The 72,089-nt window shown below is 36.9% G+C and overlaps 4 protein-coding genes, 1 long non-coding RNA gene and 1 pseudogene across 7 annotated transcripts; 3 read left to right on the forward strand and 3 right to left on the reverse strand.

Annotated features, from left to right (window-relative positions):
• Window positions 1–19,069: 19,069 nt before the first annotated feature.
• LOC133785721 (uncharacterized) lies at window positions 19,070–20,110 on the reverse strand. Its single transcript, XM_062224937.1, has 2 exons — window positions 19,747–20,110; window positions 19,070–19,692 (listed from the first exon to the last, which is right to left on the reverse strand). Exons 1-2 carry the CDS (start codon window positions 20,108–20,110, stop codon window positions 19,070–19,072), a joined length of 987 nt encoding a protein of 328 aa, XP_062080921.1.
• Window positions 20,111–22,766: 2,656 nt separating this feature from the next.
• LOC133784344 (uncharacterized) lies at window positions 22,767–24,562 on the forward strand (annotated as a pseudogene).
• Window positions 24,563–25,228: 666 nt separating this feature from the next.
• On the reverse strand, window positions 25,229–29,535 carry LOC133782793 (putative chloride channel-like protein CLC-g). 3 transcript variants are annotated; one of them, XM_062222176.1, is made up of 7 exons: window positions 29,167–29,535; window positions 28,858–29,058; window positions 28,580–28,757; window positions 27,576–27,838; window positions 27,112–27,381; window positions 25,890–27,018; window positions 25,229–25,804 (listed from the first exon to the last, which is right to left on the reverse strand). In XM_062222176.1, exons 1-7 carry the CDS (start codon window positions 29,343–29,345, stop codon window positions 25,670–25,672), a joined length of 2,355 nt encoding a protein of 784 aa, XP_062078160.1. In that variant the 5' UTR covers window positions 29,346–29,535; the 3' UTR covers window positions 25,229–25,669. The 3 variants fall into 3 exon arrangements, with proteins under 3 accessions (XP_062078160.1, XP_062078163.1, XP_062078161.1); XM_062222179.1 differs by lacking the exons at window positions 28,580–28,757; window positions 28,858–29,058; window positions 29,167–29,535 and adding an exon at window positions 28,119–28,260; XM_062222177.1 differs by lacking the exons at window positions 28,580–28,757; window positions 28,858–29,058; window positions 29,167–29,535 and adding an exon at window positions 28,110–28,249.
• Window positions 29,536–40,983: 11,448 nt separating this feature from the next.
• Window positions 40,984–41,982, reverse strand: LOC133785722 (uncharacterized). The gene is made up of 2 exons (XM_062224938.1): window positions 41,802–41,982; window positions 40,984–41,486 (listed from the first exon to the last, which is right to left on the reverse strand). The coding sequence occupies exons 1-2, from the start codon at window positions 41,980–41,982 to the stop codon at window positions 40,984–40,986; spliced, it is 684 nt and encodes a 227-aa protein (XP_062080922.1).
• Window positions 41,983–63,667: 21,685 nt separating this feature from the next.
• Window positions 63,668–64,192, forward strand: LOC133784345 (uncharacterized). The gene is made up of 3 exons (XR_009871293.1): window positions 63,668–63,753; window positions 63,847–63,891; window positions 64,151–64,192. It is a non-coding gene; the product is annotated as an uncharacterized LOC133784345 (long non-coding RNA).
• A 2,685-nt stretch (window positions 64,193–66,877) lies between these two features.
• Window positions 66,878–68,687, forward strand: LOC133785723 (endo-1,3;1,4-beta-D-glucanase-like). The gene is made up of 5 exons (XM_062224939.1): window positions 66,878–66,948; window positions 67,209–67,335; window positions 67,601–67,691; window positions 67,868–67,957; window positions 68,596–68,687. The coding sequence occupies exons 1-5, from the start codon at window positions 66,878–66,880 to the stop codon at window positions 68,685–68,687; spliced, it is 471 nt and encodes a 156-aa protein (XP_062080923.1).
• Window positions 68,688–72,089: the final 3,402 nt, after the last annotated feature.

Genomic DNA, 72,089 nt, shown 5'->3' on the forward strand with positions numbered 1-72,089 from the left:
AATGAATTCCTCTATTTCTTTAGATGAAAATATTGATAAATTTAATGAGATTATTGTTGGTTTGGCTAATATTGAACATAAGGTAGATGAAGAAAGTCAAGCAATTATCTTGCTCAGATCATTACCAATTGCATATCAAGAAGTCAAACCAGCAATAAAGTATGGCAGAGATGTGATTGCTTTAGAGGATGTTCTTGGAGCTTTAAAGTCGAAGGAGTTCGAGTTACAACTTGAGAAAGAAACCAAGAAAGATGAGGCTTACTTTGTTCGAGGAAGAAATCTAAAGAGAGGCTCATCCAGAGGAAATCAATCACACCATTCAAGGTCGAAGTCAAGAGGGAAAGACTCAAGACAGTGTTATCACTATGGGAAAACTGGACATATTATGAGATTTTGCAATCTGTTAAGAAATCAACAAGGGTCCAGATCAAACCAGGACCAGAGAAGACCAATCTACAATCAATTTCATAATGAAAACAAACACCAGTAAGGAATGAAGTCTCATAATGATTCTGCAGCTGTGGTAGAAACCAAAGATGATTGCTCATCAGGAGGAGAACTTTTCTCAATATCTGAGAAATCAGATATCAAAAAGTGGATCCTTGATTCAGGATGCACTTACCATATGTGTCCTAACTTAGATTCATTTTTTTTATTATAAAGAAACTGATGGTGGTAGAGTACTAATGGGGAATGATGTTTCTTGCAGGGTAATTGGTCTAGGAAAGGTGGAAATTTGACAATTCAATGGAGAGGTGAAAGTGCTCAACAATGTGAGACACATACCTGAACTGAGAAGGAATTTGATATCCTTGGGAGCTCTTGAAGAAGAAGGATATGGCTACAAGTCTTTGAATGGGAACCTAAAGATTACAAAAGGATCTTTACTGATCATGAAAGGAAAGAGAGTCAATGGACTGTATGTACTAGAAGGAGAAATTGTAGCCATTGCTGAAACATCTGTTGTTAAGACTCAAGAAAGTGAGATGCATCTGTGGCACCAACGGATGGGACATATCAGTGAGCAGGGGCTGAGAGAGCTTCACAAACAAGGAAGCATAGACAAGTTGAAGACCTGTGCATTACCTTTTTGTGAAGCATGTGTATTTGGAAAGCAACACAAGATTAAATTCACAACTGCTACACACAATACAAAGAAGGTTTTGGAGTATGTTCATGCAGATTTGTGGGGGCTAAGTAGAGTTCTGACTCATTCTGGTAAGTTTTATTTCTTATCCATTATATATGATTTTGGTAGATGTGTTTGGACATATTTTCTTAAGACTAAAGATGAGTGTCTAGAGAAGTTTAAAATTTGGAAAAACTAGGTAGAAAATCAAACAAATCTTAAACTTAAGACACTTAGAACTGACAATGGATTAGAATTTATAAATAATGAGTTTGATGATCTATGTAATGAGTATGGAATCACAAGGCACATAACTGTAGTTAGAACCCCACAACAGAATGGAGTGGCTGAACGCATGAATAGGACCTTATTGAATAAAGTGAGATGTTTGCTTATTAGTTCTGGTCTAGGGAAGTCATACTAGGGAGAGGCTTTAGCAACTGCTAGTTATCTTATAAATAGAAGCCCAAATCGTGTTATAGAACTTAAAACCCCATATGAAATGTGGTATGGCAAGCCTCCTAGTCTTAAACACTTGAGAGTTTTTGGTTGTGCAGCATATGCACACCAAACAGAGGACAAACTAGATGTTAGATCCATTAAGGGAATTTTTCTTGGATACCCTTTAGGCACAAAAGGATATAGGATTTGTTTGAATCAAAATGGTAGACCTAAGGTCATAATTTCAAGAAATGTAGTGTTTAATGAATATGATTTTCCTCAAGTCGAGAAAGGTTGTGATGTTTATGGTGCAGGTGCATTGAAAAAGAATGATGACTTGACTGAGTTTGAGATAAAACTGAAAGGATATCAACCAAAAAATGAGAAAAGCAACACACCAGGTGAAGATTATACTGAAGATCAATCAGACCAGTCCATAGATTTAACAGGATATCAGCTAGCAAGGGATCGTGTGAGAAGAGAAATTCACCCACCTGCAAGATATGCTGAGGCAGACTTGATAGCCTATGCTTTGGCTATAGTTCAAACAGGTGACATACTAGAACCATTAAGCATAGAAGAAGCTACTTCAGGAAAATATAAGAAGGAGTGGAATCAAGCTATAAAAGAAAAGATGGAGTCTCTGACTAGAAATGACACATGGGAATTGGTGGAAAAACCAGATAACAAGAAGGTGATAGCTTGCAAGTGGATTTTTAAAGTAAAGGAAGGAGTAACACAGGAAGAACCAGTGAGATTTAAGGCCAGGTTAGTGGCTAAAGGCTTTACTCAGGTGGAAGGAATTGATTACACTGATGTGTTCTCACCTGTAGTAAAGTATAAAACCATAAGACTGATGTTATCTATGGCTACTCAACAAGATCTGGAGGTAGAGCAGCTAGATGTAAAAACAACATTTCTAAATGGTTATTTGGAAGAAGAGGTCTACATGCATCAACCACCTGGATTTCAGGTGGAACAAGAGGGAAATGAGCTTGTATGCAAACTGAAAAGGTCCTTGTATGGCCTTAAACAATCTCCACGACAATGGAACAAGAGATTCAACAATTATGTCCAGGAAATTGATTTCACGAGATCAAAATTTGATCACTGCTTGTACTATAAGCTGTTGGAAAAACTTTATACAAGATATTTATTTATTTTCATGTATATCTAATATTAAACAAATTAATACAAGATAGCCTAAAACATGTTTCTAAATTTGAATTCAAAGAGAAACAAATAATATAATACTTACAGTATACGCAGCGGAATTAAGAGTCCTTCCTTCAGTTTCTCTAACTCTTGTATCCTTTCTGTCGCAGAGTATTATCAAGAAACTGAACCGATCTTCTATTTTATTCACGATCTTCCAATGTATCCTTAGAACCACCTAGACTAGTGTGGGCAATTCTCAACACATGAGATAGATATAGAGAGAAGAAGAGAAAATAACAAAGTGGCTTAGAAAAGGACTTGTGTTTAGAGAGAATATAAAACTATCAGAAAATCTGACTTGTGACTTATCTGTCGTCTCTAAAATCTTCTCTCTAAGCACTCCTTTTATAGACTCAATTAGGCCATTTAATTTAATTAAAAAATCAATAAAATAACAGCCATTTTGAAGCCCTAGGTCGAAATTATCATGGGCTATAGGCCCGTGAAATTTCCCATTTGATTATAAGCCCATTGGACTTAAAATCAAGGCCTGTATTATTTTCTATTGATTTAATTAATTAAATAATTATTTAAATCCTTTATCAAATTAATTATTTATAATTTGAACCTTGATTTAAATTTATTTATTAATTTAGATACCAATTTATCTTAATTAATAAATCTGCCATAATTTCTCTTTTCTTCTCAAAATTACACAACTCTGTGAAACTATCCAAAATTGACCTGATCAACTTTGATAATTCTAATTGATAATTAAATCAATTAATTGAGACTATCTAGATGATTTCATCCAAGGTACAATGGGGACCATGGGCCTATGAAATCAAGCTCCAATAAGTTATCATAAATCTAACAAATAAATTTACTAACTTATTAATTCCTCATGACTCCACTATAGACTTGGAATTGCACTCTTGAATTCATAGAACGCTCTATAACAAATATAGATACGCTATTAATTATCCATTGTTACAACCATAATTGTCACTCAATCCTCTATAGACGGTCTACAATGAGATAGGACTAAAATACCGTTTCACCCCTCATTGTATTTTATCCTTAAAACACTTAGTTCTTTGTAAATGATATTTCAGTAAACTAATTTAATTACTGAAATGAGATCTCTATCATTTAACACCTTGAACCAAACTAAAAGGAAACCATCGTTTCACTTCTTCATCAGAAGCTATAGATGTTCATATCTATGATTAACACTCCCACTCAATTATACTACCGAGTTCCCAAGATGTAAGTATGGGCTAGTCCGTAGGGTAAGCTGGTAACGAACAAGTCAAAGAACTCAAATAATACAATCAGTTAGAATACTAACCACTCAGAATTGAGATTGAATTGACCTATGGTCAACTATATGATATGACTAGAATAGATAATAACGGTATGTTTACTTATCTTATCAACTGTCAATATCGGTCTTGTCCGATGTAACAAATACATCCGATCTTATCTACTTTGCTAATGTTCTGGAAAGAACATAACACTGTAATGTGTAAGTAGATCATATCGTAGATTGGCAAGTCAGTGTAAATCCGGTGCACTGACTAATCTTAGGACTAACTTATTTTGAACATATAATCATATTTATATTCCACTGTGATTACGTCACTATAAATAAGATTAGCTATATGCTCGGGATTTAATAGAAGTTTATATTAAACAAATAATCATGAAAATAAAACATGTGAGCAAAGTGATTAACCAAGTCAAAAAATGATTTCTATTCTTTTATTGATAATAAAATGAGATTACAAAGAATTTGGGTTTTAATTAGGGCATAAAACCCCAACATAAGCATCTTGAGTAATCAACAAGAGTATATTTACTGCTGTATGTAGATGATATGCTCATCATGGGCAAAGACAAAACAGTGATAAAGGGAATCAAAGACAAGCTTAAAGAGGAATTTGAAATGAAGGAGCTCGGTCAAGTTCAAAAGATACTTGGGATAGAAGTGACCCGGAACAGAAAAAATGAGATTCTGAATCTTAAATAAGCAAGTTATATTCAGAGGGTACTTCAGAGATTCAACATGCATGATTCAAAGAGTGTTTCAGTACCTCTAGGAGGACAATTTGCAATTTAAAAAGATCAAAGTCCAAAGACAATCGAGGAGACAAAGGAAACGGCAAAAGTCCCTTATGCTATCGCTCTAGAGTGTCTAATGTACATCATGGTCAGCACTAAACCAGACATAGCACAAGCTCTAAGCATTCTTAGCAGGTTTATAAGTCCAACCCCATATTAGAGCATTGGAATGTTTGTAACGCCCTGGTTTCCCCAGAACAGTTATGGTGAACCAGAAATTTGACCCGCTACCCGAGTCCTTTGGTTAAAAACGTGCTCTAAGTGTTATTAACAGGCTAAGGTGGAAAAACCAATAAAAAGGAAAGGATATATTTCATTAAGTATATAAACTGCTCATGAGCTAATCGAAACTTTTACAAGTTTTTTATAGTACAAAAATGCCACTACTGTTTCAAATTTACAACCCCGTCGACCTAAGCGGCAAAAATAGGGTAAACCCTCTAGTTCCTCTGAGAACTCCTTGGCCGTGGTGGTCAAGCGGCCGTATATGTACACATCACCACCTAAGCTCTCCACTCAAGGCTGGGTGAGCTTTTCTTTCCCTTTACCTGCACCACATAGCACCCATGAGCCAAGGCCCAGCAAGAAAATACAATAAAGCATGATATAATATCAATAATGATCATAATAATCATTCAGGACTATCAGTCCAAGCAAATAGGTGATAGTCGCCAAAGTCACTAAGTTGGGTATAGCTCCCTTTAGCCTTGTGACAATAGGGTCACCAGGGCTTAGTAAATAGGTGAACCTTTTACCAGTTCAAACAGGATAGGTGCATGGTGACTGGTCACCAACATAACCTTCCTCATGACCATAGATTCATAACCTTGGAACATCGTTCCCTAGCCATGTGACAAACGGTCAACTGGGCCTTTGGCTCTGGCTCTCAGTAACTAGTCTTAGACTAGCCAAGCGCTTATAAGTTCATCTACCTTAGGGTCGATCCAGCGTTAATGCCTTAGAGTCATTCAACACTGATATCAATTAGATCTAATCTTCATTCGGCCCTGCGTTCAGGACGCTTATGTCGTTTCTGACTCTTAGCTCAGTGTCCCTGACTAGTCAGTACCATATACAAGTAAACAATATTTCCTAGCATTTAATATGCAATCCATATCCACATTTATCAGCCAACATGCCTCAATAGAAATCATGCATGTCACATACATAGGGTGCAGTTTTTCTTACCTCAGATTCGAGCTAGATTGATTAAAAGAACGACCCTTAAGAACGATCAACCTTTAGCCTTTAGCGGTCACCTAGTCATAACCAAATATAGGATACCATCAATAAAAATGATCAACATAGGTTTCCAAACCAATTTCTAGCCTTCGGGACATCAATCCTAACTAATCCAAGTAGTAGGAATGATCCCGAGGCCTAAAACCATGTTCCCAGGGTCAAAACACACAAACGGGCTCAACCCTGCTCAAGAGTCGCGACCCTGGCACCTTGGGCCGCAGCCCCCAGCCACCACTGAAACAAGGGCCGCGGTGCCCTATACATAGGGCCGCGGCGCCCAGCAGGCACAAACCCAGCCACTTGCTTCTTCGAGCTAGGGCCGCGGCACCCAAGAACAGGACCGCGGCTCCCAACCCAGAGCCTGCCCAAAACTCGGTTTTTAACATCCCAAAGCCTCCAAAATCATGCCTAAACATTACCAAATCATCAAATCAAAGTTCCCAAGCTTCTCAATGGCCCAAAATCATCAAAACTCAAGGCTCAATCAAACCAAAAACTCAACAATTCACAAAATCCAATTCAGAGCTTAGAAACTCTAAAAACTCAAAACTTTAAACTTAGATTACCTTCGATTAGGTTGTTTCTCGTCAAATCCTCTGGTCAAGAAGCTTTTAATCTTTCCTAGGATCGCTATGCCTCGATCCTCACTTGATTCCGACTCCTAAAACTCAATATTTCTCCGAAAATGCTTCGAACGGTAAAAAATGAAATACGGGAAGAGAACGAGAGGTTTTTCTAACGTTCGTTCTATCTGACAAGCTACTTCAAGCTTAAGTAACCTTAAATAAAACCTAGTGCTTGGGGTCCCAAAAACACTCTCGAGGACATTATAGTCAAAACTTTTAGAATTTCATCCTAATCTAAAATACTCCCAATTTATCATCAAATAAACATTCCTATTACCCAATAATTGACCCTGTTATGACAAAACCGCTAATCCATTATATAGGACTGTCTCATGCCGAATAACTCGAATATATCTCCATAATAATGGGATCTCATTCACAAATCACATTATGCACCCAAATACACAAATTTACCCTTAATGGGCCAAATTATCAAAACATCATAATATTCAAATGTGGACCCACATGCATGCATATAACATCATATTATAATATAACTCACATAAACATGCATATTATCATTTAATGACATAATTAAGCAAGTATGACCCTCCCGACCTACTAATCCCGCCATTAAACCACATCGGCGAATTCGGGACATTACAACTATTCCCTCCTTATAGAAATTTCTCCCTCGAAATTTACCTGAACAACTCGGGATACTGACTCTGTATATCTGACTCCAGCTCCCAGGTCGCTTCCTCGACCTTGTTGTTCCTCCACAATACCTTAACCAAATGTATCGTCTTATTCCCGAGGACCTTATCTTTTCTGTCAAGTATCTGAACTGGCTGCTCCTCAAAGGAGAGATCTGGCTCAAGCTCCAAATCTTCATAACTCAAAATATGGCTCACATCAGATACATACCTTCGAAGAGTTGAAACATGAAACACATTATGCACAACCGACAACGCCGGAGGCAAAGCCAATCTATAAGCCACTTGACCAACCCTCTCCAGGATTTCAAATGGACCTACAAATCTAGGGCTTAGCTTGCCCTTCTTGCCAAACCTTCTCACCCCTTTCCATGGCCAGACTCTAAGGAAGACATAGTCTCCCACTTGGAACTATACATTCCTACGCTTGGGATCTTCATAGCTCTTTTGCCTACTCTGAGAAGCGAGCATCTGGGCTCTAATCTTTTCAATGGCCTCACTGGTCCTTTGAACTTCCTCAGGACCTAAGTATCTCCTTTCACTTGTCTTATCCCAATGAATGGGAGATCTGCATTTCCTACCATACATCATCTCATAAGGTGCAACTCCAATGGTAGACTGATAATTGTTATTGTAGGAGAACTCTATCAAAGGTAGATACTTGCTCCAAGATCCACCAAAGTCCAGTACACATGCTCTCAACATGTCTTCTAATATCTGGATCGTCCTCTCAGATTGCCCATCTGTCTGAGGATGATAAGCAGTATTGAACTTCAATTGTGTCCCCATGGCCTTTTGCAAACTTCCCCAAAACTTGGAAGTAAAAGTAGGGTCCCGATCTAACACGATCGACCTAGGCGCTCCATGGAGGCGCACGATCTTTCTCACATAGAGATCTGCATACTGATCTACTGTATAAGTAGTCCTCACTGGCAGAAAGTGAGCTGACTTGGTGTAGCGATCCACTATCACCCAAATAGAATCATGCTGACCAACAGTCCTGGGTAAGCCCACCACGAAATCCATCGTGATGTCCTCCCACTTCCACTCTGGGATATCCAGAGGCTGCAACAACCCTGCCGGCCTCTGATGCTCAGCCTTGACCTGCTGACATGTCAAGCACTTAGCCACTCCACTACATCTCTCTTCATCCCCGGCCACCAATACAACGATCCCACATCCTGATACATCTTCGTGGGGCCTGGATGCAAAGAGTAAGGTGTAGTATGAGATTCATCCAGAATCTCTCGCCTCAAAGTAGTGTCTAACAGAACACATATCTGCCCCTTGTATCTCAACAAGTCTAACTCAGACACTGTATAATCTCTGGATGCTCCAGCCAGAACATCCTCTCTGATCTTGATCATTTGTGGATCACTCAACTGACCTTCTTTAATTCTCTCTAACATCGTAGATTGTAGCGTAATGTTAGCCAACTGGCCCACCAGCAACTCTATACCAACTCTGGTCATATCATCTGCTAACTCCCTGGCTATTAGCCTCATACCATAAATCTGTCCCGAACCCTTCCGGCTTAAAGCATCAGCTACCAAGTTGGCTTTTCCTGGATGATACAGAATCTCACAGTCATAATCCTTTACTAACTCCAGCCAACGCCTTTGTCTCATATTCAAGTCTTTCTGAGTGAAGAAGTATTTCAAGCTCTTGTGGTCTATATAAATCTCACACTTCTCTCCATAGAGATAGTGTCTCCATATCTTCAAAGAAAAGACCACAGCTGCTGACTCTAAATCATGAGTAGGATATCTCTTTTCATACTCCTTCAACTGACGAGAAGAATAAGCAATTACCTTCTCTGACTGCATCAAAACATAGCCCAGACCCTGATGATAAGCATCACAGTAAATCACAAACTTCTCCTGATCTGTCGGAAGACTCAGAATCGGAGCTGTAATCAACCTCTGCTTCAGTTCCTGGAAGTTGTTCTCACACTTATCTGACCACACAAATTTCTGGCTCTTGCGTGTCAGTTCAGTCAATGCAGTAGAAATCTTTGAAAACCCTTCCACGAAATGCCTGTAATAACCTGCCAATCCAAGGAAACTTCTAACCTCAGAAGCATTCTTTGGCCTTGGCCAATCTCTGACCGCTTCGATCTTTGCTGGATTTACCTTAATCCCCTCCTTACTGACAATGTGCCCAAGAAAGGATACTTGAGATAACCAGAACTCACACTTCTTGAATTTAGCAAATATTCTGTGTTCTCTCAGTTTCTGTAGAACCAACCTCAGATGTTGCTAATGCTCTGACTCAGGCTGAGAATACACCGGAATATCATCGATAAAGACGATCACAAACTGGTCCAGATAATCCTTGAACACTCTGATCATCAGATCCATAAAAGCAGCAGGGGCATTAGTCAATCCAAAAGACATAACTAGGAACTCATAATGCCCATACCTGGTACGAAAAGCAGTCTTCGGTATATCTCCTTCCTTGACCCTCAACTGATGATAACCAGAACGAATGTCTATCTTTGAGAATACCTTTTTACCTTGCAACTAATCAAACAGATCATCTATCCTTGGCAAAGGATACTTGTTCTTAATTGTCAACTTATTCAGTTCTCTGTAATCAATACACATCCTCAGAGAACCATCATTCTTCTTTACAAACAGAACTGGCGCACCCCAAGGTGAGAAACTAGGTCTGATAAAACCTAAATCCAACAGTTCTTGCAGCTGTACCTTTAATTCTTTCAACTCAGCTGGGGCCATTCTGTAAGGCGCTCTAGACACTGGCTCCGTTCCTTGTGCCAGTTCTATAACAAACTCAATTTCTCTGTGCGGTGGCAACCCTGGAAAATCCTCTGGGAACACATCCAGAAATTCACAAACAAGTCTAGTATCTTCTGGTCTCACTGGCATGACCTGAGTGGTATCAACCACACTGGTTAAGAATCTAATGCAACCTCCTTGCAATAAATCCCTAGCTCTCAACACAGAAATCATAGGAATGTGAGGTCCATGCACAACACCAACAAACACAAAAGGATCCTCACCTTTAGGCTCAAAGGTGACCATCTTCCTTCTGCAATCAATGGTTGCCCCATACTTTGCCAACCAATCCATACCCAGTATCATATCAAAGTCAGTCATAACCAACTCTATCAAATCCACTAACAATTCTCTGCCTTCCACTGTCACTGGAAAAAATCTGACCCATCTCCTGGATACCACTAACTCTCTAGTGGGTAATAAAGTACCAAACCCCACAGCATAAAAATCACTAGGTCTACACAATCTATCAATAACACTACTAGCAAAAAAAGAATGTGTAGCACTAGAATCAATCAATACATTATAAGGGGTTCCAGTACTAAGAAGCTGACCTGTAACAACCGAGGGAGAAGCCTCAGCTTCTGCTTGAGTCAATGCGAACACTCGAGCTGGGGCCAAGCTGTCCGCTTTTTTGGGTTCTTCTTTTCTTGCCTTGGGGAAATCCTTTTTAAGATGACCCACTACTCCACAAGAGAAGCAGGCCTTTGCCCTACACTCTCTCAAGTGATGCCTCTTGCATCTAGGGCACTCAGGATAAGACTTCTAGGCTTCACCACCACCTGGACGACCCATAGAAATACCACGGGGCCGCCTATCAAGACCTGGAACTGGGAAGGTGTCAGGAACCTTCCTCTTCTGATCACTGGGGCCTCCACCCCTACCTGAACCCACAAATGGAGGACCTGGCCTCCTGAATTCCTTTCTGGCTACACTCTCACACCAGATCCTGTTCTCTACACTCTCAGCAGTGAGTGCCTTCTCAACCACCTGTGCATAGGTAGTAACCCCAGCTACAGTGGTGATACGTACATCTCGGGCTAATCTGGGCTGTAGCCCCTAAAAGAATCTCTCCCTCCTGGTCCCATCAGTGGGCACTAGCTCCATGGCAAACTTTGCCAAACAATCAAACTTTAAGGCATACTCAGTGACTGATAAATTTCCCTGAAGTAGCCTAATGAACTCTTCGGCCTTCGCCGCTCTGATAGCATCATTATAATATTTTTCATTGAATAGAGTCTGAAACTCTTCCCAAGTCAAGGCATTCACATTCTTGGTCTGGGTAATCACTTTCCACAAAATTCGGGCATCCTCCCGAAACATATAAGTGGCACAAGCCACCCTCTCATTACCAGTTACCCTCATAAAGTCAAGGATAGTGGTAATCATACTCATCCATTGTTCAGCCTTGGCAGGATCTGCACTGCCCTCAAATACTGGAGGTTGCTGCTTCTTGAACCTTTCATAGAGAGGCTCCCATTTATTTCCAACCTCAGGCAACTGCCCAGCTACTGGCACCGACACAGGAGGTGCCTCTGATACACTAGCCACTGCAGGCACTTGCTGTTGTTTCAGGAGACGTAGCTCTTCTCCCTGTCTTAATATTGTAGCCTGCAGATCACTGACTATCTACTGCCAGTTTACAGGAGCTGGCTGTGGAATCTGTGATTGGTCATTTTCTTGACCCTGACAGTTATTATTATTCTGGCCCCGATCACTCTGGCCAACTGAAGTGTCTGTCTGCCCTGGATTCATAATTCTATCACTGATACCTTGCTGAAATAATGATCAATACGGCCAGTCAGGTAGTAATAACTAAACCTCTTGCAGCCTTACGGTCCAAGAACAAGCAGACAATTATCACATTCCACAGTCATACAATTATACAGGCAGATAAATGTCTATAGCATTTAGCACTCAGCATGTATCACATAATAGTTCATAAACAACAGTACTAATAAGTATGTTCCAGCAATCCCAGAACTAATAAGCACACAGTTGCTGAGGATATAATATTTCAGGGCACAGGTTTAACATGGTGTCTCATGCATTCAATTAAAGCATATATACTATATTTAAGCAGTTATACATATAACTACATAAATAGTTACCAAACCATGAGTCGAGCTTGACTTCAGTGATGTGTGTACATGCCCAGCCAGTCTGCAGGAACCCTAACCTTGGCACGCTCTGATACCAAGTTGTAACGCCCTGGTTACCCCAAAACAGTTACGGTGAACAGTGAACTGGAAATTTAACCCGCTACTCGAGTCCTTTGGTTAAAAACATGCTCTAAGTGTTATTAACAGGCTAAGGTGGAAAAACCAATAAAAAGGAAAGGATATATTTCATTAAGTATATAAACTGCTCATGAGCTAATCAAAACTTTTACAAGTTGTTTATAGTACAAAAAGGTCACTACTGTTTCAAATTTACAACTCCGCAGGCCTAAGCGGGAAAAATAGGGTAAACCCCCTAGTTCCACTAAGAACTCCTTGGCTGTGGTGGTCAAGCGGCTGCATATGTACACATCACCACGTAAGCTCTCCACTCAAGGCTGGGTGAGCTTTTCTTTCCCTTTACCTACACCACATAACACCCATGAGCCAAGGCCCAGCAAGAAAATACAATAAAGCATGATATAATATCAACAATGATCATAATAATCATTCAGGACTATCAGTCCAAGCAAATAGGTGACAGTTGCCAAATTCACTAAGTTGGGTCTAGCTCCCTTTAGCCTTGTGATGATAGGGTCACCAGGGCTTAGTAAATAGGTGAACCTTTTACCAGTTCAAACAGGATAGGTGCATGGTGACTGGTCACCAACATAACCTTCCTCATGACCATAGATTCATAACCTTGGAACATCGTTCCCTAGCCATGTGACAAACGGTCACCTGGGCCTTTGGCCCTGGCTCTCAGTAACTAGTCTTAGACTAGCCAAGCGCTTATAAGTTCATCGACCTTAGGGTTGGTCCAGCGTTAATGCCTTAGATTCATTCAGCACTGATATCGATTAGATCTAATCTTCACTCGGCCCTACGTTCAGGATGCTTATGCCATTTCTGACTCTTAGGTCAGTGTCCCTGACTAGTCAGTACCATATACAAGTAAACAATATTTCCTAGCATTTAATATGCAATCCATATCCACATTTATCAACCAACATGCCTCAATAGAAATCATGCATGTCACATACACAGAGTGCAGTTTTTCTTACCTCAAATTCGAGCTAGAATGATTAAAAGAACGACCCTTGAGAACGATCAACCTTTAGTCCTTTAGCGGCCACCTAGTCATAACCAAATATAGGATACCATCAATAAAAATGATCAACATAGGTTTCCAAACCAATTTCTAGCCTTCGGGACATCAATCCTAACTAATCCAAGTAGTAGGAATGATCCCGAGGCCTAAAACCATGTTCCCGGGGTCAAAACACACAAACGGGCTCAACCCAGCTCAAGAGTCGCGGCCCTGGCACCTTGGGCCGCAGCCCCCAGCCACCACTGTAACAAGGGTCGCGGTGCCCTATACATAGGGCCGCGACACCCAAGAACAAGGCCGCGGCCCCCAACCCAGAGCCTGCCCAAAACTCGGTTTTTAACATCCCAAAGCCTCCAAAATCATGCCTAAACATTACCAAATCATCAAATCAAAGTTCCTAAGCTTCCCAATGGCCCAAAACCATCAAAACACAGGGCTCAATCAAACCAAAAACTCAACAATTCACAAAATCCAATTCAAAGCTTAGAAACTCTAAAAACTCAAAACTTTAAACTTAGATTACCTTCGATTAGATTGTTTCTCGTCAAATCCTCCGGTCAAGAAGCTTCTAATCTTTCCTAGGATCGCTATGCCTCGATCCTCTGTAGAGTGCAAGAACTTTACTTAGCTAATTGTTTAGTAGTATTATAGTATGTTTAGTGTTATCATTGTTACTTTGGATTTTTGGTTCAGACCAGGAGTTATTTGGATACTCATAGTAGTACTTATAGATTTTCTAAGTTTAACCTATAGTTTAAGAATATTAAGTATAACCTAAGGTTTGATTAATGTGACTGATATTAAGGATTATATTATTATATTATAAGGTTTAGACATCAACCAATAGGATTTTAAGCACATGTTATGAATGGTAATTAAGGATTAAGTATTTTTGAGGATTAAATTAAATAAGGGTAAAATTTGAATGTTATAGGGTCAGTCAGCAGCCTTGAGTACGTTGAGGGCTTAGTCAAGGCTGTTTAATCCATTCAAACTTAGCTAAAAATGTGTAAATTCGTGTTTAAATATTTAGCGTATGCCGATATATCGCAACTATAAGGGGCGATATGTCGCAGCACGTAGATACGGAAAACACGAATCGATGCACGGTCGCCTCGGGAACAAAGGTCCAGGCGATATATCGCCTATAGGGGGCGATATATCGCCTCCACCAGCATGAATTCAAATACTTTTGAATTCTTTTCCCTTCAGCCATTCAAACTCCTTCAACAGTCCAGCATCTTTTGAACGAGTCTTCAGCCTCTGCTGAGCGATTATTCAAATGATTTTCACTTAAAAAGCCAATATTTTTATTCAAGTAAAATCAAGATATTTTCATTCCCAAACTCTATAAATAGGACCTAGTACCCAGCCATTATTCACCATTTTCTCTAAGTTCAGAGGCTGCTAGTGTTAAGTGAGTGTGAGAGTGTAAACACTTGGTTTGGGGAAAAACTATAAGCTTAAACATCATAAGCTTATCAAACACTTTGGGAAGTGAGTGCTATAGTATTTCGGTGGATGTTAGATTGGTCTTGCAATCTTTGAGGTAAACCCAAGACTCTAGTTCTTTTCTGTATTTTTATGTTATTTCCTTTCTCAAAACCTTCTACTCAGTCCCCTAACCTTATTCTTATTTTGGTTAGGGAATCCAAGCTTTTAAGCATATAAGTCGGTAAGTATGTTTTCTATGGTTTAGTCTTTCCATCTCTTTCATTTCATCTCCTTTCTTTAGGCTTACTCTTTCTTATGGTTTTAGGAGTGTTCCAACAATCCCAACTCAGTCCATAATCTCGGTAACTTTGGTAAGGAAAATAGGCTAGAATCTATATGTTTATGTTTATGTTTATGTTATCTTATGTGTTATGATATGATATGAGTATGTTATGAATATGTTATGCATGTGTTTGTTGTAGGCTTGGGCTTATGCCCTATTTGACTAACAAGACCCCAAAAAGATTGTGGGCATATGCCTATTTAGCTGGTAGGACCCCACTAATCTCATGGGCATAAGCTTGTTTAGTCTATGGGACCCCAAGTAATAATGGCCATTATAATAAGCGTATGTTATATGTGTTATGTTAAGTCTTTATGTTTTCTTATGAATTTATGTATATGATTTTGTGTTAGATTTTCCTTGCTGGGCATTAGGCTCACTCCTTTCTGTTTATGTGCAGGAAAATAAGTTTAGAGGCGGAAAGATTCGTGACGCTTGGAGAATGTGTATCGATGATGAATGGAGTCAAGGGGCCGAGCGTTATTCGATTCGAGGATATAGTCTCCTTTTATGTTTTTATGGTTTTTATGTGTATTTTCCGCATTATTATGTAATGTCTTTTATTTTAAATCTTGTTTTGTTTTAAAGACAATGGGATCCCAAAATCCTTCTTAGTATTCTGTTTATTTGTAAATAACTCTTATTTTCAAGTTACTCAATAAATTATGGTATTTTCGTAAAAATGTAAGTTTTATGTATAGTTTCGATAATGGTCCAATTAGTCTAGATTAGTGGGTCATTACATCCTCGCTTGATTCCGACTCCTAGAACTCGAGATTTCTCCGAAAATGCTTCGAACAGTAAAAAATGAACTACGGGAAGAGAACGAGAGGTTTTTCTAATGTACGTTCTATCTGACAAGCTACTTCAAGCTTAAGTAACCTTAAATAAAACCTAGTGCTCGGGGTCCCAAAAACACTCTCGGGGACATTATAGTCAAAACTTCCAGAATACCATCCTGATCTCAAATACTCCCAATTTATCATCAAATAAACATTCCTATTACCCAATAATTGACCCTGTTATGAAAAAACCGCTAATCCATTATATAGGACCATCTCATGCCGAATAACTCTAATATATCTCCATAATAATGGGATCTCATTCACAAATCACATTATGCACCCAAATACACAAATTTACCCTCAATGGGCCAAATTATCAAAAAATCATAATATTCAAATGTGGACCCACATGCATGCATATAACATCATATTATAATATAATTCACATAAACATGCATATTATCATTTAATGACATAATTAAGCAAGTATGGCTCTCCCGACCTACTAATCCCGCCATTAAACCACATCGGAGAATTCAAGGCATTACATTGCTCTTAAGTGGCTACTTAGATATCTAAAGGGAACTACTGAGATAGGACTGAGATACAGACAGATGGATCAGAAAGTTACACTTGAAGGTTTTGTAGATGTAGACTATGCAGCAAGTAAGGATACAAGGAGGTCAACTACTTCATATGTATTCACAACAAATGGAGATTGCATAAGTTGGAAGTCCCAACTACAGTTAGTGGTGTCACTATCAACAACTGAAGTTGAGTTCATGGCCACTACCGAAGCATTCAAAGAGGCAATATGGTTACAAGGAATCTTAAAGGAGCTGAAACTTCTCAAAGGCAAAGCTACTGTGTACTCAGATAGTCAATCATCGATTCATCTATGCAAGAACCTGGTTTACCATGAGAAAACTAAGCACATCGATATTAGACTATTCAGGATTAGAGAGAAGATTGAAGAGGAAGTAGTTGAGTTGGAAAAGGTGAAGACAGAAGAAAATCCTGCTGACATTGGTACTAAGGTGTTATCTGTAGGCAAATTCAGGCATTGCTTGGATTTGCTTAACCTTAGTAACTAAGTAAGGATTTTATGGTCCACTATTGGAGTCAAAGACAACTTTGCTGAAGCTAGGATTTGAAGAAAAGAGGTGGAATTTGCGGAGATCTTTCCTACAAATCCTAACTAACCTAACTGTATTAGCTGTCAACTAATCTTGGCAGCCTATATATATGTTGTTGTCTTTCATTTGAGAAGAGTGAAAAAAGAGTGTGAAAAAGATAGAGGAGATAAGTTGTATTGAGAGAAAGAGGGAATACAAAGAAAGAGAATTTGAGCGTGTGTGTTGTGAGGACTGAGAGAAAAACACAACGATTAGAAATTGTTTGAGATGAGAACCTTAGAGAGAGAAAGGTTCTTGGAAGTCCTGAAATGCTTGTTCTCAACTGTAATTGTATTAAGAGATTGCATCGATTGATGATGATGATAGTGGATCAAACAGGATGTAGGCCAGTTTGATCTGGTTCGAACCTGTATAAAATTTCTGGGTGTTCTTCCTTTGGGGTTGTTTGGTAACACTTAAAAAAATAGTTTTTTATTTAATTAATTAGAAATTTGAAAATTAACATAAAAATGTGTTTGATAACTCTATTTTTATTTATTATTTTTTAAAATTTTAATTAAAATTTATTAAATTTTGAAAATAAAAAATTTTCACTTTCAAATTTTTTTTAAACAGTTTTCATTTTTTCCTTTCATTTTTTTCTTCTCTTCTTCAAATCAACACCTCATTGTTAAACAAAAAATAAAAATAAAAGTTATCAAACACGTTTATTATTTTTTGTTTTTAAAAACAAAAATAGTTTCCAAACATATTTTTTATTTTTTAAAAATAAAAAAACAAAAATAAAATAATACTTCCATTTTTGTATTTAAAAAATTCAAAAACAAAAATTTTACCAAACGGGCCTTTTATTTTTCTGCATTTAACTTTTGATTACTAGCTTTTTCATTATAACTAATCTGATATATTAATTATTACAATTGTTTTATATCATTGCTGATTAAATTATAAAAATCTTGATCACAGAAAAATTAAGAATTTTTCTATAATCTACATCTAAATCGTACGAAAGTATGAAGTGACTCCACTGAAGCAAGTGAAAGCATAAATCTCAACTGGAAGTCTGATAAGGAAAAGTAAAGTAACAGCCACAATCCAAATGGCCTAATTACAAATAATAACCAAATCATGTAAAGGTGAATTCTGATAGATATATGAAAAGATCCACATCTCATCCGAGCTATAACTAAAGAATACACAAAATGGGGCAAGTGTAAAAGGAGAGGATATAAAAAACAAGTTTATCCGAATGTATTCTACTAACTACAACTCCATATTTGCCGTTGCACCATCACCAAATATGATAAAATTTAAGTATTTTATTTTTTCCATTCCAACCACAACACCAAAAGTTACATCAAAAAATATATTCTTCATTATTATATTATTATTCTTTTACATAATTGAATACTTTTTATTATTATATTATTTTAGTAAAACCATCACAATTATTATATCAAACTAATTATTTTAATAAGATGAAATTATTAATAATTTGACAAAAATATTTAAATTATTTAAACTCCACTAATTTAAAAAAAATCATATTAAATTTACTGAAATACATATTACATTACTAGAGGTAAGAAAAAAACCGTTACATTTAATTAACTCTTAAATAACACGTAGATAGATTGATTAAATTTAACTAATTCTCGGAGTTACCATGCTTGTCCCATAAGTGTTCAATTAATGCATTTCGAAGTTTAGTATGAGCTTCTTTATCCCTAATTTTTTTATGTCGAGCAATGAATTCTTGAAACCGAGTATCATCATCACCTAGCATCTCCACTTCTGGACTTTGCACGTCGACTCGTTCTTCAATTGTTGCATTAACATTACGTTCATCTTTTATTATCATATTATGCATAATAATACAAGAAGTCATTATATCATGTAACACTCTCTTGTTCCATAAGCGCGCTGGTCATGCCACGATTGCAAATCTTGACTGCAATACTCCAAATGCGTGTTCTACATCTTTTCTACATGCTTCTTGTTTCATTGCAAAAAACTTATTTTTCTTACCACATGGATCGTGAATGCTTTGAACAAGAGTAAACCATTTTAGATATATACCATCAGCTAAATAATAACCCATATTATATTCTTTACCTTTGATGACATAATTAGCGGGTGGAGCAATACCTTCAGCAAGATTAGCAAAAAGATGGGATGCCTCCAGCACATTAATATCATTATTAGATCCCGGTAGACCAAAATATGCATGCCATATCCAAAGGTCATAGTCAGCTACAGCTTCAAGAATAATGGTTGGGGATCCACTACGACTGGCATATTGTCCTCCCCAAGCCGTTGGATAATTTTTCCATTTCCAATGCATACAATCTAAACTACCCAGCATTCCTGGAAAACCCCGGCGTTCACCAATGTGGAGTAGCCTTGCAACATCATCAACGTTAGGTGATTGTAGATAGCGAGCTCCAAACACCTCGACAACAGCACGACAAAATCGCTTCAAACTTTCTAAAACTGTAGATTCTCCAATTTTTATGTACTCATCGGTAGCATCTGCCGGTACACCATATGCTAACATTCAAAATACAGCTGTTACCTTTTTTAAGCCGGACAACCCAAGTTTACCGAGTCCGTCCCTTCGTTGGACGAAGTAATTGTCATGCCTTTGTATAGCATCAGATATACGAAAGAATAAAGGACGACCCATTAGAAATCTTCGTCGAAACATCGAATCATTAAACCGAGGATTTTCTGCAAAATAGTCATTGAAGAGATTGCGATCAGCATTTTCTCGGTCACGGTTGATAACTATATGACCAGGAATTGAGCCCCGGCGTGACCCATCGTTATTGAGGTGTTGAGTGATGCAAAAATTGTTGTTTACAATAATTTGACATGCCACTTGATTTTCTAGATCATCATAATAATCATCATCTGAAGATGAAGAAGATGATGATAAATAAGATGAACTGCCATAATAAGAATTCATCTTTTATCAAAGCTAATTTGTGTGTGTATTATGGTCTACATGATATCCATATTTTATAGTGTACATAATCTTATCTTTTATTTTTCAAAATTTAAAGATAAGAATCTTAACGAATTAATTTAGACCGTGGATTATTTTGACTATGATCTCAACCGTTGCATTTGAAGATAGGATATCTTATCTTATCTTATCTCTTGGCAATGTGTTGTCAAATCATATTTTAAAATTTAAAGATAAGAATCTTGACGAATTAATTTGGACCGTGGATTACTTTGACTGTAATGCCCCGGATTCCCTATTATGGTTAATGGCTGGATTAGTAGGCCGGGAGGGCCATAACTGTTTAATTATGCCATTAAATGTGTTTATGCATGTTTACGAGAATTATATTATCATATGATGTTAAATGCATGCTTGTGAGTCCACATTTTTTTACAGGGGTATTATGGTAATTTGGCCCATTGAGGGTATAATTGAATATTTGTTGTATGTAATGATATATTGTGAGACCACATTATAGTGTGGATTGGTTCGAGTATTCCGACATGAGACGATCGTTAAACGTGATTATCAGTTTGGTCATAACAGGTTTGAGCTCGGGGCTCGGGGTGAGTCTCGGGGTGATATTAAAGGTTATCGCGTTACCGGGGATTTTAGGGTAACAGGTTATGAAATATTGGTGTTTGAGGATATTGAGGTTAGCGGGAATTGGGAAGCGTTAATTATAATTAACGGGTTTAGCGGAATGTACCAATTTTGCCCTTGGGGTGGCTTTGGAGACTTAAGATGACATAAGGGGTATTTTGGTCTTTTTGGAAGGATATATATGAACTTAAGTGGCTGAAGACTGTAGAATAAAACAGGGTAAAACAGGGGTTAGTTTCTTCTCTTCCCGTACCTTCTCATAGCCTCATCTTCTCCATTGCCTTCTTTGAGAGTTTTGAGTTCTTGGTGGAGGTTCAAGCTAGAGGAACTTAGGGCTGGGTTGGAGACTTGGTTCTGCTTGTGTGGGAAGTTCAAAAAGGTTCTAAGGTAAGCTTTGACCATTGAATTCAAGTTAAGCTCTGTTTTTGTTCTAGCTTTTGAATCATGAGTTTTGGTGTGGAAAGTGTGAATCAAAGAGGATTTTAATGTTAGTTTGATTGGGGTTTGGTGTGAGTGAGATAAGGATGTTGTTTGGGGGTTCAATTACATGTTTGGAGAAGGTTCTATGATGGTTTGAGAGACTAGTTTGAGAGAAAAACGAACAGGGAGAAAACCTGGTTCGTGTGTGGCCGTTCTAGCTCTTCTGGGCTGGGTGCCGCGGCACGGCTTTTGCGTGCCGCGGCCCATGCGCGTCTGGAAGGTGGGGGGGCCTCTTTGTTTGGGGCATGCCGCGGCACAGCTTTTGGGGGCCGCGGCCCATAAGGCCAAAATTTGCTAAAAATGGTTTTTAGCTTAGGGATTCAAACCATAGGCCTCGGGGTTGGACCTAGTACCCGGTTGGGTAGTATTTGAGGTCTCGGGGGCTGGGATTTGGTCTGGGAACCCTCAGTTATCATTTTTATTGATGAATCCTATATTTTGGTTATGACCAGGTGACCGTCGAGGAATTTAAAGGTTGATCGTTCTCAGGGGTCGTTCATATTATAATACTCACTCGAACCAGAGGTAAGAAAACAGTGTGTGAATACAGTTGCACCCTGTATAGGTATATGACATGCATGGTTTGATACTTGAGGCATGTTGGTTGATATATGTGGACATGGATTGCATATTAAATGTTGTTGAACATTGTTTACCTGTTTGAGACACTGACTAGTCAGGGACCGACTCTAAAGTCGAGAATTATGCATTGAATGACTCTATAGCATTAATGCCAGACGGTCTCTAAGGTCGAGAAACTTATAAGCGCTTGCCTGGCTTACAACCAGATGAATATAGCCAAGGTATATGACCCCGGTGACTGTTTGTCACATGGCTAAGGGACATTGTCCATAGCTTCGACTCCAGAGTCGTGAGGAAGGTTATGTTGGTGACTAATCACCATGCACCTGTCCTAAACGAACTTATAAATGAATCACTATTCAGTTAAGCCCTGGTGACCCTATCGTCACATGGCTAGAGGGAGCGATGCTCATTATTGTGACTTTTGGCTATTGTCACCTATTTGTTGGATAGATAGTCCTGAATGGTTATTATGATCGTTGTTGATATTATATCATGCCTTATTATGTTTTCTTGCTGGGCCTCGGCTCATGGGTGCTACGTGGTGCAGGTAAAGGGAAGGAAAAACTTGGCCAGCCTTGAGTGGAGAGCTTGGGCGATGTGATGTACATACAGGGCCGCTTGACCGCCACGGTCAAGGAGTTCTCAGAGGGACTAGGGGTTTTCCCTATTTTTGCCGCTTAGGCCGGCGGAGATTGTATATTTGGAACTGTAGCAACTGTTTTGTAACTTGAACTACTTGTAAACATTTTAAAAGGCTCATGAGCAGTTTATTTACTTAATGAAAAGTACCCTTTCCTTTTTACTAGTTTTCCACCTTAACCTGTTAATAACACTTAGATCACGTGTTTAACCAAATGACTTGGGTAGCGGGTCAAATTTTCGGTTCACCGTTCTCCGTAACTATTCTGGGGTAGCCAGGGCGTTACATTGACTATGATCTCAACCGTTGCATTTGAAGATATGATATCTTATCTTATCTCTTGGCAGTGTGTTGTCAAATCAGATTTTAAAATTTAAAGATAAGAATCTTGACGAATTGATTTGGACCGTGGATTACTTTGACTATGATCTCAACCGTTGCATTTGAAGATATGATATCTTATCTTATCTTATCTCTTGGCAGTGTGTTGTCAAATTATATTTTAAAATTTAAAGATAAGAATCTTGACGAATTGATTTGGACCGTGGATTACTTTGACTATGATCTCAACCGTTGCATTTGAAGATATGATATCTTATCTCTTGGCAGTGTGTTGTCAAATCATATTTTAAAATTTAAAGATAAGAATCTTGACGAATTGATTTGGACCGTGGATTACTTTGACTATGATCTCAACCGTTGCATTTGAAGATATGATCTCTTATCTTATCTCTTGGCAGTGTGTTGTCAAATCAGATCTTTATCCAATTTTTACATCCCTATATAAGTGCATATTACTCTTTGAAGAAGACCACACACCTTCAACATATTTCTGAAACACTTATATTTTGCTCCAAAATGACTTCAATTCGTACTGCGTCATACTCGATTGATGAAGATATGAATTTATGCCATGTGTATCTTGACGTGTCTCAAGATCCTTGTCATAGGCAGATACCAATCAAAAGAGAAGTTTTGGTCAAGAGTTGAAGCGGAGTATCACTCGTCTGAAAAGTTTCTTCTTCGACCTAGACCTGTAAGATCTTTGCAAACTCGAATGACGACCATTCTTACCGCGGTTGGAAAATTAAGGGGATGCGTTAACCAAATTCAAAATAAAAATCCCAGTGGTGCTTCACAAGAAGATATTGTGAGTATATATTAGTATACTTTAAGTCACTAACTTTTTTTCAATTTTTATTCACTTCATTCTCTTATTTATATTTGAACAGTTAAATCAAGCGAAGATGTTATTAGCACAAGATCCAAAATACAACAGAGGATTCAAATTTGATCATGTGTGGCCGATCCTTAAAGATATTGAGAAATTTACAAATGACAACACTAGTGCACCAATTAGAATCCAAGAAGAAGATCGTAATTTTACTTCGCCCCAATCATATTCTCATGGTGTCTAGTCATCGGCATCAGCATCCACTGGTAGGAATTCATTTGATCTTAATGTGAATGACGATGAAATTACTACTAATTTAAGTAAACGACCTATCGGTGTGAAAAAGGCAAAAGAAAAACAAAAAAGTGATGACCAATTTAAAAAATTAATGGAGCAAAATCAAAAGCTTGTCGAAGTTATAGAAAATGATAACTCAGAAAGGAATGAAATTCGACAACAGAAGGTTGAATTGGCTAAAATGAAAGAAGAGAATAAAATACTATTTACGAATTTGAATTCTATATCCGATCCAGAATTTCGCCAGTTTATTGAAAATGAAAAGAGACAAATTTACAAAAGAAGAGCACAAACATCTAAATATGGTGAACAAACAGAAGGTTCTCAATATCAATGATCCCAATATCGAGCATCTCAGAATGAAGGATCTCGATTTAATGAAGCTCACGGAGAAGGAGCTATAGATGAAGGCCAAGGATCTGAGACGAACCTTCCAGGAAATTTTAGTCAATACTTTGATTATCTTGACGGAACGAAAAATGATTTCCCAAATTATTATCGTAGTTTCTTTTTTGTAAGATCTATGTCATTGCTTCCGATTTATGTTTGGTGTATTTCATTTTACCTTTATAATGTATGTTTTTTTTAATGAATGTATGTTTAAATTTGTAATGTTTTAATTGTATTTTGTTAAGTATTTCTTTAATTATATGTCAATGTTAATTATTATTTTTTATGAGTGTATTATAAAAATTAACTAAAATTGTGTAAAAATTATATATAATTATGATATATCTAAATTGTAATTAAAAACTTCCAACAAAAAAAATTAAAAAAAAGTAATCTAAGCATTTACAATTTAACTTAATCAAAATAAATTAATTTTAAACTTAAATAATATATATAAGATTATTAAAAAAAAAAAATACATATGCCGTAGCTACAGTACCCCATCATATGCTGGGGTACTGTAGCAATTCACCAAATATGATGCTGCCATTACTGTGGGTTGGAGGAGTAAAAAACAGCAAATATGATTGATGTTGTGGTATATGCCGTTGGTTGGAGATGGCCTAAATATGGTCTCAACAGTAATATTGACAAACATCCGGTGACTTATAACAATATTCGTAAAAAGATATTCAACTCCAACTCAATCACCTTTTCCCCTTTTGGCTAACAATATTAACTCCATCTAAGGCATCAAGGAGTGCATTTTCAGATGAGAACTTGAGATATTTATTGGGTTCCAAAATCAAAATATTCATAATTTGCGAATGAAAATAGGCGAAATAACCATGTAGATTTGCAGATTACTGGTATTCAAGATACATTATATTTAATCTATCCATCTATGTAGAAAGAATTATGTGTGAAATAATCATTATTACAGTGTCAATGACACGGACAAATAGTTATTGTTACAAAACTTTTGGAAATAAACAAATAAATAATAATCATAAGAACCGGACAAGTGGTCTGAACTTTTATTATTGAAGATAAAATTTGTCCATTAACCCGAACATTCGTAACGGCATAATCACTTCTATGTGAGATCAAAGAGTTCACACCGAAAGTTCTCAGGTGATTGAGTGGAACATACTCAAGAACTATCTTGCTGGGCACCTAAAGAGTAACTTAACTCTTCAATTGCCAAAACCACGTATCAAAATCGACCAAATTTTTTCAAAAATAACTAGGCAATAGTGCAATGCAAGAATGGCTTGGTTTTCTTTTGTTTTGTTGTGATCCTACTCAACTTCAATATGATATCTATATATACAAGCTTCAGAAGAGCCTAAAAGATTTTCGTAAGACGAGGTAAACGGATTCTTAATCTCTTCCACCTGCTCCTTACCAGTGAAGGATACAAGCTCAATATATGTTCAGGCATGAAATCATGTCTTGTTAGTATTCCCACCACTGGAGATCTCTGCAAATAATAACAAGCACTATCATGTTAAGCAAATACACAGAGCTGTAAAGTTATAGAGTTTGGAATTGAAATGGTCACTTACACTACAGATCTTTGGTATCACCAGCAAGTGCCTCAAGCCTACTTCTCGGAATAGTATGAGAGCCTTCGCTAGGGACATCGTCTCCACCACGGTGAAAGGCGAAGCATTGGTAAATGGATGCAAATCTAAGAACATCTCCAACTCTTCCTCGGTGAATTCTATATCGTCCAACTTTTCGCCATTGCCTGAGCCTCTCTTTGCAAAATCCCCTGATGAATACAGCTTGAATGCATCACTTCCTGTCAGCACTGGGGTGGCCAAGAAAGATTTTTTCTTCAACAATGTTATAAGATGAGCGCGAAGGATTATGCCAAACAAGACAGGGGCTTGGGACACCGGAGGCTCGTCAATTACAGGAAATCCATTGTGCTTTGTGCTTCTGAGAATATGTACTATATTACCAACCTTCTCAATCCCACGAAAAACCTGAAGTGGACCAGTTACTACATCGCCTACTGTTAGCTGCCTCATATATGGTTCAACATGAGTCTCCAGATAAGGCAATCCCTTTAATTTCATGATAAGATCGTAAATGTTTCCATTGAAAGCATCGGCTACAGTCTTTGAAACAAGAAGAACCAGCATTATCAATGGTAGCAGTAGTAAATTATTGGTCAATTCCAGAATAATCACACACAGGGAAACAGTCATCCTCATTGATCCACCGATAAAAGAAGCGGCACCTAACACAGCATAAAGGCCATGGTTAAGATTAGAGTGTGGACCAAGTAGCATACCGACGAAACGTCCGAAAGATGCCCCAGTCACGATTTCAGGTACAAAAAGACCAGCAGGGGCACAAATCCCATAGCTAAAGATGCTTAGGAAAAAGCAGGTGATAAAAAATATGAGAACTGATGAATATTGAAACTCAAAATCAGTGCCTTTGCTGAAAAGATTCCTGATAGCATCATCATTTGTATTAAATATGAGACTAGCCAGATCATTATAGTGACCAGGAGGACATTGAAACTTCTTGTAGTTACCCGACCGGCCTATTGTAGGACAGGCTTCAGTTGCATCAGGTGGGCAAGGTTGGCAGGATGCAAGGAATGGTAATCCAAAAAGAAGAAAAGACGTGAATACGGAGATTGCACAAGCAAGAAGAATTCTGTAAACAACGCCTTTCCTGGAAAGGGGAAACATGAAAGATTGAGCTTGGAATTTAACACACAAACTTATGAAAGCATAACATCTCCCAGCTTAGAAAACAAAAACTTACTCGTTGATAAAGTTGTACAATCTAAGAACTTTGTCCAATAGAAAGTTATAAAAGCTTCCTATTATCCCACCTACAATACCAAGGGCAAGCACAGGAGGCACATCGACAAGGTGATATGAAATGTTTGCTGAATAAACATCAAACATTATCAGTCCCCCAGTACCAAATAGCCCACACTTCCCACTTAAGCAAACATCAATTAGAGCCCGGAGCACAATTGCAACTACAGCTGTTGCGAAGAAAGCTCTCCACAGAAGAGCACTTCTCCACCTACATAAAATAATAATAATAATAATCATATAAATATATATTAATAATTGTGTTTAAAACACAATGCTGTTATCAATATTATAGTAATGGCTGCAATTACAGAAAATTAATAATGGTCATATAAAGTTTCCAAAATAGAGGTACGGTAAGAGTTAAAGACAAACAACGAAGCTCAGATATTGAGGGTGTTATACCAAGATGCCATCTCTTCAAAAGCAAACAGCACACCACCAACAGGGGCTCGGAAAGAGGCAGCAATACCAGCAGCCGCACCACAGGTTACAAGATCCCGCCTGTCCCGATCATTCTTGAAAAATCGGAGCCATTTCCATGTCAAATTATATTTCTGGGAACCACCCTGACCTAGTAATGAAGCAATACAAGCACCGGTATGAACCATTGGCCCCGCCTTCCCAACAAGAAGAGAAGATGATACTGCTGTTATGCTGCCAACAATCTGGACATCAACAAAACAGAACCCAATGAGTTACAAAGCAGTAGACTCAGGACTACACAATAATATATGTATCTCTGCAAACACCTGCTATGCATAATATTGAAAATAATATATATATATATATTTAAAAAAGTACTTTGTTAAAATAACAACATGAAAGTTTGAAGTTAGCAAATTAAACTATCAATTTTATGCTGAACGACCCTCATAAATGTACAGTAGCTTTATCGATCATCGAGATGCAAATAAAAAAAATTAAAAATTTATTTACAAATATAACCATCTGAAGAGACATTGCTTGTATTTTGCACCAATGGCTTCTGCCTAATAGTACTAGCTTCCCGACAAAATCATTCAAGCCGCGTTTCTGGCTCAGGAACATGTAAGAAAAGCAGGGTTTCACGAGAACGGAAGGTTACAACTATTACAAGGTGGGTACCCACCAGCCATTTGAGAGGGAGAGAGAAGTAAGTGACACTAAACCGCTAGTCAAAAGCAGTCATAGAATATCAGGTTGGAAATTCAACATTTCAACAAATGGGTTCAACCCCCAGTGACTTCTCTCTCCCTAAAAGTTTATGCACAAAACATGGTAAATCTCAGCACAAAGTCTACTCATTTCAATACATTTAATCACAACATGGGGTGGGACAACAAAGGAAGCTCATCTGTTTTAACTTTTGTCTATGAGCAAGTAAAGTTTATCCAAAAGTATTGAAAAGCAATCTCCGTTACACCAACCTTTACTGCCAAAGTCCGTATTGAAAAGATTCCGGGGGTGTCGACACCATTCAGATAAGCCTTCACCTCCGGTATACCGGAGCCTGCGGCCGCCGGTGCTATCAAGGCCGTGAGTGTAGACGCAAACAGAGTAAGCACCAAATTCGAAGCGAAAAACACAAAAAACCCCATCCCATACCTACAAAAACTCCAGCAAACGAATTTCAAAAATTGAGATTCTTTCTCTTTTTCTCCCCTAATTTTGCAGGGAAACAAAGCAAGACTAGCTTTACTTTTACCTATGCTGTAACATCATGTTGGAGGTAACGACAAACTTAACGCCGGCAAGGTTCTCAACGGCGAGGTTATTGCAAAATCCGATCAGGCTAACAATTAATCCGATGAGGAAGCAAGTGAGCCATTTCATGAATATGTACTGGAAAATTTGACTTTTTCCACGACTCCTCCAGTCTTGCTTGAAGAACTCGTTCTCAAAAATCCTGATTCACAAAACCAAAACCACGTGAATAACCAATCTCTCTCATCTCAATCAAGCAAAATTTTCAGAATAAAAAACGAAGAAGAATAAGGACTGGAGGAGGTTATACTCGTAATCGAGGCTCTCGATAGGGCAAACATGAGAGCCGACAATGGCGGCCTGAGAACTCGAATTTGGGATCGATCTCTGGCTAAGGGCGGAGGAGAGTAAGGGAATGGAAAGAGATTCACGATCACGCTCGTACTCCTCTTGATTATCCGTCGGGGCATGCTCCAGTGCATTGGCCATGGCGACTTTTCCGGTCGGGGTTGGAGGTCGGAACTGAATTCAGCTGAGCATCAGTGAGTTATTCATATATATATATATATAAATGGAAGAGAAATGGTTGGAAATCTCGGGATTCGAGAATCTTAGCAAGAGAACAGCGGCTAGCTCTTCACTGATTGGTTAGTTTATGTTTTTTCTTCCTGTCTTTATTAATTATTATACGACATAATTATTGGAATTTAATAACTCCCTGAAAAATATTACCACATTCTTTTTTCAAATACATATTTCCTACTGTATTTTCAATAATGTATATTCGATAACCTCTAATTACGAATCATACACATACATATGTCTATACTCTCTCTAAATTTGGTCAACTTATTTTTTAAATAGGACCAAAGTACTCTCTTTCTAATAAATTTATTTTATTTTATTTTGTTATTTTAAAATAATTTAAATTATTTTCAAAACTAAGGTAATTTTTACGTTAGGATCTTCAAAAAGAGCCATTATATAGGATTTTTTTGTGTTCTCAACCCGTAAATTGTTTTTGGTACGATTTTTTTTTTGTGACTGTATATATTGTAGTTATAGAGCATCCTGTAAATTTTCAGAAAATTCCAAATAATTTACAGTATTGAAAACTAATTTAAAAATAGATTGTTGCACGCATGACTAATTTTTTATGCGCATGGAAAACAATATGTTTGAACCTAGTTTTCGACATTGTAAATTATTCAGAATTTTCTACAAATTTATAAGATATTCTAAATAACTACAATATACACGTTCATTAAAAAATCACGCTAAAAACGGTTCACGAGTCAGAAATACAAAAGAGTCCCACCGGTGAGACTCTTTTTGAAGCTCCAACCATAGAATCCTCCTATAACTAAAACCAATTCAAAAATATTATGTTAACTAATATATAACAAAACCAATTAATAAAAACTAAAATAAAATATAATCTCTTTTTCCTTTCTCCAATTAATTTACTGTGTTGAAAATTAATTTAAAAACAGATTATTGCACGCATTACTAATTTTGTATGCTCGTGGAAAACAACACAACATGTTTGAACCTAATTTTCGGCACTATAAATTATTCATAATTTTCTAAAAATTTGCAGAATATTCTAAATAACTACAATATACACGGTCATAAAAAAATCACGTCGAAAACTATTCACGGGTCAGAAATACAAAAGAGCACCACCAGTAGGGCTCTTTTTGAAGCTCACACCAGGGAATCCTCCTATAACTAAAACCAATTAAAAAATATTATATTAACTAATATATAACAAAACTAATTAAAAAATTAATAAAAACTAAAATAAATTCTAATCTCTTTTTCCTTTCTCCATCTTTTCCCCACACATGTTTGAACCTAGTTTTCAGAACTGTAAATTATTCAAAATTTTCTAAAAATTTGCAGGATACTCTAAATAACTACAATATACACTGCCATATAAAAAAACCCCACCGGTAGGGCTCTTTATAAAGCTCCTACCATAGAATCCTCCTATAACTAAAACCAATTAAAAGTATTATATTAACTAATATGTAACAAAACCAATTAAAAAATTAATAAAAACTAAAATAAAATCTAATATCTTTTTCCTTTCCCCAACACAAAAAAAAAAACTAATTTAAAAACAGGTTGCTGCACACATGACTAATTTTTTATGCGCGTGGAAAACATGTTTGAACCTAGTTTTCGGCACTGTAAATTATTCGGAATTTTCTAAAAATTTGCAGGATACTCTAAATAACTACAATATACACAATCATAAAAAAGATCACGTCGAAAATTGTTCACGAGTCGGAAATACGGGCTCTTTTTGAAGCTCCTACCATAGAATCCTCCTATAACTACAACCAATTAAAAAATATTATATTAACTAATATATAACAAAACCAATTAAAAAATTAATAATAACTAAAATAAAATCTAATCTCTTTTTTCTTTCTCCATCTCTCCCCAACATGTTTGAACTTAGTTTTCGGCACTGTAGATTATTCAAAATTTTCTAAAAATTTGTAAGATATTCTAAATAACTAAAATATACACAGTTATAAAAATAAATCACGCCGAAAATTATTCACGGGGTGGAAATATAAAAGAGCCCCACCACTGAGACTCTTTTTGAAACTCCTGCCATATAATCCTCTTATAACAAAAACTAATTAAAAATATTATATTAACTAATAAATAACAAAACCAATTAAAAAATTAATAAAAACTAAAATAAAATCTAATCACTTTTTCCTTTCCCCAACCCCAAGCCCAGTGCCTTTTAAATCCTCTTTTGAGTTTGAGCTAAACCTAGAATTCCTACACCCATGAACCCTTCTCGGAGTCGCCAACATGGGGAGGCGCTAGGGATGGCAAAAAAACCCGGTAGATCGGGGAGGGTCGGAGCCCCGACCTGATGGGGCGACTTATGATCCGAAAATAAGCGGGGCAAAATCGAGGTGGGTCGAGATCCGATCTGATCCGCTAGCAATTGAAGTGGATCGGATCACGATCCGACACGGTTGTTGTTGTTTTTATTTCGTAATAAATCATTTTTAAAAAGAATTAATTACTACAACTATTTAGGGTAATCCACAATCCAAATATATATATATATATATATATATAAAACAAAGTATATTTAAGAAAGATAGAGAAGAAAATTGGTGTTTCGCTTTTGAAATATATGAAATTTTATTTTATTTTAGTATGCAAGACTATTTATAAAAAAAATTAGACAACTCATTTATGTCTAGTATGATATATTTTCTTGCCATTTATTTTTATATTGTAACATTTTAAAAAAAAATTAGTCTTTTTTTTATTAAAGAAAAAGAAAAAAGAAAAAAGAAAAAAAATCTTACCGAGTCGAGTCTGACCTGCTCCATCACATTTGGGGCGGGTCTGATCCAACCCGGATCAAAAGCCTTAACGGGACAGGTCGGGTCAGAGCAGAAACTTAGCAGGTCGGGGTGAATGGCGGGGCCGACCCGCCTCGTTTACATCCCTACACAATATCAATTATCCCCGACTAAAATCCATTTCTCAGACCTCCATGATGACGACACCATGCCAGATTTGCAACATGTGTTTTGTGCCCTTTCCCCTCTCATCGTTGGCGCCAGATCTGTACCTTGTGTGCCCTTTCCCTTGGCTTGTGCAGATTCATTAATTTGTTGATTAAATGTTCTTTGATTTTTTTTTTTTAAGTTTTTGTGTGTAATTTGGGTTGCATTTCATGGTGGTATAGAAATGTAATGAGAACTTAGGTTTGTCAAATTTATGATGATGAAGAGGATGATAAGAAGACAGAAGAGTATGTGACTAATGGATTTTGGAGTTTGATTATGGTCTGTGATTCAGAGAATGACCGAGAGATGAGGAAGGATGACGGAGAGAAAGAGGCAAAAAAAATTAATTTTGTTTTTTTAGTTTTATTAAATTTATGTTTTAAGATATGCTTTTATTAATTTTAATTGGTTTGGTTTGCTTATATATTAATTAATATAATATTTCTAAATTGGTTATAGTTATAAATCTATTTATTTGTTTTAAATATTTGTTTTATTAATTCTAAAATTTATTTAAATCATTTAAAAATAACAAAATAAAAGAAAATGAAATAATTTATTAAAAGAATAGGTAATTTGGTCATATTTGAAAAATAGTTTGACCAAATTTTGAGAGAGGCGCCAAATATGTATAATTTGTAATTAAAGAGTATCGAATAAATATTATTGAAAATATAAAGTACTGAGTATGTATTTTAATAAAACACGGAGTACCAAATGAGTATTTACTAAATAAAATATTTTATAAAAGAAAAATATAATCCCTTCTATTTTCTTAAATAAAATGTTTATATAATTTTTTCTTGAAAGGGAAGAATTATGTTTACAAGACACCAGAAAAACATGCAAATCTCATGAAGCATCCCAAATTTTATATTATATTTCATATTGATAATGCAGTACTAAAATATTTCACATTATAAACAAAACTAGTTGATTTAATGATATGCTAAAAAGTATACTAAATTTAACACTTAAACATATGTTAAAAATTGTGTCAAATTTAGTACAGAATATAATATAGTATATATTTGAAGTAGCATTAATTAGTTAATTACTTTTTTATTTATTAATTTTATGTCATTTTAACATTTTATTATTACTTTTAGTATAACATTAAGTGTAAAATAATGTTTTTTTTTATATAATTAGATTTTTAGATAATAATAAAATAAAAATAAAAAATATTAATTTTTTTATATTTTTAATAAATATTAAATAAGCATTAATGAAATATTCATATTTATATCAACTTTTACCCAATCACATTTTAAGACTTGTGCTAAATATATCAATTATTGATTATTTGTGTCAAATATGACACAATATTTGCATATTTTAAAAATGGTCAAGAGTAATGATATCACCACTTAAAATATATACTAAAATATTACACGCAGTGACATAATATTAATTTTTAAATCAATTAGCTTCGTCTTAAATAACTCTTACTAGTTGAAAGATACTTTAATGTCAAGTATGTAATATTTAAGTGCATCTTAAAGTGACACCATAGTTAATGGCTTGTTTTAAAGATTTTACAGTTAGGCTAGGCTATAGTGCTCTAAACTGACTATGCACTAAAAATATGTATTAATTAATTTAATCAAAATTATATTAAAAATACCAAATGTACATGTGTTCATGTAAAATTAATATTTTTGAAGTCATCATATGTCATTCTTTTTTAATTAACTAGGTTGATTTAGATTTTTTTTCCTTATGTATTACGTATCAACCTCGTATTAAGAATTTTTTTTGTTTTTTCATAGTATATATTTATGATAATGTTTTAGTATTTAGATTAAAGAAAGAAATAATTTTATTTGTAAAAAAAAAAATACTATTAAAGGAAGATATATAGAGTTACTCAAACTGAAATTCAGACAAAGATGACGAAAAAAACAAAGTTGTAACTTTCTTCGGGTAGTTAGTAAACTTACTTTTGTTATTGATGTGAAATCGGAAAATAAAAAGTTATATTGAACATAAATTCAAATAACAATAATAATGTTGATAGGTTTTGCATTTTTTTTTTTGAAAGAATAAAGTATTATTAACTTGCTAAATCAGCATGCAAAAGAATCAATATCTCATGTGGAACTTGCACTCCACTGTACACATGTCCTGGTTGCGGACAAGAGCTTCTAGCTAAATAGTGAGCAACCTTGTTAATAGAACGTTTCACAAACTGTAAAGATACATTGTTACAATGAGAAAGTAAAATTTTATAGTCCTTTACAATTGAACCAAAGGAGAAAGCAAAGTAGAAGAGTTGAGAATTGTCTGAGACACCATATGGCAATCCGTCTCTACAATCACATTTTGAAGCTGGTGATTTTTGATCTAGTTGAGAACCTCCTTCACACCTATAGCTTCAACGACATGGGGATGAACAAGGCCATGTCAAAGTTGGGTCCTAGCCTCCACAAACTCTCTGAGGTGATTATGAGCTATCCAACTGAATCCAAAAGAAGCTTCAGACTAAAAAATGGCAGCATCCACGTTAACTTTGATCATGCTTTCCACAGGTTTGGTCCAATGCTCAACTCTCCCTGCATTATGGGCAGAAGCAAAATCAGCCTCTGAATCAGATTTTTGAGTAGTACTCCATTGATCAAAGTAAGTAACAGAAGATGCAATAACATCTTACATGTCACGCCCTACTACCTTAGAGCCGTTACTTAGTGAGTTTAAAACAGGAATCGTGCTTTTGACTGACTCTACGTGGTTTCTAAAACCAAAAGTGTGAATAAACCAGAACTTAAGACTGTACTCTTTGAAAATGTTTAGTTTTATTGAAAACATTAAGTATCAAACATCTGGGATCCCAAAAATAAGGTTTACAAAATATTTACAACTCAAAAATAGATTTACACCAGGTTAACTATCAAAAGAATGAGTTAATACAGCCATATACAAAATGCCCCCAACCAAAGCAGTCGGGCAGGCCGAACATGTACGCGCCCCCCCCCCCCCCCCCACGCTCTCCATACTCATGGCCGGTTGACTGACTCCTTGCTTTTACCTGCCACACAGAGCACCCGTGAGCCGAAGCCCAGCAAAAAAACCCATACAGTATATAACATATGCACAGAATATAACTGACATATAATCCATTGATAAACAGGAAAACCATCAGACTGATCAAGCACGGCCATGCCGCCCCAGAGGCCTTACCAAAGCCTAGGGTCTCGGTCCTCACCGTAAGGATAACTCATGTATCCCTTGGGTCCCACCCTGGCTATAAGCACCCCATGTGCTGAGTGTTACTTCCGGCCCCAAGGCCGTACCCAGCCTTTGCCGCTCTCGGCCTTAGCCGTTCATTTCATTATAATCGCACGCATAATACATTTCAAAATAATTGTTCAAACATATAATAATTCATCCAAGGTCATACATTTGCAAGTAAACACAATCTAGGGCCATGCCCTGCAATGACACTGTGGGCCCATGCCCTGATCCCGGGTGTTACAGTTTTCTTACCTTTAAATTCGATAGCCTTGATCACCTGACTCCTTGAGCACGATCCTACTCGAGCCCTAGCGCTTACCTAAGCAAAATCCATAAGTCAAAACCATTACCAAACCTCAAGTCCAAAACCTAGCCTCGGGACCAATCCCGAGCCCCTGGGAAGTCCTAGATCCCCAAAACAAAGTGGTGGAATCGAGCCCCGAACCCTAGGTCAAAATCCCTTAACAAAAACCCAAAAATCCCCTTCTGTGAACAGTGCAGTGCTACAGCGCTCTAAAGAGGGCGCTATAGCGCTACAAGCAGAACCACCCCCCAGAAACAGGGGCTAGCGCTACAGCGCCCCCTGACTAGCGCTGTAGCGCTAGTTGCAGACTAGCAAAACCCAAAATCGCTTCTTGCGATTTCCTTCTACCATTTCAACCCCAAACTTGTCCAAATCATTCCCAAGCCCAAAAACAAACTTAGCAACACCTCACACTCATCCCAAGCATCCCAAGAACTCATACCCCAAGCTCAAGCAACCCAAAACTCAATATCTTTCAATAATTAACCCAAATGAACCCAAAAACCATATCTTTCAATAATTAACTCAATATCTATCCATAATGAACCCAAAAACCAGAAATTCACTCAAACAACAAAGATAAGGTCTTAGAAATCATACCGTGGATGGAAATTCGACCTTGAGTTGAACCCTAGACCTCCTTAGCTTGCTCCTTCACAACCTTGACCTGATTTCCCCAAAAATCCCATCTATTTAGCTCAAATACACAGCTCAAACCAGTCAAGCCCTAAAACTGAAATCTCCAAGAACTTGCCTCAAATTTTTGATGTGATCTTGCTAATCCCTTGCCAATCCTCAAGTCTAGCTTAGGATCCTTGATGATCAGCCTACCCTAGCTCTCCACTGAGCTTAACTCCAAGAAAAATGAAGGAAAATGGTTGGGAGAGCCACAAACCGATTCTTTAAAGCCAAACCCCTCTGTTTTCTCTCTTTTCCTTTTTCTCTTCCTTCTTTCTTTCTTTTCAGCCTATAACTCTTTTTCTACAAAATCCACTAAGTATAAAGCCCCCTTTAACTTATCTCTAACAAGCCTAAAGACCAAAATGCCCTCCTTAATAATTCTAAACCTTTTTGCCCATAAAGGGGCATTTTAGTCAAATTACCCAAATTCCCACTAATTCCTCAAGTGTTCCTAATAATTCCCGCTCGCTACCCAACACCTGATTAATCACCAAATATACAATCCTCATCATCAAGATTAACCTCAATATATTTCCCAAATTCTCATTTAAACTCCCCAGGCTTAACCCAAGCCGGGTATAGATTCCCGCTTTGAATTTTCCGCTAACCCGCTCATTCTAGGATCGTCTCGAGTCACAGATTACAGATATCAACACAGTCATGCCCAAAACAGCCAAATTACCATTATGCTCTTTCTAAGATAATCAGGTCTACATGCATACTAATTCACATAGTCATGCATCTCAAATAATCAAATAGTCATATAACGTGCATTAAATCATAATCATGCATTAAACTCATTAAGGTCACACACAAAATCCCATTATGCCCTCCAGGCACACTACTCAAGGCCCTTAAGCCTTAATAGCGAATTTGGGTCGTTACATTACACTTCCATCCGATAACCTCTCCAAACTAAGTCGTTTCGAGCTTTCCAATTCATCTAGCAGATCATACAAATTAACAAAGTCTTCTTGCCTAAACCTTCAGAGAAGATTTGCTCTACCCAACTCCCAAAATCAGGCCATTCACGACACCCAATTTGAAGGCCAAAGGCTATCCAGCAACCATGAGCCAAGGGACAAGTAAAAAGAGCATGTATGACAACTTCATTATCTTTCAAACAAACTGGGAAAATAGAACTAACCTCCACATATCTCAGCCTTAAACTCAAGTTGGTGGGGAGGCAACCTGCAACAACTCTCCACATAAAGTTTTTCACTTTTGGGGGGATTTTCAAGTTCGAAAGGGTCCTCCAAAATTCAGAATTGTTGTTGGAAACCCAACACCCATGAAGAACTTGGAGAAGACAATAGGCACTACGAAGTGAGTACAAACCTGTGGCATCATGCAACCAAAACCAGTGATCTGTTTTAGAAGACCAACTTAAAGGAACACTCAAAATCAAAGCTCGGTCTCTCTCCTCAAATAAGTCAGTGAAGATATCCTCGTCCCATTCACAAGGATCGTTTTTCATCAAGTTATAAACCACCTTATCATGAATACCCAGATGGCTAGAAATCACATATGGATTGAGCTCATCCGAAAGCCAAGGCTGGTTGAGAATGGCAATGTTCTTCCCCGACCCAACACTCCTCCTAACTCCAGCTTTTATCAAACTGTGAATCTCCCATATACTATGCCAAGCATAACTCGGGTGTTAGGAAAATATGTATTTGCCTCAATGGAAATAGTAAGATAATACAACTCTATGCAATAATATTACAAATAAATATTGATTGATTGAATAAGGTTACAACTCTATAACTGAAAATACAAATAAACTAAAGAACAAGAAGAAGAGAAGAAGAATAGAATGGTGAAAAATACAACTCAAAGCAAAATATTACAAGTAAAGTAAAAGTGTTTGAAATAAAGACAAGAAGATTACAACTCAAAACAAGAAATACAAATAAACAAAAGAGAAGAATATGAAGATGAAGAGAAATAGAATAGAAAGAAAGAACAAACAAACTAAATAGAAACAACTCTCACTCACACTACCAAAGTGAAGAGTGTTGGGGATCACCAACTTGAATAAGGTTTGAAACCTTTGTCCAAAAGCTTATTTCCCCCTAATTCAAGCACTAAGGGATCTCTCACAGATTATAGGAAATGCTTTCTGAAACTATCAAGCCTCAAGGTGTTTCTAGCCAAGTACTTTAATGGATAGAAATGTTGTGTCTTTCAAGTGAGCTATAGGCTCCTATTTATAGAGTTTAGAGACAACCTTTGAATTTCAAATTCCACCAACCCCCATGGCTATTACCGATGTTTAATTGGATTAATATGGAATTAAAAATGAGATTTGAGAGTTATTTGGGGGGTTTTTTGAGCCGTTCAACAAAGATTGAAAAACCTGAAAAAATGGTCAGTTTTGGCCTGTGGCCGCGGCCACTACTCTCTGTCCCACAGGCTGCGGCCACTGACCATTTTCAACACTTAAAAATGTGCTATTTTTCCAAACGGTTCCAAACCCTCCCAAATGATTTTGTAACCCCCAAAACACATTATTGGGGTTAAAATCATATCTCTAACATCCATTTCACATGTGGCTTTATGAAATTCATCTCACTATTGTGTAACACCAAATTTATACAATAAAGGGTAATATTTGGAAGTTACAAATATGTTACATTATTTTGATATATCTCATATATCTAAATATTGTAACTCTCTATTATATGTTACAATATGTGACACTCCTTTTCACATTTATTTAATCTAAGACATTATATTATAATATAATATAATATTACATTATATTATAAAATAATATAACATCGGGTTGTTCCCCAACTGGGCATCAAGAAAAGTACCTTGGGGATAGTAATGGGCCTTGTAGATTTTAGCAACTAGAGAGTTTTCACGAGTGAGTAGTCTCCAACCTTGCTTACCAAGCATGGTTAAGTTAAATTCTCTAAGGTGACGAAAACCCATGCCTCCTCCATGCTTGTGAACACATAACTTTTCCCATCTCATCCAAGAGATGCCTCTACCACGTATAGCCAAAGACCTCCACCAATATTGACTCATCAACCTTTCCAAATCCTCGCAAAGGCCTAATGGAAGAAGAAAGATACTCATCACATAAGTAGGAAAAGATTGAGCACTTGATTTAAGAAGGACTTCCTTACCAGCCAGTGAGAGGAGCTTCCCATCTCAACTTTGCACATTTTGTCGAACCTTATCCTCGAGGAAACCCATAATGACATTCTTATTTCTCCCAACTAAGCTAGGAAGACCAAAATAAGAAGAATAAGGTGTGACCTCTGTCATTCCCAATAGTTGGCACACCAAAGCACGAGTTGGCATGGCTGTGTTAGTGCTAAAAAATATAGAAGACTTGCCCATGTTCACTTTCTGACTTGAAGCTTTTTCAAAAATCTGCAATAAACTTTTGATTTTCTCAGCTTCCTCTAAGGTAGCTCTACAATAGAGGTAGCTGTCATCAGCAAATAACATGTGGGAAATAGGGGGGCTCTTTTAGCAATCTTACAACCATGAATCCAACCATTCTCTTCATAGTGGCGTAATAAAGAAGAGAAACCTTTCGCACATATGAGAAATAAGTACGAAGATAAAGGGTCTCCTTGGCGAATCCCCCTAGTAGGAAAAAAGGGGTCGATCATTCGACCACTAAGAGCCACTTTATAGGATACTATTTTTACACAAGTAAGAATAAGTTGAACCCATCTACTATGAAACCCCATTTTTGTTAACATAGGACCAATCAACTCTGTCATAAGCTTTCCTTAAGTCAAGTTTCAAAGCCATATAACCTGTTTTGCCTCTAGATTTCCTTTTAAGAAAATGGAGGAGCTCAAAGAATGCCATGATGTTGTCCAAAATCAGCCTACCGGGCAAGAAAGCACTTTGAGCAACTGATATACAATGTCTCATAACCTCCTTCATCATATTCGCAAGGACTTTAGAAAGTATCTTATATATGACATTGCACAAAGAAATAGGACAAAGGTCTCCCAAAATAGTAAGGTTGTGCTTCTTTGAATGAGAACCAAGTGAGTTTCATTAAAGTGAGTAGGAAGAGCACCTATAGTAAAGAACTCCTGGGATATTTTGAACACATTCGAACCCACAATACTCCAATGTTTCAGAAAAAAAAAGGCAGGAGTTAGCCCATCCGTACCAGGCGCCTTATCTGGGTTCATTTGAAAAACAACAACTTTGATCTCCTCCATAGTGATTGGTCTCAACAATAGGAAGTTTTGATCCTTTGAAATCACTATTGGGTCCAGGTCAGAACCTTTCACCATTTGGTTGAACTAGCCAAAAAAAGATGATTGTAGTATTTGAAAATATGCTTTGCTAAACCGTGATCCCAATCACCCTAGTTTCCATCTTCCTTCTGAAGCTTATGGATCATATTCAACCCCCTTCTAGCAGATGCATTAGCATGAAAATATTTGCTATTGAAGTCGCCAGCTTTGAGCCATAATTGTTTAGACCTTTGGTGCCAAAAGATCTCCTTTTGACATAAGATCTCCATTAGATTTTCCTTGGCAGATTTGTAGCAAGCGTGGGACTCAACATCTCTTCTTCTCTTCAATTTTTGAATGACCTCCATGCAATTCTTCAACTGGATCCTAAAGTTTCCTGTAATCTCTTTAGCCCAAGCCAACAAAGCTTGGCTACAATGATCCATCTTACCCTCCCAATTCATCGAAGCACAAACCTCCCAGTTGTTACTGACTATTTGGGCACACAAGGGTTCTTTCAACCAGGAATTTTCAAATTGAAAAGACTGAGTAACATGAACATAGGTTCTGGGTTTGGGGTCAAGATCAATAGGACAATGGTCCAAAGAGGAGATTTCCAAATTAGTAAGTTGAACTTCATGGAACAAAGATAATCAAGTATGTGAAGCCAAAGCACAATCAAGTCTAACCTCTACCCAAATTTGGTTTCCTCGCCAACATTTCCAAGTAAAAGGGTACCTATGAAGTTCCAAATCCACTAAATCACAGTCAATAAGCACATATTGGAAGCCCTCAGCTAACCAGCTAGGATAAGGCTATCCACCTCATTTGTCACTTTGATTCAAGACACTGTTAAATTCCCCACGAAGACACCAAGGAAGTCGAGACATCTCTAAAAGAGTTCGAATCAAGTTCCAAGATTTTCTACTTTCCGATCTTTTGGGTTAACCAGTTAACCTCCATTGGACCACCCCCTCAGCATTAGTGACTACATCAATGTGATGAGCTGAGAAACCAATGATAGTTGCCTCCTCTTTATGGTGCCAAAGCATGGCCAACCCACCACTACGTCCTTCAAGATTAACAACGAACAAACCTTCAAAGCCTAAAGAACGAAGAATACTCTCCATTTTCTCCTGCCTACACAGAGTTTCACAAAGAAAAACAAAAGTTGGCTTCTTTTGAGAAACAATTTCTCTAAGGAATTGAGCATTCTGAGGGTTTCTAAGCCCCCAAAAATTCCAACTTAAAGAGATCATGATCCACGACGAGGTTGTGTGACAGATCCCACCCCATTCAAGTTTGTTGACCCATCCTACTTGTTACCAGTGATCACTACCTCCACGTCTATGTTGAAGTCAGTCTCGTTGCCCCCACTAGTTCTTCTCCTTTTTGTCTAAAAAACAACCAGCTCCACCCCAATGTCCACTGGATCCTTTTGCTGCAGAACTTCTTTCAAACTTTGTCAAATTGAGTTCGTGGGATGTCCTTCCTGTCCTAGAACGCTTCCTTCTATTCACTCGGTATTCTGTATGTTTGTATGACTAGCCTCCTAATGGTTGTTGTAACGCCCTGGATAACCCAAGGCCGTCACACTATGTACTTTAAATAGTTCTTAACTCGCTAAACGAGTCATTAGGTTATAAACGTGCTTCTAGGTGTTATTAATAGGCCAGGGTGAAAATCTCGGTCAAAAGGAATGGATATATTTTATTTAAAATATTAAATTGTACATGGGCCCATAAAAGTGTTTACAAAGTTAATTACAATCCAAAATGGTCATTACAGTATAAAAGTTACAACCCGCTAATCTAAGCGGCAAAAACAAGGTTAAACCCTAGTTCCCCTAAGAAACACCTTGGCCATGGTGGTCAAGCGGCCACATATCTACACATCGCCACCTAAGCTCTCCACTCAAGGCTGGGTGAGCTTTTCTTTCCCTTTACCTGCACCACATAGTACCCGTGAGCCAAGGCTCAGCCAGAAAACTTATTACTGCATGTATACAACATAAATAAATGATTTTGGGGCTTGCAGCCCTAATCAGTAGATGACTAATAAGTCTCTCTCTGGGGTCCTGCGCCCCAAGCCATGTGATGTTTCAGTCACCTGAGCCTTTTGGCCTTGACTCTAAGTAACTAGCTTTTAGAATAGACAAGCGCTTTAGTTTTCTACGACCAATAGGTCGGTCAAGCATTTAATGCTCATGTTGATTAGATCTAATCATTTCGACCTGCGTTAAAGACTCTAATGCCGCTCTTAACTCATAAGCCAATACCATACGACCAGTGCTCAGTACTACTGTCAATCATAACTGATAAGTCAGAACTTCACAACCAATACTAAACACCATTGTCGTTCCCTAATTAATAAGTCAGTGCCATTCACAAGTAAGAAAAGCTGCCAGACATTTACAATGCAACCAATGTCGATATATAGAGCACTCAACATGCCTCATCAATGACCATGCATGTCACATACTAGGTGCAGTTTTCTTACCTTTGGTTCGAGCGTGAAATAATAAAAGAACGACCCTTGAGAACGATCAGTCCTTAAGTCCCTTAGCGGTCACCTAATCATAACCAAATATGAAATCCCATCAACAAAATAAATAATAAAAGGTTCATGGCATAAAACCCCGCTATCGGGACCTCGAATCCTACTAAAATGGTTAGTAGATTCGATCCTGAGCCAAGAGAAATGAAAACCCGTGCCTAAATGTCATTAAAACCCATCCTGACGCAAAAGGCACAGGCGGGTCGCGACCTGCCCCCAAGACAGAGAGCCCCCTGTCTGGGGTGCCAGGGGCGGGTCACAACTTGACCCTGACGGTCGCGGCGTGCCTGCTAGATAGAGCCCAAGGGAGGCTCTGAAACATATTCAAGTCGCGACTTGAATGAACTCGGTTGCGACTTGACCCCATGAACCCAACTCCCCTGCATATTTTTCAATTCAAACTCAGCCAAACCTTCATCAAACCAATCCTAAAGTCACCACCAATCATCACCACAACATTACCACCAGTTTAACAACATAACCCAAATCTAAAAACACTTGAAACATCTCCACATATCTGAATCCAGCTCCCTGGTCGCTTCATCGACCTTGCTGTTCCTCCATAGTACCTTAACCAAAGGTATGGGTATAGGACCTTGTCCTTTCTGTCTAGTATCTGGACTGGCTGTTCCTCATAGGAGAGATCTACCCCAAGCTCCAGATCCTCGTAACTCAAAACATGAGTCACATCTGACACATACCTCCGAAGAGCTAAGATATGAAATACGTTATGCATGGCCGATAATGTCGGTGGTAAGGCCAACTTGTAGGCCACCTGACCAATCCTCTCGAGGATCTCAAATGGACCTACAAACCTAGGGCTCAACTTGCCCTTCTTCCCAAATCTTCTCACCCCTTTCCATGGTGAGACTCTAAGAAAGACAGTCTCCCACTTGGAACTCTACATTCCTGCGTTTGGGATCTGCATAACTTTTCTGTTTGCTTTGAGAAGCAAGCATCCAAGCTCTAATCTTCTCAATGGCCTCATTGGTCCTCTGAACTGCCTCAGGACCCAAGTATCTCCTTTCTCCTGTCTCATCCCAATGAACGGGAGATCTACATTTCCTACCATACAACATCTCATAAGGAGCCATCCCAATAGTCGACTCATAGCTTTTGTTGCAGGAAAACTCTATCGAAGGTAGATACTTACTCCAGGATCCACCAAAGTCTAGCACACATGCTCACAGCATGTCTTCTAATATCTGGATCATCCTCTCAGATTGTCCATCTGTTTGAGGATGATAAGTAGTATTGAACTTCAACTGTTTTCTTATGGCCCTCTATAAACTTCCCCAGAACTTGGAAGTGAATGTGGGATCCCAGTCTGACACGATCGACCTCGGTGCCCCATGAAGGTGCCCAATCTCTCTCACATAGAGATCTGCGAACTGGTCAACTGTATAAGTAGTCCACATTGGTAAGAAGTGAGTTGACTTAGTGTATCGATCCACAATAACCCATACTGAATCATGTTGACCCACAGTCCTGGGTAACCCCACCACGAAATCCATCGTGATGTCCTCCCATTTCCACTCTTGGATGTCTAGAGGCTGTAATAGCCCTGCTAGCCTCTGATGCTCAACCTTGACCCGTTGACATGTCAAGCACTTAGCCAGATACTCTACTACATCCCTCTTCATCCCAGGCCACCAATACAGTGATCTCATATCCTGGTACATCTTCGTGGTGCATGGATGCAAAGAGTAAGGAGTAGTATGAGATTCATCCAGAATCTCTCGTCTCATAGTAGTGTCTAACGGAACACATATTCGGCCTTTGTATCTCAACAAGCCCATCTATGACACTGTATATTCTGTGGACACTCCAGCTAAAACATCCTCTCTAATCTTGATCAATTGTGGATCACCCAACTGACCTTCCTTTATTCTCTCTAACAGCATAGACTATAGCGTAAACTGGCCTACCAGCAACTCTATACCAACTCTGGTCATATCCTCTGCTAATTCTCTAGATATCAGCCTCGCATTGAAAATCTGTCCCGAACCCTTCCGGCTTAAAGCATCCGCTACCACGTTAGCCTTTCCTGGATGATACAAGATCTCTCAATCATAATCTTTTACTAACTCCAGCCAATGACTTTGTCTCATGTTCAGGTCTTTCTATGTGAAGAAGTACTTTAGGCTCTTGTGGTCAGTATAAATCTCACACTTCTCCCCATAAAGATAATGTCTCCATAGCTTTAATGCAAAGACCACTGCTGCCAACTCTAAATCATGAGTAGGGTACCTCTATTCACATTCTTTTAGCTGGTGTGAGGCATGAGCAATTACCTTTCCTAACTGCATCAGAACACAACCCAAACCCTGATGTGAGGCATCATAGTATATCACAAATTTCTCCTGATCTGTTGGAAGACTCAAAACTGGAGCTGTAATCAACCTCTGCTTCATTTCTTGGAAGCTGTTCTCACATCTATCTGACCACACAAACTTCTGATTCTTATGTGTCAGCTCAGTCAATGAAGTGGCAATCTTTGAGAGCCCTTCCATGAAATGTCTGTAATAACCTGCCAACCCAAGGAAACTTCTAACCTCTGAAGCATTCTTTGGCCTTGGCCAATCCTTGGTCGCCTCATTCTTGGCCGGATCCACTTTAATCCCCTCCTTATTTACAATGTACCCAAGGAAAGTTACTTGAGATAATCAGAACTCACACTTCTTAAACTTTGCAAATAGTCCGTGTTCCCTCAGTGTCTGTAGAACAAACCTCAGATGTTGCTCATGTTCTGACTCTGACTGAGAATAAACCAGAATATCATCGATGAAGACAATCACAAACTGGTCCAAATAATCCTTGAACACTCTATTCATCAAATCCATAAAAGTAGCTGGGGCATTAGTCAACCCAAAGGACATGACTAAGAACTCATAATGCCCATATCTAATGCGAAATCCAGTCTTCGGTATATCTCCCTCCTTGACCCTCAGCTGATGATAACCAGATCGAAGGTCTGTCTTTGAGAATACCCTTTTACCCTGCATCTGGTCAAACAAATCATCTATCCTTGGCAGAGGACACTTGTTCTTAATTGTTAACTTATTCAGTTCTCTGTCATCAATACACATCCTCAGAGAACTATCTTTCTTCTTCACAAACAAAACTGGTGTACCCCACGGTGAGAAACTAGGTATGATAAATTCTAAATATAACATCTCTTGCAGATGTACCTTCAGTTCTTTTAATTCTGTTGGGGCCATTCTATAAGGTGCTCTAGACACTGGCTCCGTCCTTGGTGCCAGTTCAATCACAAATTCAATCTCTGTGTGTGGTGGCAACCCTGGTAAATCTTCTGGAAAGACATCCAGAAACTCACAGACTAGTTTGGTCTCCTCTGGTCCCACTGGCATGACCTGAATGGTATCAACCACACTGGCTAAGAATCCTATCCAACCTCCTTGCAATAGATCTCTAGCCCTCAGAACAGATATCATAGGTATCGGGGTCCATGCACAGTGCAAACAAATACAAAAGGATCTTCACCTTCAGGCTTAAAGGTTACCATCTTCCTTCTGCAATCTATGGTTGCCCCATACTTCACTAACCAATCCATACCTAGAATCATGTCCAAGTCAGTCATAACGAACTCTATCAAATCAACTGATAACTCTCTGCACTCTACTGCCAATGGAAGTGATCTGACCCATCTCCTGGATACTACTAGCTCCCTAGTGGGTAATAAGGTCCCGAACTCCACAACATAATAATCACATGGTCAACACAGTCTATAAATAATTCTACTAGCAACAAAAGAATGTGTAGCACCAGAATCAATCAAAGCAGTATAATGGGTTCCAACACTAAAGTGTTGACCTGTAACTACTGAGGGTGAAGCCTCAGCTTCTGCCTGAGTCAATGTGAACACTCGAGCTCGGGCCCAGCTGTCTGCCTTTCTTGGCTTTTCCTTGCTTGCTTTCGGGAAATATTTCTTGAAATTTCCCACTACTCCACATAAGAAGCAAGATTTTTCCCTACACTCCCCTATAAGGAACCTCTTGCACCTAGGGCACTTTAGATAAGTCCTCGAGGCCTCACTGCCACCATGGCGGCTCATTGAAATACCATGTGGTCGCCTATTAGGGCCTGGAGTTGGGAAGGCATTAGAAGCCTTCCTCTTCTGATCACTGGGGCCTCCGCCCCTACCTGAACCCATAAATGGATGTCCCACCCTCCTAAAATCTCTTCTAGCTACATTGTCCCACCAGATCTTATTTTTTGCGCTCTTAGCTCTGAGTGCCTTCTCAACCACCTGTGCATAAGTTGTAACTCTAGCCATAGTGGTAATACAAATATCACAGGCTATTCTAGGCTGTAGCCCATGTGGGCACCAGTTCCATTGCAAACTTTGCTAGTCTGTCAAAATTTAAAGCATACCCAGTCACTGACAGACTCCTCTGAATCAGCTTGCTGAACTCTTCAGCTTTTGCAGCCCCGATGACATCATTATAGTACTTTTCATTGAACAGAGTCTGAAACTCTTCCAAACTCAAGGCATTGACATTTCTGGTCTGGGATATAACTTCCCACCAAATTTGGGCATCCTCCCAAAACATGTAAGTGGCGCAAGCCACCATTTCGTTACCAGACACCCTCATAAATTCAAGGATGGTGTTAACCATGCTCATCCATTGCTCAGCCTTAGTTGGACCTGTACTACCCTAAAAAACTTGAGGGTGTTGTTTCCTGAACCTTTCATAAAGAGGTTCCCATTTACTTCCAGCCTCTAACAACTGCTCAACTATTGGCACCGCTACAGGTGGTGCCTCTGGTAAAACGTTCCATGTAGGAACCTGTTGTTGTCTCAGGAGGCAGATTTCTTCTTCATGCCTCATAACTTTGGCTTGTAAATCAACATTCAACTACTACTAGTTTTCAGGATCTGGCTGAGGGATCTAACTTTGGTCATTCTCCTGACCCTATTTGTCATTCTGGCCTTGATCATCCTGGCCAGCTGATGAATCTATCTGCCTTGGAAGAATACTTATAACTTATACTGTGCTGCAATAATCAATACAACCAGTTAGGTAGTGATAACTAAACATCTTGCCGCCTTACGGTCCAAGACCAAGCAGATATTCATCCATGTTCCACAATAATACTGATAAATGTATTGATTCATGATCATAACAATTAACATTTAACATTCAACAATTAACAATGCTAATAAGCATGTTATAGCAATATCAGTGCTAATAATCACGTTCTTGCTTATCATGCAGCAGTCAAGGGCCAGCCCTATTAGTGTATCTCATGCATGTAGGTAAAGCATTTATATTCTATTTAAGCAATTAAACACATAACCACATAAATGGTTACCGAACCATGAGTCGAGCTTGTCTTTAGTTGTGAATGTACATACCCAGCCATTCTATAGGAACCCTAAACCTTGGCACGCTCTGATACCAAGTTGTAACGCCCTGGATAACCCAAGACCATCACACTGTGTACTTTAAATAGTGCTTAACTTGCTAAACGAGTCATTAGGTTATTAAGGTGCTTCAAGGTGTTATGAATAGGCCAGGGTGAAAATCTCGGTCTAAACGAATGGATATATTTTATTTAAAACATTAAATTGTACATGGGCCCATAAAAGTGTTTACAAAGTTATTTACAATCCAAAATGGTCATTATAGTATAAAAGTTACAACTCGCCGATCTAAGCGGAAAAAACAAGGTTAAACCCTAGTTCCCATGAGAACCACCTTGGCCGTGGTGGTTGTTATCCCTAAAAAATTCAGGGATGACGTGGCGAATGAGAACGCGACACGTGGCATCACAAATCAGGGAAAAACGACGAAGTATTGAAAAAAAGATCGATGAGCAAAAAAGATAGGTCCAGGACCTATAGGGAAGTCGACAAGGCCAGGACCCCTTATGGGTGGTCGGCCTGACCCTAACCCCTAGGGGTGGTCGACCTGACATGCTCAAAAGCCACTTGGGTGGTTGGCCCACCCTATTATTCATAGGGTGGTCGGCCTAAACTCCCAAACATACTTTATTGGATAAAGTTCACGCTCGTTCAAGCTAAAATCATCAGGCCTAGCACTCGGAGGATTAATAGGTCTGGCACCTAGAGGGTCATCAGGCCTAGCACCCAAGCTCTGAAGGGTTATTGGGCCTAGCACCTAAGACTCATACACCAATCGAGACTTAGCATTTTCCCAGAGGTTTCAATCGTGCATTGTCTACCACGATCTAGAGAAACAATGAGAAGACCCACGATCTCATAATCAAGGGGAGGTGGACACATATCTCCACTACCTAATAATCGTGTACCAGACCATGATCCCAATATTACTGATCATGTAGCAGCCCTTGGGTGCTATAAATAAAGGACCCAGGGCTTCATTGCAGGGGATCTGACAAATTTTTTGGGGAGAAACTCTGGGCAAATTAGTCACAAGTGAATACTTTTGTTCATCAATGTAATTGTCTATCGAGTGATTTAATACTAAAATCTAAGTGGATTAGGTTATTATTGTTCATTAGAATAGGGCTGAACCACTGTAAAATTTATGTGTGTTTATTTATGATATGTGTACTCTTGTCGTATATTACATTCATTTCGTTCAAAAGGTGTCGTATATTATACATACGTCTGTTGGCCAATTTCACAATTCAACATTCTGGCGCTTTCATTGAGAGTACGAAATCAAGAGACACACTTTCATCAGTTTTACAATGCCTCCAAAATCCAGTCAAACAAAGAAGACGGCTCCCAGGGATTCCACCACTCAGGATCCCATCGATCCTCTTAACAAACCTCAGGTGGAGGTTGGAGACCAATCTGATGCAAAAGATCCACAAGATGCTCACCAGGAGGAGATGGCACAATTTTTGGCGAGATAGAAGGCCTTTGCTGCAGAAATTGCCCTCCAGAGGGCAACTATGGAACGAAAAAGATGGGAGATCAATGAACAGGTCTAGAGGATGATCCGGATGGAGAAAGAAGCTGACCAGAGGCACCAGGAGGCTGTTGTATCCTTGGAGGCGGCTACTCAGTTAGCCCGAGCTAATGCTGAAGCTGCTCCTCAGGCGGTGAGGGAGGCTCATGCCAAAGTAGCAGGAGAAGTCGAACCCCAAGGACACTCTCAGAGCCACTTTCCCAAAGACAGGAAGAAGAGGCACAATCCAAGCTACCCCCTCCATGAATAAGAAGAATAACACTTCATCTCAGAGTATGAGTGTTACCAACCTGAAGTCCCCCTCTTAGGGGGACAGGAGAAACAAAGCAGGAGATGAGTGTAACGCCCTACTACCTTAGAGCCGTTACTAAGTGGGTTTAAAACGTGCAAACACTCGCTAATCGAGGTTTTAAGTCAAATAGTGTACTTAAGCCATAAACAGAGTAAAAACTTTAGAGATAACTCTATACCATTGAAAATTATAAAAGTTTAACACCTGGGATCCCAAAAATATAGTTTAGAAATATTTACAACATATAGATACAGCCAAGTCGGCTAAACGACAAAATCTAGGTTTTATAACAACCATCTCCCAAAATCCACTGGCTGTGGCAGCCAGGCAGGCCAAACATGTACACGCCGCTTCATGCTTGCTACGCTCATGGTTGGATGGCTTTCTACATTGCCCTTACCTGCACCACAGAGCATCTGTGAGCCGAAGCCCAGCAAGAAAACCCATAAATAGATAACATATGCAAAACATACACCAGACATATAATCAGGCCATCAATAGGCTAAACACATACGGCCAAGCCGTCCCAGGCGCTTTACCAGGCCCTGGGTTCGCGGTCTACACCGTGAGGATATCTCAGGTATCCTTTAGGGTCCCGCCCTGGCAGCTCGCACTCCATGTGCTCAATACTGCTCCCAACCCCTTGCCGTACTCGGCCTTGCACTCAACGTGCCCAACGCCGTTCCCGGCCCCTGCCGACCTCGACGTACACTATTCCCAGCTCCTGCCGATCATTTACACAATAGCATTCATAGCATAATAAAAAAATAATGAACACTAAAAAATTCAATCAAAGGGCTACGCCCTGCAATTCAAACATATTGGGCTCAGCCCTGCATGCAAGCTCTATGGGAACAAGGGTTTTCTTACCTGAGTCCCGAGCTTCCCGAGTACCGCTATCCCAAGCACAGTCCCTTAACTTGAGCCTTGCCGAACCCTAGTCACAACACAAAATAATATTCATCCATCAAGTTCCAACCCATTAACTAGCTTTAAATCACAATTCTAGTCTCCGGGTCATTGAGTTTCACCAAACATGGTAAAAGATTCAATCCCGAGCACCCTAGGTTAAATTCCCAAGCCTAGAATCTCAAAATCCCTTAAGGGCCGCGACATTAGCCAACCATGCCTTGGCATGGCCCCAACCAAAGGCCTCCAAATGCCCAAAAACAGGTAAGAGCCGTGGCATTACTCAGGCCATGCCTCGGCCCACCCTCCTTCCTCAGCATGCATCAGATTCGAAGGGCCGCGACTCAACAAGAACAATGTCGCAGCCCGACCCTTCGAACCCAGAAAAATCCTCCATTTTTGACACCCAAACCTCTCTCAAAACCACCCACAATCATCCCAATTCATAACTTAATTATCCACAAACTTTCCACAAGTTTCCAGCAGCAAAAACCTAGCTGAAATCTAGACTAAAAACCTATTAAAAATCCATTTCAATCTCTGAGATTTTCAAACTCAAGAACCCAAAACTCAGCCATTGAAACACTATAATTCAACCTTCAAACTTCAAATTAAAGCTTACCACAGCTGCAGAACCAATCCTCCAAGTGTTTTCTGGCTTAATTCCCAAAGTTCCAGCCTCAATTCACTCTTCAAATTCAAAACCCAAAAACCACTTAGAACATACTCAATTTCATAGAATTTTCAACATAGATAATGAGAACCAATCCTTACCTTAATCCTGGTCGAATTCCTTTGCTTAAGTTGGGCTAATCCCTCAAAATTCAAGCCTAAACTGCAGAGCCCTCAGCTGAATTCCTTAGCTTCCAAGAGTTTTCCTTTGTTTTTCCTTAGAGAAAAGTAGAGAGAGAGAAAAGAGGAAGACTTAGGTCGGTTTCTACAAGTCTCTAGATATTCTTTCTTTTTGTTTTATTTAACTTAGTCTATATGGTCACCTCAAGGCTCAGGGTACCAGAACGTCCCCGAGGGCAAAATGGTAAATTTCCCAAATATTCCCTCCTAGACATTCTATCCTCAAATATATCTCCAAATATTTATTTCCATACCCCGATAACCCAATATAATAACTAATGCCCAAATTACCCCTCGACTCGCCCTGAGTCGGGTTCTCACCCCGTTGTGACTTTCTGGCTAATCGCTCCCCAGGACTGTCTCGGGCCATGCTACACAGATAAATCACATACATATCGCATTTATCACATTTATCACAGTTATACCCCTACCATCCAAACGGGGCCCACATGCACATTTAACTCAACTAAACATGCATCTTTATCAAATGTTCACGTAAATTCACATATTAGCATATTAATTCATTTATTGCCCTCCAGGCACGCTAATCAAGGCCCTAAGCCCTATTAGCAAATTCGGGTCGTTACAATGAGGGTCAAACATCTAAGAGGTGTGACAGGAATGGGAATGGCTGCTCAAAATCCCAAAGTCATGTAGGAGGAGAGGCTCGGGGGTAGGGTCGCACCAAAAAGGGCAAGGCGGACCTACCACCCCTACACCCTGTTAGGAATAAGTCCTAAAAGCATGTATAAGACATTTATTATTTCAATGAATAAATAAATACAATGGTCTATTATTGTTATATTTAGATTATTAAATTATTGTTTAAATAATTTTGTAAATATCAGAAAAATTCCATATTCATTATTGAGGATGTGATCTTGTATTAGTACGAGAGAATTAAGATCACATGAATGAATAAAAATAGTCAACAACAACAAATTGAAGTTATGGAATTCTTTAATTGGGTTGTAAGTACGGTTTACTGAGTATTATGTTGATACAAATAATCTAGATTTGGATTATTGATGTGGTAAGACATCTCGGTAAAGGTGCTTTATATAATATGATTATATATGACATGGACCGATATGAATAAAAGTCTTTATCCAAAAACCATTTAATAATAAAGACTTGTAATTCATATCATAACTGATGATCATTTATAGTTCAACCTAAATCCTGAGTGTTCATGAACTCATGTTCATGTTTATTAAATCTTTTGATTCATTCGTTAAGGTCTCTTCATAGAATGAGGCTAATGACTTTTGTTTTGGAGATTTAATATCATGGATGGCTGGGAACATGTATCAACAATACATAATCTAATCTTTCCTAATGGATCGTATATTGGTTTCCTTAAGGGTTAATTCTGGAACTGAATGATTTTGAGCTCAAATCTATAATTAGATTATAGATTAATTATTCGCTAGTGAATTAATGGTACTTAAGGAATAAGAAGTAAATTAGAAAGGTAAAATGATAATTATTCCATTCTAATTTATGAACTAATTAATTAGAGGGTTGAATTATTGTAAGATGGTTATATCAATGGACAACTTAAAATAAGATTTCTGTAAAAGTATATCTATAACATAAAGAGTTCAATTCTGAATTTATAGTGGAGACATATTAGAATTAATAAATTAACTATTATGATTAAAGAGTTTAATTATTTAGTTTCAATTTATTGGAGCTTAATGTTATAGGTCCATGGTCCCCGAAATGGCTCAAACAAACAATGACAAATAGAAATACAAAAATGGGCAAAATGACTTATTTGATAAGTAAAATATTTTTCTATGTACTAACCATAATTATTGTATAATTATGTGTAATTAATTAATTGAGAATTAATTAATTATTTAATTTAAAAAAATATAATTAATTTTGAATTAATTTATTTTTGGGATTTAAATAATAATAAAAATTGGGAAAAATCACATGCCTTCCTTGGCATGTGGTACACGAGTAGCACAGTGCACAGTCACTGTGCTACATGCACAATAAGCTTATAGTAGTTTATTTGTTCCACAATTTTAGTTATTTAAATATTAAATAAATAATGAGATATTGTAATATGATTAAAATATTATTATTTAAACAAAATCTGATAACTGATTAGTTATTTTTCAAATTGTTTAAAATAACTAATATTTTATTTTTAATATATTGGATATATTAAATATAGGAGATCAATTTTTCAGAGTGATACTTTCAGTGATAGAAAACATATCGTGAAATCTCCCTGAGAGAAATAGAATAATGATACAAGCATAGGTCACTGTTTATCACAAACTTAGGTCCAAACTTTATTAGATCTCATGTGTTGAGAACATCTGATAAATAGATTTCGCCTATTATTTTGTATAGCGAGCCCACACTCGTTCTTTGTGTGCTGAGAACATTTTGGAAGATCTTGGTGTGAGATCTCAATGATTTTTGTCATACAAAAAGATAACAGCAAGGAAGGACTTGAGGTAATTTTCTAATCATATCTTTGATTCAATATATTAGATATATGTATGTGAAGAAGTAGATATAGAAATCTTGTGGGGTTAAATTAACAATTTTGATTGTTGTTCCACTGCGTATAATCTCTGATTTGATATATAAAAACCAACAAATGGTACCAGAGCCATCTTCACACACATATATATATTGAATCTGTGTGGGTTTAGTTTTATGCATTTATTTATTTTTGATGAATGAATGAATGACTTAATATGATTGAATGCATGTGAATGTTGAATTGTTAATTATATGGCATTTTGGGTTAGGATTTGGTTATGATTAGATCATTGTGTAAGCCATTAAGGGGAATAGGATTTATGTAATTTTATTTGACACCATAAAATTATAATTCCGACCACACAAAGTCAAAACGGAGCCCGGGATTCAGAATTCAGCCACCGTTCCTGTAACGCCCTACTACCTTACAGCCGTTACTAAGTGAGTTCAAAATGGAAATTGTGCAACTAACTGACTCTTCGAGGTTTCTAAAACCAAAAGTGTGACTAAACCAGAGGTTAAGGCTGTAATCTTTGAAAATGCTTAGTTTCATTGAAAACATTAAGTGTCAAACATATGGGATCCCAAAATAAGGTTTACAAAATATTTACAACTCAAAAATAGATTTACACCTGGTTAACTATCAAAAGAATAAGTTAATACAGCCATATACAAAATGCCCCCAACCAAAGCAGTCGGGCAGGCCGAACATGTACGCGCTGCCCCCACACTCCCCATACTCATGGCCGGTTGACTGACTCTTTGCTTTTACCTGCCACACAGAGCACCCGTGAGCCGAAGCCCAGCAAGAAAACTCATACAGTATATAACATATGCATAAAATATAGCTGACATATAATCCACTGATAAATAGGAAAACCATCAGACTGAACAAACACGACCATGCCGCCCCAGAGGCCTTACCAAAGCCTGGGGTCTCGGTCCTTACCATAAGGATAAGTCATGTATCCATTGGGTCCCACCCTGGCTATAAGCACTCCATGTGCTAAGTGTTACTTCCGACCCCAAGGCTGTACTCAGCCTTCGCCGCTCTCGGCCTTAGCCGTTCATTTCATTATAATCACACATATAGTACATTTCGAAATAATCATTCAAACATATAATAATTCATCTAAGGTTATACATTCGCACGTAATACAATCTAGGGCCATGCCCTGCAACAACACTGTGGGCCCATGCCCTGTTCTTGGGTGCTACGGTTTTCTTACCTTTCAATTCGGTAGCTTTGATCACCTGACTCCTCGAGCACGATCCCACTCGAGCCCTAGCGCTCACCTAAACAAAATCCATAAGTCAAAGTCATTACCAAACCTCAAGTCCAAAACCTAGCCTCGGGACCAATCCCGAGCCCCCGGGAAGTCCTAGATCCACAAAACAAGGTGGTGGAATCGAGCCCCGAACCCTAGGTCAAAATCCCTCAAAAATAGCCCAAAAACCCCTTTCTGTGAACAGTGCAGCGCTACAACGCTCTAAAGAGGGCGCTATAGCGCTACAAGCAGAACCACACATCCCCAGAAATAACGCCTAGCGCTACAACACCCAAAGACTAGCGCTGTAGCGCTAGTTGCAGACTGGCAACACCCAAAATCGTTTTCTGCGATTTCTTTCAACCATTTCAACCCCAAACTTGTCCAAATCTTTCCCAAACCCAAAAACAAACTTATCAACACCTCACACTCATCCCAAGCATCCCAAGAACTCATAACCCAAGCTCAAGCAATCCAAAACTCAAGATCTACCATAATGAACCCTAAACCCAGAAATTCAGTCAAACATCAAAGTTAAAGACTTAGAAATCATACCGTGGATGGAAATTCAACCTTGAGTTAAACCCTAGACCTCCTTATCTTGATCCTTCTCAACCTTGGCCTGAATTCTCCTAAAATCCCCATCAATTCAGCTTAGATACACAGCTCAAACCAGTCAAACCCTAAAACTGAAACTTCTAAAAACTTACCTCAATGTTTGATGTGCTCTTGCTAATCCCTTGCCAATCTTCAAGTCTAACTTAGGATCCTTTATGCTCAGCCTATCCTAGCTCACCACTGAGCTTAGCTTCAAGAAAAATGAAGGGAAATGGTGGGAGAACCACAAACCAATCCTTTGAAGAAAACCCACACTGTTTTTCTCTCTTTTCTTTTTCTTCCTTCTTTCTTTCTTTTTCTCAGCCTTATAACTCTATTCTACCAATCCCACTAAATATAAAGCTTCATTTAACTTATCTCTAAAAAGCCTAAAAACCAAAATTCCCTCCCTATTAATTCTAAGCCTTTTTGTCCATGTAGGGCCATTTTAGTCATTTTACCCAATTCCCACTAATTTCTCGAGTGTCTCTAATAATTTCCCGCTTGCTACCCAATACCTGATTAATCACCAAATATACATTCCTCATCATCAAGATTAACCTCAATATATTTTCCAAATTCCCATTTAAACTCCCTAGGCTTGACCCAAGCCGGGTATAAATTCTCGCTTTGACTTTTTCGCTAACCCGCTCATTCTAGGATCGTCTCGAGTCACAGATCACAGATATCAACACAGTCATGCCCAGAAATGGCCAAATTACAATTATGCTCTTTCTAAGACAATCAGGTCTACATGCATACTAATACACATAGTCATGCATCTCAAATAGTCGAATAGTCATATAACATGCATTAAATCATAATCATGCATTTAACTCATTAAAGTCACACACAAAATCCCATTATGCCCTCCAAGCACACTAATCAAGGCCCTTAAGCCTTATTAGCGAATTTGGGTCGTTACAGTTCCTTCGAGGTTACCCTCCGAGCCGCTGTCGGGGACGTCGTACGGATGTCCGTACGGACCGTACTCTGTACAAGTGGGCCCTGACAGCACTTTTTAGTGCCTCGTGTCCCTGTCTTACTGGTCTAGAATTTTTTTTTTAATTTTTCTGAAATTAATCTGTTATTTTTAAAATTTTAAAATGTTAAATATCCTATTTTTTAGAAATTTGATATTTAAATAATGTGATAATTTTGTTATCCTAACAAATTTTTTTTGAATATCTTATTTAAAAATTTATTTTAAAAAATAACAGATTTTAATTAAATTTAATTTCTGTTTAATTAAAAAGTTGTTTTAATTAGAAGGAAAATAAAATAATGATTATTTAAAAGTTTTGTTTTAATTAATCAAGATAATTAGAAAATTGTGTTCTTTTTATCATTCTGGACCAACGACACATTTCCTACCGAAAGTAAAATAAAGAAGCCCGATGGAGATCAAGACGGTTTTATTTTATTTTAATTTTATAAAGATGTTGTAAAATTAGAAATACCCAAAAACACCCGGTTCAACATTTATTGTTTATTTAGTTAAATAATTATTTTCATGTGATTGATAATATGTTCATGCATTTTGTGCCATACATAAAAACCCATACAATCATTATCATGAATCTTATTGGTAGAAACATGATTATTAGGATTGTCCTATATATTTATATGATTTGTTTTGCGAAACCAATTGCATATAAATTACTTAGTTTTATTCTTTGAAAACTTGGTAAAATATCACACCGGTTTTTTTAAGTCTTTATGACTTAATTTCTTTAAACCAATTTTATTTTAAAATTATTTTTTAGTAAATTTTAGATGAACATAATTAGTAATTTAAAATTGGATATGGACCTAGAAACTTGCTTTCTTTCCAATTTTAATTATGTTCATAAAGTTTAAAGAATCTATAATTAATTTGGAATTAATTAGGTTAAAAACACTTATTTCAAAATAGTGAGTGGGAGAGGGTTGATAACTCAACATAACCCGTGGTCTCCATTATTAATGTAACACCGTGAGATATGAATAGCGCCTCACGACGGCTTTGTTTTCGTCCCCCTAAGGAAGGTGTCTAGACATGTCAATATCAATGTTATATTTCTTACATAGATAGGAACTAATGATGTATTTTAGGTTTGACCGACCCTAAGGCGGCATGTCCTAAGTTAAGTCATGAACTCCAAAATAATGGGTTACACTCACAAAGTTATGATTAAGCTTTTGCAGCAGTGGATAATCATAACTTGACCAAACTAAGAGGTGCTTTAATGTTTAAAAGAGAAAATAATGAGTTATTTTAAGTTTTAAACAATAAAGATAAGACTGTCTTATAAATTCTCTAAGATTAATTTGACCGACCCTAAGGCGGCACTTTAATTGTTAGAAAGTTTTATCATGGAAATTAAACTTTATTTTATGTGTTTTAATTGTGCTCATGCATCACGTTTAATTTTCAAAACTTTGATATTTATTTTTCTAAATATAATAATATTTGTATTTATTTATTCCTAGCAAAAAATGTCTATTGGTGAATTACACACCGATGCTTTTCTTAAATCCTTGGTTTTTGAACTTGAAAATATGTAACATGGTTTCGAGGCATGTTGACCATTTTTTCTTATAAAAGATGATGTCAACCGTCTGTGAAAAGCCTCCAACAGAACCACCTTTGGCTACTAGCTATGAAGCAGAAGAAAAATATGCAAATTTAATGAAATCCGATCGGTCGGCACGTTATTGCATGCTTTCAACCATGCTTGATGAAACAAAGGAAAAATATATACACTATAACTTAGCACATGAGATGTGACGAGCAATGACAGAGGAAGTCTTTGCTGAGTGTCATCGTTTATATCAAACGAAAAAGGTAAATAAAATTTACATATATTTTTCAAATTTTAATAATAGATTCAAATACTATGAATATCAAATTCAAATTTTTGGATAGTAAATTCAAAAATATATGTCACTAATCTATTTTTCTTTTTGTTTTTCCTTTCGCAGAATCAGAACCCTAAAAAGGAGGAAGAGACTGATGAGGATTTTGATAGTGAGTAGAGAGTTGGAGGAGTTGGAGAGTAGTTTTATTTAGTAATTTTATTGTTAGTTGAACAATTTAAATTTCTTTAATTTGTTTTAGAAATTTTAGATTTATTTAAACAAAGAAAACTACAGTCTAGAAATTTAGTTTATTATTAGTAATTTTGATTATTAATGTTTGAAAACTTGTTTCTAATTTTGCATAACATTTATTTCTTTTATTAATAAAGTAATTATTATTTAAAGAAATTATCTATTTACTTGTTATGCAAATTCTTTGGGATAAACAAAATTTACATACTTATAATGAATGGCAATTATTTTTTATAATTATGAATTATTTAAAACAGCTAATCCTAGATCTATTAAACTGATTTCGATAGTGAAACATATCTATAGCACTTGAGATTGGGCCATATTGGTCTAGACAGAATAAATAGGCTTGTAAAGAATGATCCTTTAAGAGAACTATCTATTGGATCTCTCCCTATTTGTGAATCCTGTCTAGAAGACAAAATGACCAAGAGACCTTTCTCTGTTAAAGGTTCAAGATCCATAGCACCACTTCAGCTAGTACATACGGGTGTTTACGGTCCACTTAATGTACAAGCAAGAGGAGGTTAGAATATTTCGTCACTTTCATTGACGATTATTCAAGATAGGGTTACCTACACTTAATGCAAAGAAAATCTGAAACTTTTAGAAAGTTCAAAGAATTTCAAGCATAGGCTGAAAAGCAATTAAGTAAATCACTAAAAGCACTTCGATCTGATTGAGGAGGAGAGTACTTGGATTTTGAATTCGAGGACCATCTACGTGAGCATGGCATTCAATTCCAACTCACTACATCTGAAACGCCTGAGTGAAATTGTGTTTTAGAAAGACGGAACATAACGTTATTAGATATGGTTGGATCAATGATGAGTTTCTCATCATTAACACTATCATTCTAGGGCTATACGTTTCAATGTGCTCTAAACATATTTAATGTTGTTCCATCTAAGTCTATCCAAAGAGACACCCATAGAATTATGGAATGATTGTAAACCTAATTTACAAAATTTTCGAATTTGGGGGTGTCCTGCACACGTGCTTAAAAGGAAGAACGGGAAGTTGGAATCACGCTCTGAAGTATGCATGCTTGTGGGACATTCCAAAGATACTAGAGGTGGAATTTTTTATAGTCCAAAATAAAATAAAACATTTGTATCGAAAAATGCAACTTTTCTTGAATATGACTATGTTAATAACCACAAACCTCGCAGTAAGGTTGTTGAGGAGGAGATGGTCTTAAATGAAGTTGCAAAGTCACCAGCAATAACTAATGATAAAACAACCAAAGAAACCACAATTCCTGAAAAGGAAAAACTAGTGCAACGTCGTAGTGGGAGGATTATGAGACAACCTATTCGCTACGAACATGAGGCACGCATTCTTGTATCAGATACTGAAAAGGACTATCCATTGAATTTTAAAGAAGCAATGGAAGACCCTGATGTTGATAAGTGGCAAGCTGCCATGAATCAAGAAATGGAAACAATGTATTCCAATTCAGTCTGGGAACTTGTAGATCTGCCTGGCAATGTGAAAGCCATTGGATGCAAATGGATCTACAAGAAGAAAGGGGGTGCAGATGGAAAGGTAGAGACTTATAAAGCAAGGCTTGTGGCCAAAGTCTACATACAGAGAGAGGGTGTAGATTATGGAGAAAATTTTTCTCCTGTAGCCATGCTTAAGTTCATTCGCATACTTTTATCCATAGCTGCCATCTATGATTACGAGATCTGGCAAATGGACGTCAAGACAACCTTTCTAAATGGCCAACTTGATGAAACCATATGTATGGAACAACCAGAAGGGTTTATTAAGAAGGATCAAGATCAAAAGGTATGCAAGTTGTTGAAATCCATTTATGGATTGAAACAAGCATCAAGATCTTGGAACTTATCATTTGATGAAACTATTAAAACATATGGTTTCGAACAAAATGTTGACGAAGCATGTGTTTATAAATACATCAAAGGGAAAGTTGTGGTTTTCTTAGTCCTTTATGTTGATGATATCCTACTCATTGGGAATGATGTAGAGACATTATCAAATGTAAAGAAATGGTTGGCTAACAAATTCCAAATGAAAGATTTGGGAGAAGTGAGCTATGTTCTAGGCATTAAAATTCTAAGAGATAGAAAGAACAAGCTCCTGGACTAGTATTATCAAGAAACTGAACCGATCTTCTATAATCTTCACAGTCTTCCAAAGTATGCTTAGAATCACCTAGACTAGAGTGGGAAATTCTCAACACATGAGATAGATACAGAGAGAAGAAGAGAAAATAACAAAGAGGCTTAGAAAATGACTTGTGTTTAGAGAGAATCTAAAACCTATCAGAAAATCTGACTTCTGAACTTATGAACTTGTGTTTCTGACTTCTATCTAAGCACTCCTTTTATAGACTCAATTAGGCCATTTAATTTAATTAAAAAATCAATAAAATAGTAGCCAATATGAAGCCCTAGGTCGAAATTATCATGGGCTTTAGGCCCATGAAATTTCCCATTTGATTATAAGCCCATTGGACTTAAAATCAAGGCCTGTATTATTTTATATTGATTTAATTAATTAAATAATTATTTAAATCTGTTATCAAATTAATTATTTATAATTTGAACCTTGATTTAAACTTATTTATTAATTTAGATACTAATTTATCTTAATTAATAAATCTGTCCTAATTTCTCTTTTCTTCTCAAAATTACATAGCTCTATGAAACTATCCAAAATTGACCTGGTCAACTTTGATAATTCTAATTGATAATTAAATCAATTAATTGAGACTATCTAGATGATTTTATCCAAGGTACAATGGGGACCATGGGCCTATGAAATCAAGCTCCAATAAGTTATCATGAATCTATCAAATAAATTTACTAACTTATTAATTCCTCGTGACTCCACTATAGACACTACAACAATTATGCCCATATATTACATTAAAATATAGCATATTTTAATAAGTGCTATTGTCGCATGGTAATAGAAAAAGACACGGAAAATGGGTGGTAAATGAAATACACAGGCGCCAAATGAAACACAAAAGCAATAATCCCTAATTACTTTATACGCCTCCTCTGTTTCTCTCTCACACTCAGTAACTCTCTCTCTCTCTCTCACTCGTTCAATATTTCTTTCTTTCTTTCTCTCTGTTTGTTGCAGGTGTGTAACAAGGTGATGGGTCCTGCGGCTTCGGTCGTGTGACAGGGAGGCTCGACTCTTGGGTCTATGGTGTGGCTGACTCGTGGGTGTGACGGTGCTTGCGGCGGTGGGTCTACGGCGTGGCGTGGCTCGACTCGTGGGTCTACCACCGAGATTGACTTGCAGAGCAATGATCCAACAGGCTGTACAGGGAGGAGCTCCAGCTGCTTACGCCCAAGAAATGGAGAGGCTAACCGCTAAAGAATCCCTTCTTCTTGCTGTGAGTCTCAAGTTTTAAGAATTTGTGTATTGTAGTTGAAATGTGCTTTCCTTTTTGACATATATGAACTTGTTGCAGGAACATCTAAAGGAGATGAAATTGTTTAGTGATTTTCCTCTTCTTATGGATTTGCAATCTCTTTTATTCTAGCATTAGTATGTTATTGTTGGCCGCTTGACCCACACATCCTGTTTATGTGTTTTGGATATATGAATATTTATTTCTCTCAAAAAGGAAAGTCTATTGGTGTACGTTTCAAGATAGAACTTTTTAATTTTTGTTATTATTATTATTTTGCGTAGTATTTTGTTCTGTTAATCTTCACTGATTTAGACTATTTAGATATATCTATATACCGTAATTTTTTTTATATATATATTTATAGCAGACAGTAGATATTGATTATCTAATGACATGCAGGTTATATGCCTTCGGATTTGTACAATTTAAACTCAGCATATGGTTCTGAGGAGGAACTTAAACACTGCATTGAAGAAATGCATTCTCAAGACCTTTTGGTATGTTTGTGATTTTTTTTATTTGAAGTTGAGTTTTGGATGTTAAATTTGGTTTTAAAACCTGGTGCTATGTCTGTATTTCTATGAATATAGGCCTTGGGAGATGTTGTGCTGAATCATCGGTGTGCACATAAACAGGTTAGACATTGTTATACAAATTCTTCTTTTTTTTCAAATTATTCTGAGTGCGAATATATTTATCATTTCTAAGAACCTATGAGAATGGTGGCTTGTCATATGTGGTAAACTAATATAAAAAATTTATTTTTATCATATCTATTGTTACGATCAAGTGATAATATAGTTACTTAATCAGAAGTATTTTAGGTTCCATTTAAGAATGTTTTTGAGGCCTCTATTACAGAATATATATATATATATGTATTGCTGTTTTCAGAGCCCAAATGGTGTTTGGAACATTTTTGGTGGCAAGCTTTCTTGGGGTTCTGAGGCAATTGTTTGCGATGATCCAAATTTTCAGGGTCGTGGAAACCCTTCTAGTGGTACCTTTTCATTCAATTGTTTATTGATGTAGTAATTATAAGTGCTTGACATAGAATGCCTTGCAGTAGCATGCATGTGGATATTTACATGCATACATATGCATGTGTATATGTCTAAATGTTAATGTTCGATAGATGAAAATGTCAATATGTCATTATTACCCTTAAGATGAACTAGTATGAGAAATAACTTAAACCCTTAATTTCATTGCTAAATTTTTCCTTAGTATATGTAAGATTTCTATGAATTTTAGAAGCTGCAATCCATCACGTAATAGTTTGTTTACACCTCATGGTTATTTTCAATAGCATTATTCTAGTAATTTAGTTGTTTTCCATATGGTTATATTCCAGTGGCATTGTATTAGCTATTATAAATTCATTGTTACTTTTTATATTTATTTTTTCATCTTAAATTCTTTGCTTCGCATAGAATCGGAACCATATGTTTGAAATTTAGAGCACTGTGGCCACTTGTTGTTCTATGAACAGTGTTAACTCCATATATGCTAGCTAATTAAGAAGTGAAGTTTTCTCTTATCTCTGGTTTTGTTGCTTCTTGAGTGTAATACATTATTTTTATGCAGTACTCTTTTCAATTTCCATGTACGTAACAATTTCCAGGAACAAAGTGTAGTCACAGTTTTCTTTTCCTTTTACTGAGAAAAACAAAATCAATAAAAGCCAAGTATTATATATAGTAATATGCATTTGGGTGCATGTTATATGGTAATATGCATCTAGCTATACATGATATGTTTCTTGAATTTTGTTTGTCTTGTTCATGCAGCTTCTAATTGATGGTAACTTATTATTTTAATAACATAATTGCTGGTGCCTTTTGTGTGTTTATAATTTGTTTTTGTTTGCATATTGTGTGTTTATTTTCTTGAGTTATTTGATTCCTTCTAGCTTTTCCTTTATTTTGAAGTTGTTTAGAGAGCAATATAAGGGAATTATTTTCTAAGTAGTTGCAAAGAGCAACAATAGAAATAGAAAACAAATTAAGAAAACAGGGCATAAAAAACAACTAGATGATTCTTTTTACTGCAATATGTGGAAACTTTTTGTTTGAGCAGTAGTTTTTATTCCCCTGCCCCATACGTTATTCTCATAATAGAGGGGATTTAGAGCAGTGATTGGTAATCCACCGCTTCAAAATAAAACCAAAACTTCCCCATTAGTTAGTTACAATGCCCCAGCACTTGTACTTTCTCTCTCATTCATCACCACTGTCCTATACATATACATAAGAGCAATGATTGTGCTTAACATCAAAACTAGTAAATAATAAGAGTTAATTATAAATGAATTCAGTATGTCTTTTAGCATTATTACTACTTTTTTTTCTTCTTCTTATTATTATTATTATATGAGAATTTTCCCTAGCTTAATATTTGAAACCAGTCCAAACTTCTTCCCCTTTTTTCCACCTGTTATTATATTTGGAACCAGTCAAGATTCCTTTTTGTTAACAAAAATGACACCCAACTTATATGTTGAGGAAGCTGAGCTAAATTAGACAAATATTTGTTGTTGTACTATTCTAAAGGGATTAGTGTAATATTAGTAATAGTGGATATATGTGGTATTAATGGTCCTATTTTTGTGTAAGAATTTGAAGAGTGCGCCCATAATATGGCCAAGCCAAGTGGGCGCTGATGTCTAAATCGGTTGAGGACATTTGATGTTAGTCTTGCAATATGGCCAACTTTGTCTGAATGAATAATGCATTTTGATTATAAAAATATAAAAATAATTGCTTAAAAAAGTCAGTTCAAATTTGATCAATTTTAAAAAAATAAAATAAATACCAACTAATACTATCCTCCCTTTTTAATAATTCATCCATTAAATATGATTATAAAAATATTAAACAAAACAAAATAAATACAATGACTTTTTTTTTTTACTTCTTCTCTCACGTCTCACCCTCTGTCTCTCTCTCTCCTCCTTCCCACATTTCTGTTCTCATTTCTCTTCTCTAATTGTTCTTCATAAGAAGGTTTTGTTTGGTGGTGGCCACAGAGCATGGGCTCCCTAATTTTGTGGTGGACTCTTATTGTTCAAATGCTGTCATTTTTTTGTGTAAGAAAGATTATGTTCCTTATTGATTTATTAGATAGTGTGATTCTCCCTTATACCTAGGGCTGACTGGGTTTTTGGGTTTCAGATTGTTTAGCAAATGTTCAAAGCTTGTTCTTCCTCTTAAAGAAAAAAATAAATCTGTTATCTTCTTCTTCTTCTTCTGAAACTGATATACTAACTATACAGTGGAGCAGTGGAGCAGGACCTTTGTGTTGCTCAGACCCTCCAATCCTTGATCCACACAGTGGAGCAGGCCATGTCGAGAAACTTGGTGGCCTTCCCACCTATGTCATCGGTTCTCCCTACTCTAAGCATGCTGCTGTTCTTATTTCTGATGTATATGGTAATTTTATCATTATTTTGTTCTTATTTAAGCTTTTTATTATATTGGGTTCTTACTAATTTGATCACTTGCCCTGGCTTGAAATTATGTGTCACTACTGTTTTTTTGGATAAATTTTTCATTTTGTTTGATAAATTTTTCACTACTCTTATTGTTATCACTGTATCGTGTGATGTACTGGATTAAATTGATGGGATCAGAATGCTTTGTTAATTTACAATATTTGATTATAAGGAAAATTTTACATAAAGGGCCATTCAAGTTCGTTGTTTTTTTCTTACTAGCTCTCCATCTATCTATCATATTTGGGAACCATAAAACTATAACAATTGTTATTTAGGTACTTAGTGGCACAAACCAACCATTTGAGTTACCTCTCATGGATTCGTTAAGACTCGCTATTAAGCACTTGCATGATAGTTTTTTTTTCCTTTTTTGTTTGAGAAAAATAAGTTGTGATTTGTATTAATGATGTTGTGTGCCCTCTTGAAAACTAATACAAGCTTCTGCCTATTGTAAAGGAAAGTGGCCGACAAAGTCGCAGCTGCTGGATTCTTTGTGGCCGTTCCTGACTTCTTGAAGGGGTATCCTTTTGTTCGTGCAGATACTAAAAGGCCTATGAGCGTTTGGATGAAAGATCATAGCACGGTTGGTTCTAGTGTTTTGATTCATACTTGATAGTCCTTAATATTAGTAATAGATACTTAAGAGTGTTTCTGGTGAGTTAGTTGAAAGTTTTCATGTTGTGGGCTCTGCAAAATTAATTCTAGATTCAGCTAGGCCAATAGTTGCTATTGTTAGCATCTTAATCTTTCCTAACTGTCAAGTTAATTTAACTTCTGGAAGCATTTGTTGTACTCTAGTATTAAAACTCTCTTAGACTTGTTCTGAAACCTTTTGCTTGTTCCAATAGGACGAGGGATTTGAATTTGCCAAAGTAGTGATTCAAGATTTGAAAAATAGAGGCTATTCTGCAATAGGTGCTGCAGGCTTTTGTTGGGGTGGTAAGTTTGTTGACATACTTCTTTGTTTTCCATTATGGTATCTAGATGACATTTTGGCAAATTCGACAATAACTTGTGAACAAATTCAATCACGAGCAGTGACTGACTTTGTTAGTTCAAACCATATATCTAGTTGTTACTTACGCTAAGCTGATCAAGATTTGTTTTGTTCTCAGCCAAGGCTGCAATTCAACTCGCAAAGTGCAACTCTATTAAGGCTGCTGCCCTCTTACATCAATCTTACGTCACTGTGGATGACATCAAAGGTACTACATAGTGATATACATAGTGATATGATACTTTGAAACAACTACAAATTATAAGATAACTTTTAGTTCAAACGCTTGTGTATTTCACTTCACCAAAACTCCAATTTTTGCATTTTATGTTAAACTTGACTCATTCTTTCTCAACTCAAAACTATTAATCCATGATTCAAATACTTTCAGAGGTCAAAAATATCTAATTTGTTCATGAAATTGTTTAAAAATCATGCTTTAAAGTTTAATTAAGTGCTTGTTCTCTTTGTTTAATTAACCCTGTTCAATCCCGAAATAACATCCAGCCATTTACTACAATTCAGAGTTGTTTAAGTTCTTGGCACAATGTTCCAGTGATATTTCATTATAAGTCTGTAAAAATTATAGTATAGCATTCATTCATTACCTGGGCTAAATACATGTTAGTTTGGAGTCCAAGTGGGTTAATGAAATCTTTTACAGGTCTTTGTTAATTTTTAAGCATCTCCATTTTTTTTTGTCTTTAGCACATATAATCATTAAGTTGTGCAAAATAGCTAGTGGTATGAGGTTCATCTCATCTGATGTTCATGCATATCTATGTAATAATCTATTTGGTTTTAAAGGAAATAATATGTGTCTAATGTCCATATGTGTTGTTTTAGGTTCAGATCACTTCCAGGACTTGTCAACCAGACCCAAAGGGATATCATTGAATGTGAGAATTTTGTCTTCTGGACAAGTGCACAAAGAATGATGAATTGAAGGATGGAGCAAGTTTCATGCATGGTTTACTTATGTGTATCTTGTAATGTTTTTATTTTTCATTTTTGAAGTAAAAAATGTTCAAGAAACTATATTATGTTATGCTTTCAAACTTAAGTTAGAACTAAGATCTCATGAAGTAGACATATTCATGGTTTGAATTAGTTATTGTTTAATGTAATACTTATGGTTTATCAATATATTGAGAATTACATTTTATGATTAATTTTGAATTTTTTTTTATCAAAATACAATAATGAAAATCTTTTAATTAAAAAAAAAACCATATAAGTATACTTATCAAAATAAAATTTAAAATTTTATTACTAATGTTATGATTTAAAAACATATTATAAGCGTAAAAAATCGTTATGGTTTATATAATATAACAAATTAAAAATGTTATCAAAATAATCAAATGTAACAGTTGAAAAGTGTTATGAAAAAAGTACAAGATTAAACTTAAAATTTATAACCAAAAAATCTATCTAAATGTTATTATTTGAATATTATAGCACCGAAAAATGTGTTATTGAATAGTTTAAGATAACACCGAACATAACATTCAAAACTGTTATAGAAAAGGCTGGACTTTTAATAACAGGGGCTATGTTAGTATTTTCAGAAGTGCTATCAATAGTCCCGGCTAGCAGTTTTTAAGTGTTATGAATACTGTTTTTTCTTGTAGTGAGACTTGGAATTGTACTCTTGAATTCATAGAACGTTGTATAACAAATATAGATACGCTATTAATTATCCATCGTTACAACCACAATTGCCACTCAATCCTCTATAGACGGTCTACAATGAGATAGGACTAAAATACTGTTTTACCCCTCATTGTATTTTATCCTTAAAACACTTAGTTCCTTGTAAATGATATTTCAGTAAACTAATATTAAATACTGAAATGAGATCTCTATCATTTAGCACCTTGAACCAAACTAAAAGGAAACCATCGTTTCACTTCTTCATCAGAAGCTATAGATGTTCATATCTATGATTAACACTCCCACTCAATTATACTACCGAGTTCCCAAGATGTAAGTATGGACTAGTCCGTAGGGTAAGCTGGTAATGAACAAGTCAAAGAACTCAAATAATACAATAAGTAAGAATACTAACCACTCATAATTGAGATTGAATTGACCTATGGTCAACTATATGATATGACTAGAATAGATAATAACTGTATGTTTACTTATCTTATAAACTGTCAATATCGGTCCTGTCTGATGTAACAAATACATCCGATCTTATCTACTTTGCTAATGTTCTGGAAAGAACATAACATTGTAATGTGAAAGTAGATCATATCGTAGATTAGCAAGTTAGTGTAAATCCTGTGTACTGACTAATCTTAGGACCAACTTATTTTGAACATATAATCATATTTATATTCCACTGTGATTACGTCACTATAAATACGATTAGCTATATGCTTGGGATTTAATAGAAGTTTATATTAAACAAATAATCATGAAAATAAAACATGTGAGCAAAGTGACTGACCAAGTCAAAAAATGATTTCTATTCTTTTATTGATAATAAAATGAGATTACAAAGAATTTGGGTTTTAATTAGGGCATAAAATCCCAATAATATGTCTGTTTGCATTACCTCATTGAGGAAGCACTAACTTATTAGTCAGGGATCGGCATTGGTGTTAGTATTGATTGTGAAGCTGTGACTTATCAGTCAAGATCAGCAATAGCACTGAGCACTGGTCATATGGTATTGGCTTATGAGTCAAGAACGGTATTAGCGTGTTTAATGCAGGCCAAAAAGATTAGATCTAATCGACATAAGCATTATCATCATAAGCATGAAATTCTTGACCGACCTTAAGTTCGAAGAAAACTAAAAGCGCTTGTCTAGTCTAAAGGCTAGTTATTTAGAGCTAGAGCCAAAAGGCTAAGGTGACCTACAAGTCACATGGCTAGGAGAGTATGGGACCTTAGAGATAGACTTATCAGTCATCTATACAGAGATAGACTTATCAATCATCTATACAGAGATAGACTTATCAGTCTTCTATACAGAGATAGACTTATCAATCATCTAACAGAGATAAAACTTATCAGTCATCTAACAGAGATAAACTTATCAGTCATCTACATAAGGATAAAATTATTAGTTATCTATACAGAGTGACTTATTAGTCATCTATAAAGAGAGACTTATTAATTATCTAATAGAGATAGACTTATCAGTCATCTAACAGAGATAGACTTATCAGTCATCTGCATAAATATAGACTTATTAGTCATCTATACAGAGAGACTTATTATTCATCTATACAGAGAGACTTATTAGTTATCTATGCAGAGAGACTTATCAGTCATCCACCTAAGAGATAGACTTATCAGTCATCCATATAGAGATAGACTTATTAGTCATCTATACAGAGATAGACTTATTAGTCATCTATTTTGAGTGTGACTCATTAGTCACCTATTTAGAGTGTGACTCATTAGTCACCTATCTCATAGAGTGACTTATTAGTCAACTATTTAGAGAGACTTATTAGTCGTTTACTTTAGAGAGACTTATTAGTCATTTACCTCAGAGCGAGCGACTTATTAGTCATCTACTCAGAGCGCAGGACCCCACAATCATTTATTTGTACCTACTTGCATGCATGAGTTGGGTTTTTACTGCTAGGCATACCTATTGTGACTTAGTAACATGTTATTACTTGTTGATGAGCATATTGAGTTTTCTTGCTGAGCTTCGGCTCACGGGTGCTATGTGGTGCAGGTAAAGGAAAAACAAAGCTGGACCGCCCTTGAGTTGGAGAGCTTAGGTGACGATGAGTACATATGTGGTTACTCGACAGCCACGACTGAGGGTTAAAATAGGAACTAGGGTTAAACCCTATTTTGCCGCTTAGTCGGCTGGTTGTAAATCTTTTGTTGTAATTAACCTTTAAATTATATTTTTGGGATCCCAATGTATATGGTAAACATTTTAGGGAAATGTTGTATCTTAACCAAAATTTTGAACCCTAAACCGCTAATCATACTTAGTTACACAATTATGGCCAAATGACTCGATTAGCGAGTATAACACTGTTTAAATGCACATCGTAACGGTCCTTGGGTAGTAGGGTGTTACAACTTGGTATCAGAGTGAGCCAAGGTTAAGGGTTCCTGAAGACAAGCTGGGCTTGTACACTCGTCACTAAAGATAGCTTCACTCAGGGTATGGTAACTATTTGTATGGTTATGTGCTTAACTGCTTAAATAGGATGTAAATGCTTTACCAACACATTGTATTAGGGAGCATGAGATTCTGATAGAGCCTGGCTCTTGACTATTAATGTGATTATATGATTACATCCTCCGTGAATATATATGAATGTGATAATTTTACGCTGGAGTTGGAAGCATGG

The sequence above is a fragment of the Humulus lupulus genome, chromosome 6, assembly GCF_963169125.1.
Source record: "Humulus lupulus chromosome 6, drHumLupu1.1, whole genome shotgun sequence".
In the NCBI taxonomy this organism is placed as follows: Eukaryota; Viridiplantae; Streptophyta; class Magnoliopsida; order Rosales; family Cannabaceae; genus Humulus; species Humulus lupulus.

Bases quoted from the DNA above. Each gene is read 5' to 3' on its own strand.
- LOC133785721 (XM_062224937.1), bottom strand. From the start codon at position 20,110: ATGAATTCTTATTATGGCAGTTCATCTTATTTATCATCATCTTCTTCA. The intron at 19,693-19,746 runs GTAAACTTGGGT...TTTGAATGTTAG, and splicing joins CCAACGAAGGGACGGACTCG to CATATGGTGTACCGGCAGAT.
- LOC133782793 (XM_062222176.1), bottom strand. From the start codon at position 29,345: ATGGCCAATGCACTGGAGCATGCCCCGACGGATAATCAAGAGGAGTAC. The intron at 27,019-27,111 runs GTAAGTTTTTGT...TCCCCTTTCCAG, and splicing joins TTGTACAACTTTATCAACGA to GAAAGGCGTTGTTTACAGAA. The intron at 25,805-25,889 runs GTAAGTGACCAT...TATTATTTGCAG, and splicing joins TGATACCAAAGATCTGTAGT to AGATCTCCAGTGGTGGGAAT.
- LOC133785722 (XM_062224938.1), bottom strand. From the start codon at position 41,982: ATGGAGAGTATTCTTCGTTCTTTAGGCTTTGAAGGTTTGTTCGTTGTT. The intron at 41,487-41,801 runs GTTAACCCAAAA...TGTTCCATGAAG, and splicing joins GGTCCAATGGAGGTTAACTG to TTCAACTTACTAATTTGGAA.
- LOC133785723 (XM_062224939.1), top strand. From the start codon at position 66,878: ATGGGATCAGAATGCTTTGTTAATTTACAATATTTGATTATAAGGAAA. The intron at 66,949-67,208 runs GTTCGTTGTTTT...CCTATTGTAAAG, and splicing joins TTACATAAAGGGCCATTCAA to GAAAGTGGCCGACAAAGTCG. The intron at 67,336-67,600 runs GTTGGTTCTAGT...TTGTTCCAATAG, and splicing joins GGATGAAAGATCATAGCACG to GACGAGGGATTTGAATTTGC.